General features: G+C 42.5%; 4 protein-coding genes across 4 annotated transcripts; 2 read left to right on the top strand and 2 right to left on the bottom strand.

Moving 5' to 3' along the window:
* Window positions 1–2,448: 2,448 nt before the first annotated feature.
* LOC128516196 (meiosis inhibitor protein 1) lies at window positions 2,449–19,851 on the bottom strand. Its single transcript, XM_053490510.1, has 32 exons — window positions 19,715–19,851; window positions 19,380–19,552; window positions 18,315–18,435; window positions 18,119–18,169; window positions 17,808–17,881; window positions 16,948–17,044; window positions 16,393–16,596; window positions 16,197–16,312; window positions 15,921–16,032; window positions 15,672–15,791; window positions 15,457–15,556; window positions 15,024–15,158; window positions 13,290–13,398; window positions 13,076–13,170; window positions 12,746–12,887; window positions 12,484–12,595; window positions 11,977–12,037; window positions 11,333–11,418; window positions 11,064–11,223; window positions 10,803–10,950; window positions 10,474–10,707; window positions 10,226–10,391; window positions 9,906–10,007; window positions 8,069–8,179; window positions 7,709–7,905; window positions 7,527–7,611; window positions 7,251–7,396; window positions 7,084–7,165; window positions 5,008–5,114; window positions 3,242–3,373; window positions 2,719–2,822; window positions 2,449–2,650 (listed from the first exon to the last, which is right to left on the bottom strand). Exons 2-32 carry the CDS (start codon window positions 19,539–19,541, stop codon window positions 2,599–2,601), a joined length of 3,723 nt encoding a protein of 1,240 aa, XP_053346485.1. The 5' UTR covers window positions 19,542–19,552; window positions 19,715–19,851; the 3' UTR covers window positions 2,449–2,598.
* A 1,120-nt stretch (window positions 19,852–20,971) lies between these two features.
* LOC128516192 (GTPase IMAP family member 7-like) lies at window positions 20,972–22,996 on the top strand. Its single transcript, XM_053490506.1, has 2 exons — window positions 20,972–21,042; window positions 22,087–22,996. The coding sequence occupies exons 1-2, from the start codon at window positions 21,009–21,011 to the stop codon at window positions 22,983–22,985; spliced, it is 933 nt and encodes a 310-aa protein (XP_053346481.1). The 5' UTR covers window positions 20,972–21,008; the 3' UTR covers window positions 22,986–22,996.
* Window positions 22,997–25,493: 2,497 nt separating this feature from the next.
* On the bottom strand, window positions 25,494–29,449 carry kdelr3 (KDEL endoplasmic reticulum protein retention receptor 3). The gene is made up of 5 exons (XM_053490508.1): window positions 29,042–29,449; window positions 28,751–28,851; window positions 28,466–28,624; window positions 26,616–26,868; window positions 25,494–26,461 (listed from the first exon to the last, which is right to left on the bottom strand). The coding sequence occupies exons 1-5, from the start codon at window positions 29,130–29,132 to the stop codon at window positions 26,418–26,420; spliced, it is 648 nt and encodes a 215-aa protein (XP_053346483.1). The 5' UTR covers window positions 29,133–29,449; the 3' UTR covers window positions 25,494–26,417.
* Window positions 29,450–45,592: 16,143 nt separating this feature from the next.
* On the top strand, window positions 45,593–49,055 carry kcnj4 (potassium inwardly rectifying channel subfamily J member 4). Its single transcript, XM_053490502.1, has 2 exons — window positions 45,593–45,785; window positions 46,768–49,055. Exons 1-2 carry the CDS (start codon window positions 45,763–45,765, stop codon window positions 48,335–48,337), a joined length of 1,593 nt encoding a protein of 530 aa, XP_053346477.1. The 5' UTR covers window positions 45,593–45,762; the 3' UTR covers window positions 48,338–49,055.
* Window positions 49,056–51,629: the final 2,574 nt, after the last annotated feature.

Raw genomic sequence — 51,629 nt, 5'->3', positions numbered from 1 at the left:
GAGCAGTCTTTGATCTCACACACATGTGGTTAGTGTATCACATGTACATCATGTTGTAAGACCCTCCGTCTCCTGTAATCATTCTGGAATCTTCTAATAAGATGTACTTAAGTAGCAGCAACTGGCAAACGATATTTAGTTTAATATTTGTTTAAATGAAGAAGGATTTACCCATCCGTCCATCCGTCCATCCGTCTGTCCGTTCGTCTCCTGTCTACACTGTTTATCCTGTGTTTAAATTCAGGGAGGAAACCAGAGAACATGGAGGAGATCCACCGAGGGTGTTTTCACATCACGTCCCGGGATCGTTTTTAAGAACGAGTCTGCTTCACTCTGATCAGTGAGAACACAATGGTCCCCCCTCAGGAACCGTGCCCAAGTCCGCTAGAAAAGAACGAAGGTGTTTTTACATTAGTCATGACTGATTCGCACCGTGCTCAGGAACGATTGCCCCCCCCCCTCCCCCATCCCCTGCTGGCCAGCGTATACATTTGCTCTTTGTTCTCTTTACTCAGGTATGCCTGCGCATTTTCGCTCTCTGATACAGCATTAAACACAGGAGAAGAAGAGAACAAGGGCGTTAAATTTTGATCCATGCGTGATATTATTAATATTACAGGAAAAATGTCATCGACTACGGAGGAGACAGACAGCACTGATGACATCACATCCAAACAGAGATCATTGATTACAGCTCTGCATTTAATACCATAATTCCCTCCACACTCACCACCAAGCTGGAGCACCTGGGACTCAGCTCATAAATGTGTCAGTATATCTCCAATTTTCTGACTGGCAGACCACAGGCAGTAGGGATGGGCGGACATGTCTCAGCCTCCATCACTCTCAGCACTGGAGCCCCCCAGGGTTGTGTTCTGAGCCCCCTGCTGTACTCTCTGTACACCTATAATGCGTGGCCACTACCAACTCCACTACCGTCATCAAGTTTGCTGACGACACTGTCGTGGTGGGCCTGATCACCAACATTGATGAGACGGCCTACCTGGAGGAGGTTGGAAATCTGGAGAACTGGTGCCAGAGAAACAATCTCGTCCTGAACGTCAGCAAGACAAAGGAGCTGATAGTGGACTTCAGTACAAAGCAGGTGAGGAACTACCAGACCCCCATCATCAACAGGAGCCCAGTGGAGAGAGCTTCAGATACCTCTGTGTTCACATCACGCAGGACCTGTCATGGTCCTGTCACATCAACACCGTGGTAAAAAAGGCCCGACAGCGTCTGTACCACCTCAGACGCTTGAGTGACTTTAGACTGCCCTCTAAGGTGCTCAGGAATTTCTACTCCTGCACCATAGAGAGCATCCTGACGGGAAACATCACGACCTGGTTCGGGAACAGCACCATGCAGGACAGACGAGCTCTACAGAGGGTGGTGCGATCCGCTGAGCTTCCTGACCTGCACTTGATCTACAGCAAGCGGTGCTGGACCAAGGCCAGGAAGATTGTGAAGGACCTCAGCCATCCCAACAATGGACTGTTCACTCTGTTGCGGTCTGGGAAGCGATTCCGCTCTCTGAAGGCCAACACAGAGAGACTGAGGAGGAGCTTCTTTCCACAGGCGATAAGGACAACCACACCACTATGTAGAAATAACACAATCTTTACACAATCAATCAATCAATCCTTTTATATCCATAGACACTTCGGACAAATTTACGCACATCTACCTTCACATCTCCACTTTATGTTTACGTTTACATTCTAGACCATTGCACAAAGACACTTTAATAATGGCACCTTAATAAGACACTTTTTTTTCTATGCATATTTGCACACCATCTTTCTTCCAAAAATCAAAATTTCTCAATTTCTTAAATGTTCTTGTACAGTATATTTCAATTTGTACAGTATATTTCTATTTTTATGTACAGCATATTTCTATTTTTAGTTCTATTTTATCCTAGTTCAATTAAATTTTTCTATTGTATTTCTTTTATTCATATTTATTTATTATAAGCTTTAATTCTATTTTAAGGTCATTGGCGGTCGTATAAGCATTTCACTACATTTCGTACTGTGTATGTGACAAATAAAATTTGAATTTATCTACTGATTTGATCAGATACACTGAGCACACTGTATCGCTCTCAAGATCCTCTTCAAGCGGACTCGAGCAGAGAAGTAGAGGTGACATCATCAGTTCCAGCGAGTGTTAGGAGCGTTTCGGTCTCATCACATACTGTTAAAAGTCGAAACCACATCGGGTCTTAAATAAAACTTAAATTAACACATCATATATAAACAACAACGCCTGTGGATGCAGACTTTAGTGTCGCCCTGTTTGTTGTGATGATGTGACGTGTGTGTGTGTTAGAACATGTGTGTGTTAGAATTATTACCTGACCTTAATTTCAATTTCTTATACCAAATTAATTTATTAACCTCGTAACTCATACAGAAATAAAACAGAGGAGTGTGTGTGTGTGTGTGTGTGTGTGTGAGGAGTTTATTAAACACACAGGAACATTACACAGTAAATATAATGTAATAATATAAAGGAGAACAAGGCAGGAAACTCTCTCAGTGCTGTACACACACACACTCTGGGTACATGTGTGTGTGTGTGTGTGATTGAAGGCTAATGATTCACGGTGAAGTCAGCAAGGCAGATGGATAAACGTCCCACTCGACTGAGGCATGGTTAAGGACTAACTCAAGTTTGTGTGTCTGTGTATGTGTGTGTGTGTGGGCAGGATACAGAAAACCCCCAGCGCTGCTCTCTGAAGGACGCAGATGGTCGAGGGGCTCCAACAGTCTCTCCACTCTCAGTTTCACATCTTCACTCAGAGAACTCTCACTGCACTGACACACACACACAAGATTATATTACTGATCTAATTTCCTATATATATTTATAAGATCTCCACATTAGAGCTGAGAGCACTGTGCTCCGGATGTGCTCTGTGTGTGTGTGTGTAGTGGGGCAGGTGCGCAGGGTATCTGTGGCAGAATAGAACGTGTCATGGTGTGAAGGATGATCTCAGAGACCCCAGAGGGGATGATTACCCCATGACATGACTGAGCAGTAGGAGGCGCTGTGGTGCCCTAATGAGGAGAGAGAGAGAGAGAGACACTACAGGAAAAGATCTATCATTTGCTCCATCACTCTGGAGATCCCTCACGAGTACACACGACTCTAAAATGACCTTCTCACTCATCCTGTCGTCATGGCAACACACAGCAGGGAAACCAAACCAATTAACTTGTGTGTGTGTGTTTACCTGGATCAGTAGACGTTTCAGAGTGTTTACGGTGTTCACGCTCATCTCCTGCACTCCTCTCCTCTCAGCACTCTCACACACACACACGATGTTTGACTCCCACTGCAACCCATCTCCAGACCACTGAACCAGCTTTACACACACACACACATATATATATATATATATATATATATATATATATATACACAGGTCCTTCTCAAAAAATTTGCATATTGTGATAAAGTTCATTATTTTCTGTAATGTACTGATAAACATTAGACTTTCATATATTTCAGATTCATTACACACAACAAGTAGTTCAAGCCTTTTAATTGTTTTAATATTGATGATTTTGGCATACAGCTCATGAAAACCCAAAATTCCTATCTCAAAAAATTTGCATATTTCATCCGACCAATAAAAGAAAAGTGTTTTTAATACAAAAAAAGTCAACCTTCAAATAATTATGTTCAGTTATGCACTCACTTCTTGGTCGGGAATCCTTTTGGAGAAATGACTGCTTCAATGCGGCGTGGCATGGAGGCAATCAGCCTGTGGCACTGCTGAGGTGTTATGGAGGCCCAGAATGCTTCGATAGCAGCCTTAAGCTCATCCAGAGTGTTGGGTCTTGTGTCTCTCAACTTTCTCTTTACAATATCCCACAGATTCTCTATGGGGTTCAGGTCAGGAGAGTTGGCAGGCCAATTGAGCACAGTAATACCATGGTCAGTAAACCATTTACCAGTGGTTTTGGCACTGTGAGCAGGTGCCAGGTCGTGCTAAAAAATGAAATCTTCATCTCCATAAAGATTTTCAGCAGATGGAAGCATGAAGTGCTCCAAAATCTCCTGATAGCTAGCTGCATTGACCCTGCCCTTGATAAAACACAGTGGACCAACACCAGCAGCTGACATGGCACCCCAGACCATCACTGACTGTGGGTACTTGACACTGGACTTCAGGCATTTTGGCATTTCCCTCTCCTCAGTCTTTCTCCAGACTCTGGCACCTTGCTTTCATGCAAAAAAAGTACTTTGGACCACCGAGCAACAGTCCAGTGCTGCTTCTCTGTAGCCCAGGTCAGGCGTTTCTGCCGCTGTTTCTGGTTCAAAAGTGGCTTGACCTGGGGAATGCGGCACCCAAGCCCATTTCCTGCACACGCCTGTACACGGTGGCTCTGGATGTTTCTACTCCAGACTCAGTCCACTGCTTCTGCAGGTCCCCCAAGGTCTGGAATCGGTCCTTCTCCACAATCTCTCTTTTTGAGTAATGAACCAGGCTGGGAGTTTTTTAAAGCCTCAGGAATCTTTTGCAGGTGTTTAGAGTTAATTAATTGATTTAGATGATTAGGTTAATAGCTCGTTTAGAGAACCTTTTCATGATATGCTAATTTTTTGAGATAGGAATTTTGGGTTTTCATGAGCTGTATGCCAAAATCATCAATATTAAAACAATAAAAGGCTTGAACTACTTCAGTTGTGTGTAATGAATTTAAAATATATGAAAGTCTAATGTTTATCAGTACATTACAGAAAATAATGAACTTTATCACAATATGCTACTTTTTTTAGAAGGACCTGTATATATAGGCAAAAGATTTTTAATCAGCCACTAAGTTCTGCCACTTAAAAAGATGAGAGAGAGAGAGAGGCCTCTCTCATCTTTTGAAGTGGGAGAACTTGAACAATTGGTGGCTGACCAAATACTTTTTGCCCCACTGTGTGTCTGTGTGTGTGTTTAAACACCCGGTTTAAATACCCTGTGTGTGTGTGTGTGTATGTTACCAGAGTGAGTAGGCGGAGTGTTGCAGGGTGCAGTGTGAGACAGTCGCCCGAGTTCAGCAGAGTGTAGAGCAAAAAACCACTCCAGGGCTGACAAACCACATGCTGAACTACACACACACACACAGGGACAGCATAAGCGAATTTGTAGATCTGTAGTATTCCACACACACACACACACAGATCTGTAGAACATTGAATTTGTGAGTCTCAGTACAGATAGTCCTCAACTCACGAATGAGTTCTGTTACAGGAGCATGTCCGTAAGTCCGATGTGTCCTTAAATCTGACAAAGTGAGTCTTAATCACCTTTGACACGAATATTCAATGTAAAGTATACCAATCCACTTGACTAAATCTTTGTCACCTTTCCCCACACTGCTATAATGTGGCCAAAAACCATAACCGCGCCTAAGGAGATGAATCTCACAGCGAAATGTAAGTGTGTTGTCTCTGCACCTTTAAATCACGTTTAAATCACCATTTTGTCTCCAAGTTGTTTTCCACTGTATAGGACTATAAACTCTGTTTTGTTGAGGATTTTCTGAAATTAGCATTATTCACCCTCAGGACAGCTTTACAGGACAGACCTTTTCTATTAGCGGGTGGCACCACTGTGTATGGTAAGCCACCCTATTCTGTTTTTTTTAATTAATTGCTGTGTTTATTTTATTTGTCTCTTATGATGTGTCATCTCTGCTGGTGTACGATCGTCTGACTCGTCTGACTGAAATATATGGGATACTATAAACAACTTGCCTGATTGTACTAACAGTGGACATTCAAAGACACCACCACCTTTTATATTGTCTGTAGCTGCTTATCTATGGCCTCCTGTTTATCCATTGTGTCCGCAGGAGACGCGGAAAGAGAGGAGGTATCCTCGTCAAAATGATGGCCTCCTGTGTAGACAACCCTGACTTTGCTTTAAATAGATTATCTCTATCCTAGGAGTACAGTTATCGGTGGCTCAGAACAGCTATCCCAGATGGCGGGTGTTCACTTCTGTGTCGTCGGCCGGTGAGGATCAGGGCACGGGGCTGTGTGCAAGGAAACCTCCACCCATTAAGTCGAGCCCTAAAGCAGACTGTAAGCCGGTACGTGCTGCCTTGTTGAACACTCGATCACTCACAAATAATACTTTCATTTTAAACGATCTGATTTCCACTCGCAAGTTGGATTTTATTTTGCTCACTGAGACTTAGCTAAAACAACGTGTGAATGAGAGTAAAACAGAATGTATTCTATTTGGCATCTCCGATTATCCTGCTTTTGTTACTGCTGGTCTTTATTCTCCAGTCCCTTATTTTAGCCAAGCAGTCAAAAAATTTGGGGGTGACAGCAGTTTAAACTTTCAGGCAGCAGTTTAAACTTTCATACACACATTGATTCTGTTGTCAAGGCAGGCTTTTTTCATCTTTGCCTCCTTGTAAAGCTCAAGCCTTTTTTGAATCAGAGTGACCTGGAGAAAGTCATCCATGCTTTTATTCGTGGCTAGACTACTGCAATGCTCGTATGCTGACTAATAATAGTAAGCATAACCACATCGTACCAATCCTGTGGTCCCTCGTGTGATGTTTGTTTTTAGTGCAATTAATGGTGTGTCACCTTCTTTCTTTTCACTTGTGTGAGACAGTGAGCTTTTATCAACAAACTAGAGTTTTATCTACTGGTGGTCTCTCGGTCAAGGTAAAAACAGTCGGGTGATCGCTCTTTTGCAGTGGCTGGTCCTAAACTCTGGAACACCATTCCACCTGAGCTACGTTATATTACTGACCTTCCTCTGTTTAAAGCAAAACTTAGGACTCACTTTCTTAGAAAGACTTTTGATATTTCATAACATCATATGCTTTTATAATTTAATAATTGTTTAATTTTGTTTCTACTTTTATTGTTTATATTATATATATCTTATGATCTTATTGGCTCTTTTTTAAAGCAAAACTTTAGATGCATTTATTTAGAATGGCTTTTAATATTTTTAGTTTTATGTGTTTTTTTTTTATAATTTATGTGTTTTATTTTGTCTTAATGCTGTGAAGCACACAGTAACTCTCACACACACACAAACTTTAATACCTAACACTGGTCTCCTCCGGTTCAGGAAGTGTATCAGTGAGTTCAGACAGTTCACAGACACACTGAGAAGCATCTCCTGTTTCTATTACACACACACACACGAATCTTACTGAGTTACAGTAGACCTTCAGTCATTTTATCGTGTGTGTGTGTGTGTGTGTGTGTGCCTGTATCAGTAGACAGTGCAGTGCAGTGGTGAAGCTGATGACTCCTCTGTAGTTGAGTGGGTGGAGCTCCACACACTCTGACACACACACTACAGGAGAGCACAGGTCCACGTCCAGCAGGGCCTGCAGCAGACGCACACTACACCCTACACACACACACACACACACACACACACACACAGGGATAAAATCAGTACAGGTTTATGGGTTATAACTTACATCATTATATCACATAATCACTGTGTGTGTTTGTGTGTGTGTGTGTGTGTGTGTTACCCAGCAGCAGGCTGTCAGTGTGTCTCTTCCAGAACATGATGGTTCTTAGTACACTCTCTAACTCTAAATACACACTCTTATGTACCTGAAACACACACACACACACACATACACACACACACATGTTGGTTGGGATTAGTAAGAAATATTTCTAAACATGAGTGTGTGTATGTGAAAGACACCTGTGCAGAGTGTGTGTGCTGTAGAGTCACGAGTGAGCTGAGCAATAGGAGGGAGCAGCAGATGACAGGTGATGATGGTGATGAAGGTGATGATGAAGGTGATGATGATGGTGAGGAAGGTGATGAGGACTGGGAGAGATTCAGCAGAGTCTGTAATAACTCCATCAGACCTGTGTTACACAGCAGTATGGATACAACTAACACACACACACACACACACACACACACACACAAAGGTAACAGGACGTCTAAATAATAAAGGTATTTTATATAATAAAATATTTAATATTAATACATAAAGTAATTATTTCAGTAACAGAAGTGTGTGTGTGTGTGTGTGTGTGTGTGTGTGTGTTTTACCTCGGTCAGCAGTGTGTGTAGGAGACAGAGCCAGACAGCAGTAAAGGTAGTTTAAGGCCGGTAACAGATATACTGTATTACTGGACTTCATCTTTCCAACAAAATTACTGACTGCACATGCACACACACACACACACACACACACACACACACACACACACACACACACACAAAGTGATCATTTAGATTCTGTCTCTGCTATAACATTTACTATATATATATGGGCGCTCGCTTTGGGGCAGTGGTGGCTCAGTGTGTTAAGGCTCTGAGTTACGGATCGGAAGATCTGCGGTTCGAGCCCCAGCTCCGCCAGGTTGCCGCTGTTGGGCCCTTGAGCAAGGCCCTTAACCCTGTCTGCTCCAGGGGCGCCGTAAAAATGGCTGACCCTGCGCTCTGACCCCTGCCTACTAACAAGAAGCTGGGATATGTGAAGAATAAAGAATTTCACTGTGCAGTAATGTATGTGTGACGAATAAAGGCTTAACTTAACTTAACTTAACTTAACTTAAATGTTATATATATTGCATCTACACACAGTATATTTGTGTTAAGTTCCACTATAAGATGTAATAATATTAATAAGAGCCCTGACGCAGGACGTCTGAGGAGGTCAGTGTAATAGGAGTGTGTGAGAGTTCTTATGACATGCGCACAGGAAGACTTCCTGTTTGTAGATAGCGTGAGATTATTAATTGGAATTAAAACGGCAACAAAAGAAAACAGAAAACTCAGTTTAAACAGAGCCCCATCCTCTCTGGACGAGTCGACCCTTTCTATGTGCTTAATTTTCATTTACGTGCTTTTTAAAATGTAACTTAGAACGAGAGGGCATGCTGGGTGAGTTGCGTTCTGCTCTCTCTCACACAAAATGCCGGCTTCTGTGTCAGAGGTCGACTGGATCTTTTGCCTTTGTGCTACCTAATGATTGAAGACATACAGGTAACCCCTTCCCTCTCCCACGGACGACTCTCATGTCCTAGAATCAATTTGGACCCTATGGAACTCTTCAATGAGTTCAGAGTCCAGGGAGTCCGAGACTCTGTCACTTGGGCCTGATTCTGGTGGTCTCCCGCTCGGCCTCCACTGGGGCTGGCCAGGGAGACCAATGAGATGGTGGAAGGGAGCGGGCTAACTGGTATGCTCATGGCCCATTGCATGGGCTCTCCCATGTCTTCAAGCTCTAGCTCAGGTTCTAAAGGACATAAAGCCTTAGGCTTTGTTTCCAAAGGCAGAGATTAGGCTTCACGTAGTCGAGTTTTGGCCACAAGAGGGGGTAATTGCGCCACTGATCTAGGGTTGAGAGTCGACTCCGGGACCCGACTCGCGACCAGATTTAATCCAGGAAGTTACTTGCGCCTCGAGCTGCCCAAACATTTGCTCGAGGCGCTTATTAATCCCACACATCTCCAAAATTCACGTGGTCAGGGCTTCCTCATGCTTTATTAAGCACGCTCGCTTGGTCTTTAACCATCTCATGTACCTTCTCCAGGCCCGTGGGCGCTTCAGGTGGTGCGGGTTGGCGAGTCTTTGCTTTTGTCTTTGACCCTGATACCTTTACCAGTGCTACCTAATTATTGCATGAAGTGCGCAGGTATCAGGGCCCTTAAATAAACACGCCACCATGTGCAGTGCATTCGCACTAAGCCTACAGTGATGTCGCCTGGCAATCGTGCGTTTATACTGTATGGCCACGGCTCTGCCTGTTCAGAACTCTGTGGGGTATCAGCCTATAGTTGTGTGTGGTGATTGCAGTGGAAAACTACAAAGGTATGGGAACTGGGGAACACTGCACTATAGACGTGTGTGTGTGTGTGTGTGAGAGAGAGTGAGAGCTTACTGTGATATAGTAGTTTGAAGTCAGTGTGATCCATATCAGTGTGAACTGTAGAATTAGTCTGCACCACACACAGCACCTCCATCAGCAGAGACACACCGTGGACTAGTGGGGGAGGGGGGTCAGTCGGGGGGGGGGAGTAATATCCATATACAGAGAGAGGTGACACTTTAACTCCAGAAATACAAAATACACAATACACAATATCAGAATCTATTAGCGAATCCCCTCGGGTTCACCAGATTCTGACCCCAGAGATTGTAGCTGACAGGAAGAACCCTGCATGACCGGGTCTGAACCTTTAGGTCGGTGTGTGTGTGTACCTGTGTGTGTGTGACAGGTGACTTTAGACAGTGTGTGTAACAGTGATGGTTTGATCAATGTTTGAGACACAGAGCTGTGGTTCTGCTGCAGACTCAGAAATCTCCTGATCACACCGACCGCCTGCTCAGATACAGACTCCTCCTGCTGCTCCTCACACACCACACCCTGCACGCGCACACACACTCTTTAGAATATTAAACAAGAGATTAAGGTGGAAGACGTGTGTGTGTGTGTGTGTGGACGTCACCAGCAGTGTTAACAGAACAGACGGGTTCCTCTCCATCATCTCCATGATGACGGTGTGCTCCGGGTCTGTCCCCGACCCTGTTCTCAGCCTGGCGGTCAGCGCGGTCGCCCCGAAGCATTCGGCCAGTTCGGGGTAACGGAACAGGAAGTGCAGGAGGGAGGGGGGAGGGGCAGAGAGAGGGGAGCAGGACGGAGGGGTGGAGCTTAGGAGCTTACTGATACTCCTCAGAGGGGGCTGAGAAAGGGGTGGAGAGGGGTAGAGTCAGAGGGGAAAAAACCCAGGCTTACACTGTCAGTGAGTGTGTATGAGTGAGAGTGTGTGTGTGGTACCCAGTCCAGGTCAGAGCTGTTCCCCTGTGTGTGTGATAAGAGACAGAGAGACGCCTGTAGTACCGATGAAGGGAGTGTGTGACCCTGAACCTCTACTGCACTCAGGAAGTCCACTACACTACAGAACACTGTGGGGTCGGGGAGCAGTCTGTATCACACACACACACACACACACACAGGACAGTGGTATCACCCATCAACATCTATTACATTACAGTAACACTGAGAGCATGTCTCACACACACACACACACACACACACCTGTCACCGTGGAGCAGTGAGAGGTACAGCAGGTGCAGTAGGCAGTACTGTGTGTTCTGATTGACTCCTGGAACCTCCCCCAACACCGAGGGCCAATCACACACAGGGTAGTACAGAGAGGGCAAACACTCACGTAGCACACACTCCACCTCCTCAACACCTGACACACACACACACACACACAAACAGAGTTACAGAGAGACTGAGGGAGAGAGAGGGGGAATACTTTTAAACAGAGGAGCATGGAGAAGTAACACACGCACACACACCCAGGTGGTGTGACTCAGGGTCAGACAGTAAACATGTAGAGAGTTTCAGGAGGAAGTCACAGCACGCTACGTTTAGAGACACGTGTCTGAAAAACATCAAAGAGAGAAAGTAAACACAGTCATGTGATGTAAACGCAGTGTTACTGAGATACTTATTCACTGTCCTGACCCTGACTACTACACACTGACATCATCACTCTGACATCATCGCTTTGACATCATCACACTGACATCATCACTCTGACATCATCACACTGACATCATCACACTGACATCATCACACTGAGATCATCACTCTGATCATTAAGAGAAAACAGCTCTTTAACAGGAGTGTACTTATACACACTGACATCATCACTCTGACATCATCACTCTGACATCATCACTCTGATCATTAAGAGAAAACAGCTCTTTACCAGGAGTGTACTCATACAGAGTGTTGACATTAGGACATGAGTGATTTGTACACCACACTCCTCTCAATTTATTATTGTTATTATTATTATTATCGATCTCTGAACACTGAACACTCTCATTACTGCCCTTAGGTAGAAGGTACAGGTCCAGAACCACCAGACTGTCTCACCACACCTTCCTCCGTCTGTGAGGACACTGAACACTGTGAGGACTCTAAGGACTCGTACCTGTTCCCTGAGCACAGAAGAGTCTTGTGTTCCAGAGTCAGTCTGATGAACCCAGAGGAGGCTGGGACAGAGACAGAGAGACAGAGATTATGAGTACCACTTTTTAATAAACACCCGTCACTAGGGGACTCCCACACCAAGACGACTAAGACCAGGGAGGGACGAAGACTATCACGTGTCTCCCCTGATTCACATGACGCCAGACAAACACATCTCTTTCAAAGTGTTTAATAAACACACTTGGAAGACAGCGCTATCCAGTGAGTGGATAGTCTGGGGGTGTGGCAACCCACTGAGGGCGGGGCTTAAACCTGAATCCTCCAGTCACTCAAACCAACAACCTACAGTCTTAACCACACTCATCAAACTGTCACTATTTATTATTTTACCAAAAAAACTCATTTAAATATGAAGAACTGTGCTGAACTATGATGTGTGTGTGTGTGTGTGTATGTGTGTGTGTGTGTGTGTGTGTGTGTGTGTGTGTGTGTGTTTGTGTGTTCTCACCCAGCTTGTTGGCGAATGCAGGCATGAGTGCGGGTGAGAGAGAGAACTGTACAGAGAGGGAGGAGAGGAAGAGCTGCAGAACACGAGCACTGGGGCTGCGCTCACACACTCTCTATACACACACACACACACACACACACACACACGTTTACACTTCAGTGTGTACACAATGAGAGAGAGTGTGTATGTTTAATTATATATCTGTCTACGTGTGTGTGTGTGTGTGTGTGTGTGTGTGTGTGTGTGTGTGTGTGAGACTCACCGTGACTGTAGGGATGTACACTGTGTCACAGCACTTCAGCACACAAACACACACACTCTCCAGTGTCTCCTCATTCTGTTGGTCTCCTGACGTCGGGGGTCTGTCCTTAACACTGTCCTCACACACACACTCCTCCAGCAGTCTGTACACACACACACACACACACACACACACACACACACACACACACACACACAGAGTATGCTGAGCAAGCACAAATATCTGTCTTTAATTTGCATTAATTAAGAACCCTGTGTGTGTGTGTGTGTGTGTGTGTGTGTGTGTGTGTGTGTGTGTGTGTGTGTGTGTGTGTGTTTGTGTGAGACTGACCTGCAGGTCTGATTTAAACAGATGAGAGCCTGCAGTAGAAACGCTCCTGCTCTGGCAGACTGAGAGCTGGACTCAGAATCTGTGGTAAAACACCTCTAACACACACACACACACACGCATCACAATAGTGTATTCAGTTCCCCTCAGTTCTCTTTTCTGTTTAAGTGATGTCTCACACACACAAACACACACACACACACACACACACACTGACTCTGCGCTGAGAGATGCTCCGTGACGGTAACTCAGTGAATCTAGACGATAAAGCCTCAACGATCTTCTTTAATTCTCCATAATGCACTGAGGTGGACTGGTGATGCATCCTACACACACACACACACACACACACACAGTTTAAATTTCAGCAGTACGTCACTTTAGTTGAGTTTCTAATAGAGTTAATATAAATGTGTAGTGTAACCTGAGTGTAAGTGTGTGTGCACAAGAGCACCACCCTGTGGACAAACGATGAACAACCACATGTACAGTCTGTCTATACTGTATAGACTCACGTCTGCACTAGGGCTGTGCGATTAATCGAAATCGTATCGAAATCGCGATGTGAATATGCACGATTTCTAAATTGCCTTACAGTATGATTTTTCCTGCAGTATGGTATTTAAACCAATCACAACGCAGCACGCCTAAACAGAGCTAAAGAACAGGAGATTGAGCTTAATGACAAATAGGCTGCAGAAACATAAATACGCACACGCGCACACATACACACGCACGCACGCACATACACACACATGAGGGCTGAAACGATTCCTCGAGTAACTCGATTACATAAGATAATGGAGGCAAAATCTTCTGCCTCGAAGCTTCTCCAGCTGAAAGCTTGCCTTATGTTTTCGCGCAATTATTAGTTTGGCGTGACAAAGCGTGCAAGCCGCTACTAAACACAGACGAGAAGAAGCGCTTACGTCACCCACAAGGAGGAAGGAGACGAAAACAGTTAGTGTGTATTGATTTGATGGAGCGTTCTGTTGTAGGATGTAAAATGTGAAGGAGCGATAAAAATATCAGTCAAGAGAAGAAGAAACCAGGAAGAGAAAACGACAGAAATTGTCAGTAGAGGTTTATGTTACGTCTGAGGTGTAGATTTAGAAACTTTTAGTCCTGAAAGTGAAGTTGCACAATATAGTGTTTTTGTATAATTATTTATTTTAATGAGTGTGTTATGCAATAAAATGCCATGGATTGCCCCCCCTACACACACACACATACTGTAATCTCTATCAAATATACAATATACACAATCAAAAATTCATATTATTATTATCAAATATATTATTACTATTATAATTAACCCTAGGCACGTGACAAATTAATACAAAATTTATTAATACAAAATTAATTAATACAAAATTAAGACACGTGATACAAATTCTCATATAATGTTTATTTTGTGGCACATTTATTTTGCAGGTGTTTGTCATGTAATACAAAAATGTTTACACTAAATAAATATTGTTTATGATGAAAAATTACACGAAAAGATTTTTTATTATAAAATAAGCAGTATAAAAATATACATGTTGTATATAAAAAAGATACATAATTTATATATTTTCCCTATACAACATTTCTTTTTTTATATTGCTTATTTTATAATCTAATTCGTTTGGTGCAATTTGTAATTCGTAAATTATAAACCTATAAATTTATGTTCTAATATAATATTTGAAAGAGGTTATGTGGGGGTGTGGGTGGGGGGGCGGGGCAATCAGTGGCAGGGAGGCATTTTAGCGCATAACAGTTTTCCTTTGGAAAAATGTTTCCTATTCACACTGTTAAACATGTCTGTGTGTCAAAACCGTGATTCTTTGTCCATATCACACAGCCCCAGTCTGTGGTCACACTCTTTATGTTATACTGTATATTTTATACTTTGTTTTTCATAACAGTGTGTGTACTGTGTGTGTGTGTGTGTGTGTGTGTGTACTTCATGAGCGCAGAAGCTGCTCGTGCTGCCCAGGTGGCGACTCTGAGACAGGGTGAAGACACGCCCCCTACTACAACCTCAGCCACACCCACAAATGCCGAACGAATCGGGAAGAGACGCACACCCGCTGGCTGCCTATCACACACACACACACACACACACACACACAATTAACAGACGGGTCACACACACGTCATGTCATACACAGTGACCCTGGACATCTTTACACTCATTAATCAGACTTTGATGAATTTTACTTTGAAGTTGTTTGAAGATACGAGTCATCGAGTTTAAACACTGAGTATAAAGAAGATCTGTGGCTGTTGTCTCACGTGTGGAAGACGGGTCTACCTGTCCTGTCCATGTCCTTCATCCTGTCCTTCGTCCTGTTGAGTCTGTATCAGTATAACGTGTGTGTGTGTGTGTGTTGTACCTCTCCAGTATGACAGTAAGCAGCTGTAGTCCCTGTCTCGGTACCTCCAGATTGGACATCTTCAGAGACACCTTCAGACTGCGCACCACAGACTCAATACCTAACACACACACACACACACACACACACACACACACACACACACACACACACACAGGTGTGTGTCAGACTGAATCAGACGAGACGGGGACAAGGACGAGGACAGGGACGCTCACCGTACACAGAGTGACACTGAGAGAAGAACAGAGCGTCTTCACACAGCTGTAACACACACGTGTACACACACCACAGGAGGACGTCACTGCTGCTGCTGCTCAGGCGCTCCAACAGGAACTCTGTCACACACACACACCCACACACACACACAGTCAGTCTACAGGGTTTAATGTGTGTGTGTGTGTGTGAGTGTGTGTGTGTGTGTGTGTGTGTGTGTGTGTGTGTGTGTGTGTGTGTGTGTGACACACCTGGGATGTCGTCGTGTATGAACGAGCTGCAGTACTGAGTGGAGTGTGTGAGTACAGCACACACACACTGTACACTGGCCACCTGCAGGGACTCGTCAGCACTCAACAACAACTACACACACACACACACACACACACACCATCTTAAAGAGTTCCGTCTCAAATATTTATATATATTTTTTGGTCTGAATCTACAACATTAAACCTTTAAACACCGCGTGTGTGTGTGTGTGTGTGTGTGTGTGTGTGTGTGTGTGTGTGTGTGTGTGTGTGCACCCTCTTTAATATGAGAGGTAGTGAACAGTGCTGAAGCTCCTCATGTTGTCTCTCTCCTCCCTGATTCATCAGGAAACACACCGTCTCTCCAGAGCGCAGCATCTCTAACAGCAGCCCTACACACACACACACACACACACATCACACACAGTACAGACATATAACTCTACACAAACAGACACACAGACAGACAGACCGAAGCAGTTGGCGATGAGTGGATGTGAGCAGGCGTGTGTGAAGGTGTGCAGCAGTAACACACACACCCTCTCCCTGAGTGTGTGTGACAGAGAGCCGAGCGCCTCCTCACACTGCCACACCCCGCGCAACACGTAACACACCGCCGCCTTCAGCTCCTCGTCCCCGCCCGGCATCCGCGCACACACACTCTCCAACATACACGCTGGAACAGAGAGACGAGTTATCAGATATTACACACACACACACACACACACAAGCATGATATATACAGGTAGTCCCCGAGTTCTGTTTCAGGAGCACGTCCGTAAGTCAGATTTGTTCTTAAGTCAGGGACAAAGTGAGTCTCATACACCTTTGACATGAATATATACAATATAAACCATAACACTCCACTGGACTAAATCTCTGTTCTTTCACAACACTGACACCATGTGGACAAAAACCATAACTGCACCTGAGTAAATAAATCTCACACAGTGTGTAATGTAACAGTCTTAACATCTCAGTGTTTATAAATGTGTGTGTGTGTGTGTGTGTTTGTGTGTGTACTCACAGTGTGAGGAGGTCAGGGTGTGTGAGACTGTAGGGACAGCGTCCAGGAGTCTACCCAGAAATGTCACACACGCCAGGAAACACCTCATATCACACAGCTGAGGAAGAGAGAGAGAGAGAGAGAGAGAGCGTTCACAGTGCTGTTGTGCTCCTGATTTTATTTTTATTTTTCGTATTTGTCACTTAAACGATTTAGATCATAACAGAACATTTAACATTACACAAAGATAACTCGAGTAAATACAAAAATGCAGGTTTTAATCACTGATGTTATTTATTAAAGCAGAAAAATAAAATCTGTCCAAACCTACCTGGCCCTATGTGAAAAAGTATTTGCCCCTTCCTAACCCTACTAACTGCAATTAAGAGTTTGTAATACCTGGCACTGAGTCTCTCACACCACTGTGGAGGGATTCTGTCCCGCTCTTCTTTGCAGAACTGCTTTAATCCCACCACACTGGAGGGTTTTCAAACTTGAACATCCTGTTTAAGGATCTCAATCAGATTTAAGTCTGGACTTGTTGGTGTGTTTTGGATCGTTGTCCTTCAGGATCTCAGCACAGAATTCATGTTCCATCATCACTCATGGTCCTGAAGCTGCAGAGCCCCAGACCATCACACCACCACCACCATGTGTGTATGACACTGTGCTCATTACACGCCTTACAAAAGTCTGGAGGACAATCAGGATGTTTTTTCTGGTGAATGTGAGACGAGTGTTTGTGTTCACCCTGGAACTCTCTCATGGACGCCCTACATCAGTTCGTCCTAACATTGTGTGTTACTGAGACTATGTGGAGTTCATACATCATCTGTCTGTCTCTCAGTCTGTCTCTGTCTCCCAGTCTGTCTGTCTCTCACCAGTGTCTGGAGTTCATCCATCACATGCTGCACTAACTGCTCTGTCTTCAGATCCACCAGCAGCTGAACCAGCACTGAAACACAAACACACACACACACACTGATGTAAAACTATATATTACACTCTGTGTTAACTGAGAGAAAAGTTCAGACATAGAGCCTACAAACTCCGCAATGCATTGTGGGTAATTCACACCTGCTGCACGTGTCATCATATGGATTAATGTAGTGATTCAGTATTTACTACACACACATACACACATACACACACACAGTCCTATAAATACTGTCTATGTGTGTTCCTGTCTCACCGTGAATGACTTTGTCCAGGACACACGGGTCGTCCACACACTGCAGCATCCCTACACACACACACACGATAAAAGAGGAGATCAGAGGTACCCGTCACTGATAACACTGAAGATCGTACGCATTACAGTGTATGAACGGGCCTTACAACTTTTCTTTACGTAGATATGTGTGTGAGTGTGTGTGTGTGTGTCTTACTGAGTAATGAGGAAGTTAAATGCACACACACTCTGTCGTCCTGCTGCAGGATCTCCCTCATCACTCCCTCAGTCTTCATTAGTTCTCCTACACCCGTCAGAGCCACAGACTTACGCACAACCTACACACACACACACACACGAGTCAGTTCCACAAGTCACTCCATACAGCGGTGCCGCTGCTTAACAACTGAAATTTTGCAAGAAGTTTGTCTGGGATACAAAGCATTTATGTCATACGAGTGAACATTCTGGCTGAGTCACGCCTACGTCTTGGAGACGTTTAAAAAACACGTTTGTGTCAGTGAAAAGCCAAGCAAGGCGAGTTTACATATATTTTGTGGGTTTTTTGCATTCTGTGTAAGATTTAGTGGAGACATAACACTATGGATCCCAAGAATGTTATCAAGGAATAAAAGGGAGACGTTTTGGTTTTGTTTTTCAAAGCAGTCGGTGCCGAGAGGAACGATAAATTAAGGTTAAGTGAGGTTTAATGTCTATTTATTTCATAATTTACCTAATTTACATGTCTTTTCTAAACATTTTGATTGTTTTTATATGCAGACATATGATTATAGTGTTGGAAATTGTTAATATTGGTAATAATTTTAGTGTCTGGAACGGATTATCTGCATTTACATTAGTTCCTCTGGGAAAATGTGTTTTACAATACGACATTTCACCTTTAGAACTCGCCTCCGGGATGGATTAAGCTCGTACACCGAGGTTCTGCGGTACGTTAATATTCTGTAAATTCCTGGGTCTACACTGCCCTCTAGTGGACTAGGTGAGGCACTGACACTGGACACATTCAGCATTCTGTACATCTGATTTTATTATTTATATATAATAGTTAAACGCTGTAATATATTATTAAATCATTTATATTTATACAGATTTACTCTCTATTACTCAAACACTGCTTTAAATAACACCAGCCCTGTTCTTCCTGAAGTGATATAATATAATATATTATAATATAATATAATATAATATAATATAATAATAAAGTGTTTAAACACTGCAGTAATAATAAACTAATTAAAATAAACAGATGTCTCATTACAGACACGTGTTGGCTGTCCATCAGCTCGATGACGCACGCGACGCACACCGTGACGCTCGGCCGCGCGCCCCCTCCGACGTCACGTCCGGTGGCCGTGCGCGCGCTCCACCGTGGATCGTGTGTGTGGTGAATCCTGTCACAGAGCACGTCTAATGTCGCCATCTCTCTCCGTCCTCCACACACACACACACACACACACACACACACACTTTATATTCACCTCAGGAGACACTAAATCATTAACATCAACAACATTATTAATATATTTTACATTATTTACATTAAACAGCCCAGTGTTTCTCTCAGCTCACAGATAGCTAACAAGTCTCTCTCACCTTCTGTTTCAAACAGTGTCTAAATTACTGTCTACTCATATATAATCACATAAAGTTTAAATTAATAATGACTTCACTTTATAACTCTAATAATTTTATATTTTATATTAATTTCTACTTCACACCACAGAGCAGCGCACAAGCTCCCCCTCTGGTCAGCGTCACTTCAACTGGGGGCGGGGCTTATTTATGCAGCGTGATGACGTAGGCCCGCAAACGTCAACCCGGAAGAGAACCTGCTATTCAAGATTCGATTCAAAGATTCAAATAACTTTATTAATCCCGGAGGATACAGGTGCTCACAGTTGTTAATTAATAAAGGTAATAAAGAATAGAGGTAATAAATAATAATAATAATAATAATAATAATAATAATAATAATAATCTTAAAAAAAAGTTCCTAAAACAGTAAGTACCATTATTATACTATAAATAAGTAAGTAAGTAACATTATTATTACTATAAATTATACTCAGGTAAATCCTTATTAAACATTAAGAACATTTACTTAAAAACAAAAATAAATGAATAAATAAAAATAGCAAGACATAATATAAATTCATTGCCGTAATTGTAATATCTATTTTAAATAAACCAAAAATAAATAAACAATTAGCCAGGTATAATTTAAACCTGCTACAGTAATTATAATATATATTTAAAATAAATAGATAAATAAATTAAATAGCCAGCAGTACTGAAAACCCATTAAGTAATATTAAAAATAAATAAATAAATTAGCCAGGTATAATATAAACACATACACTACTTATAATATATATTTACATAAATAAATAAATAAAAATAGCCAGGTATATTATAAACACATTACAGTAATATTAAATTAATTATTTATTTAATTAATTAATTAATTAATTAATAAACTAGCCAGGTATAATATAAACCTATTAAAGTAATTCTAACATATATTTAAAATAAATACATAAATAAATAAATAAATAAATAAATAGAATTGTCTATTAAATAGAATTGTCTACAATTCTATTACAGTAATTATACCATACATTTTAAATAAATAAATAAATAGTATATTACACATTACAATGTTTCCCTGTTATATATATATTATAAATCCCCTGCGGTTTAATGCTGTGGAATCTCACTATTCGCCCCTTTTTCACTAATAGAAATAAACCTTGCTGTCTGTATGTTAACATTTTCCCACGTGCCTATAAACAGTATTGGTCGGGGTACCGATGACGTCACGGGGGCCAGAACTTTCGGCGGATGCACGAGCTCAGCAGCTTGGTGCTCGCGAGCAGGTGGTGACACCATGGCGTTATCGGGGTGTACCGCGGCACGCGCAGGTCAGAGTGATTATACTGATTATTGTTTGTGTAGTGTGTGTGTGTGTGTGTGTGTGTATCAGAAGAGCGGATGCGGTCTCACACTGTATCAGTACAGAGCTACAAAAGGATTTAATACATTAATGAATAGACAGATAAATAACAATGTGCACGTGCCCGTGTTTTAATCCCACGTGCATCCTTCTGTTTATAGGGTTTAGTCGTAACAAAAATTATATATCTATTATCATCATCATTATTACTGTTGTTGTTGTTATGTTGGTTGTTTCACACCTGGTGTGACGTCATTACCATAGATTACCCAGTGGTAGCTAGTGTATTTGTCTAGTTGTGTAATGTAACCTATACACAGAAAAAAATATCCACATGCCATACTCCGGTCAGCCATAACATTATGACCACCTGTCTAATATCGAGTAGGTCCACCCGGTGCCACCATAACAGTGATACACTGTGTGTTCTGACTCCTTTTATCACAACCAGCATTAACATTCTTATCAATTTAAGCTATGCTAGCTCTTCTATTGGATCAGACTATGACCTGTCACCAGTTCACTGTTTTTTCTTCCCTGAACCACTTTTGGTTTTGACCACTGCAGCCTGGGAACACTAGAGCAACTTCAAAACTGCAGCTCTTGTGGAATGTTCCTGGTCTGCAGTGATCAGGACCAAAAGTGGTTCAGGGAAGGAAAACCAGTGAACTGGCGTCAAGGTTATGGTTGGCCAAGGCTCACTAAGGACACGAGAAGTGAAGGCTGAGCCAATAGAAGAGCTCGTGTAGATCAGCTCTGCCCCCAGAAAGATTAAGACAACTCCTAGTGGACAAACCTATATATAGTTTTAGCTACTGCAGTAAAGGGAAGGTAAGCTAAGCTAACTAGCTGATCCAAGTTGGCACGTTGCTTCTAGATATTTAAGTTGTTTTTAAGTTGTCTAGATATTTTAAGTCTTTTGGCTGCTTCCGTTGAATTCGCCACATGCTTAATGGTCTAAACTGTATTTCTGAGACATTAACACAATATGTGTATGTGTGTGTGTCTTTAGATGGCGTGCATGTTGCGGCTCTGCGGATCGTCCTGTTGGGCCGGACTGGTTCCGGTAAAAGCTCTACAGGAAACACCATTCTGGGAGCGTCCTTGTTTCCAAGCGATATCTCTCCCCTGTCCATCACTCAACAGTGTGTACAAGGCTCTGGCGAGGTAGAGGGGCGGAACCTACAGTTGATTGACACTCCAGGCTTTTTCCACTCCTGTATGTCCTCAGAAGAGGTGTGTGCGGAAGTGGCACGTGGCATGATGGACCTCTCAGCTCCTGGACCTCACGCACTTCTGTTAGTCCTCAAACTGGGTAAACTAACTCCGGAGGAGCTCATGACTCTAGAGTGGATCGGCACCGTTTTAGGTCCGTCTGCCCTCAAACACACCATCCTCATTCTTACACACACTGACCAACTTCACGACAAACCAGCAGAGAGCTTTCTACAGGAGAGCAAGGAACTCTGGGAATTCACGCAGTTATGCGAGGGCAGGATTCAGACAATCGATAACACGAAAACAGAGGATCGAGGACAAGCGAGTGAGCTGGTGAAGAAAATCGAGGCGATGGTGGAGAAGAACGAGGGGAGTTGGTATGTCTGTGAGAGAAGGATTCTGGGAGAAAAGGAGCAGAAGAAAGACAAAGGAGAGGATGATAAAGAGAGGAGGAAGAAAGCAGAGCGTGAGTTCTGGTGTGAGTTAGTGACTGCCATGGGGAAGGGGGCGCTGGAGAGCTCTGGTGTCCTGGAGAAGGGGAAAGGGAAAGGGAAAAAATGCAAAGTGGTGCAGAGGGCGGCGGCTTTAGCGTCTACGCCCCTTTCCGTGACATCTGCTGCTAAAATGGTGAGCGGGGCCGTGAGGGAAGGGAGCAAAGTGCTGTACAAACACCGTAAATCTCTGCTGCAGTGACTGACACACACACACACTGAACAATGAAACACTATTCGCCAGGTTTCATTCTCACTCACCCTACCAGCATCACTCCACATCACCTGCTGTACACTGAGCCAGAGTGTAAGGAGACGCCATGCTGGAGGTCAACCTACACCTTATCACCAAGAAGATAGTGACAATGATGCCAAATTTAAACCTTGTTCTTTATTAGTCACATGGTGAGATGATCTCCTCTCAGCATCTCAGACCCGTACAGTGCTCTCACTCTGCTGTTCACATCCTTTAATCATATGGAAACTGTTTTGGATTTGTATTACCCAGACATTTATACAGTAATAACTCATGAACATTTCCATTTGCTTTCTCCAGAGAAAGTTTATGTTCTTATTAAAGTGTAGAGACACACACATGCAGCAGGTTTGTATTGGCTTTAGGTTTTTATCATTGAGCAGATTACTATACAGTATATATTGTATGTGACTAGTCATATCAAATCAGGAGTTAAGTCACATGTTCAGTGATGTGGGTTCTTCATACTGTCAGATTCCTGGTTCATTAAGTTCTATTCTCATAGCAAGATTTGTTTTACTGTATCATGTCCAGTTCCTGAGATATGGCCATATGTGAGCTTGTTCGCAAAAGAGGCACCTTAAAAAAATTGCCGAGTTCCAGTTTCAAGAATATCCAAATAAGGATTTGGTGGCGTAATAAGAGCAACATGTTTTTATAGCTAAAAAGTATGTTTTCCTCTAACAACTGGAGTCACCAGCTTGGATAGTGTTCAGTAAAGCGCTTTAAAATAAAATGTAGAATTAAATTCTGTTGAAGGATCTGGTATTTATTAAAATCTGTTTGTGACAGTCCTCCCTCTATTGGTCACAGTGCAAAACTACAGAAGAGCCTGAATTCCTGTGATAATTTCATCCATCACATTTGTGCTCTTGAACTGGATCCAGAACGTCCAGAACAAATCCTGGGCTTGAGTAAAAGTAGAGATTCCCTCGGGCAAATATTCCTCAAGTAAAAGTAAAGTATTAATACAGAAGTCCTTACCTTCAAATACAGGGCTTGTGTTCGCTCACGGTAGCCTTTTACGTAGTAAAATAATCTCTCTTTCAGCTTCAAATAATTTCAAACATCTCTTGCGTTATTAGGTTTATCTTAAAGTCAAGCAGGTGGTGAAATATTACACACCAATGTGGTGAGGTAACACAAAGCTATGCAGGAATAAATGTAGTGAAGTAAAAGTACAGATATTTACTGTTATTTTGATTGGAGTAAAAGTAAAAAAAGGTTTTCTCTAAAACTACTCAATAAAGTACAGATATGTGAATCATGTACACAAGTATCGTAATGATGACATGAAAATAATTTCCGGTACCTCCCACCTGCTCATGTATATGTATTTTTTAGTAGTAATACATGGGAAGCTTGTTAGTTAAACATGTAGCCCAAATCTGTACTAGGCTTCCTCTGTGTCTAAAACACAGATTACAAACAATAGCAAGGCTGTTCAAAGCAAATACTAAACATCATGATTGGGTTATGACCACTGCTACAGGTCAGCGGGGGTTCAGGTCCAGTCCTGGAGGGCCAGTGTCCAGCACCGTTTGGGGATTGTTCTGCTCAAACACGGCTGATTTAACTATTCTGTTAATGGCCAGGTTTAGTGGCTGTGTTCAGGTGTTGGTGAATACACACTGTGCTGGACACTGGCTCCCTCCACGACTGGAGGTAAACACCCCTGATCTGGAAATAGACATATACAATCATGTTGTTGTTGTTGTTTTTATTATATACTGTAAGAATAAAATGGAATTGCTTACACTATCAGTACACACTAGTAGTGATGGCTACAAACCTGCCAATGGCCTCTATTCAGATTCCATATCTGTCTCTTTATATTTGGTAGCTTGATTAGTCACCCACCCCTACACAGGGGTCAGCTGTAGTAAAACCATTACTTCTATCTCTCGAACAATTAAGTCTGACTGCCAACATCGCAACCCTGTCCAGGATCTCAGTCATGAGATTGATATCCACGTTTACCAGATTGTCCAGACTGATTTTTTAACTTCCTTATACATCTGACCAGTTGAGGGTTAAGGGTCTTGCTCAAGGGCCCAACAGGGGCAACATGGTGATACTGGGGTTTGAACCTCAGACCTTCTAATCAGAAGCCCAACACCCTAACCACTCTGTCCTGCCACATCACACCAGCTGAAGAGGACGAGGAGGTGATGAGATCATGTGATGCCCCAGGCTACACGACGGAATAACGTATTACACACAGATCTGATTAAAGACATGTAATACAGCAGTGCTGTGCGTGACTACAGTGTGTAAAAACACCCAGGCTTTGCTAATGCTATTAGATTATCATCATCGACATTTCAGCACATCCAATATACTAATCACACCACCACAGTACAGCAATGCATTTTGGGTAAACATCAGTGCTGGAGCGTGCAGTGGTGCCGAGATTAGATACTGAGCTCACCATACACACAACAAAACATCACACACACTCAAAATCGAAGTTTTATTGACAAAACACACTCAATATGAAGCAGAAACAATTAAGAACAAAAAGCTTTTCCCTTTATGATTAAAAAAAAGAAAACAAATACTTTAGATCAAGTCTTTGGAAAGGACAAACGTGTTTATGATCCTGTTTTAACACAATGTGAGACTCATGACTTATACACACACACACACCTGCTGTTTATTCAATCAGTTACCTCGATTCTTTCCTCTTTATTAAATCATGAACTAACACACCTCTGGACCCATGTGACCTCAACAGAACCGTACATGTTGAGTTTTAACTCTAAGTGTTTGGCCACCGCTACAAAGCTGTAGTGACAACATGTTCCTTTTCCTGGTGCTACACCACAACCCGTCATACGGTGACACTACAGCACACAGTGCGACAGCGCGCCAGGGGAGTGTGTGTGTGTGTATATACAGAGAATAGACAGACAGATTGGGTCAGTATCTGATAACTGATGGAATATTAACAGCATGGTCGTGCATACAAATGATAACAATAATAATAAAGCAAAAAACTTATGTAGAATGTATCTGGTTTCGTACTCATTAACAAGAATCAACAAGGTTAAATAAACACACACACACAAATACACACAGACACTCAGTGACGTGGCAGGGGAAGACATTGTCGTGTGTGTGCTCTCTTCAAAAGGAGTAACAATAAGGCGTTTAGATATATATATATATATATATATATATTTTAAAAAGGGTTTGCGCTGTACATTAAGGCACATCTCTGTTTTATTTCCTGACACGCGGCCGAGCTCCAGGGCTGGGATTTGTAGTTACTATAAAAAATTGCAGTTCTTTTAAAATGTGAAATGGAGTTAAAGTTGATGGAGTGAGAAACGCTGATACAGAAAAACCTGCAAGGGGCGGAGCCAAAAGAGGCCCTCAGACTGGCATTGGCAGAGACATCTTCCCACTTCCTCTGAGCACTGAGAGAGAGCGAGAGAGAGAGAGAGCATTTTAAATATTTTTGTTAATAAATATAAATTGTTTTTATTATCCATTATTTCTGAAGCATGCTGGTGGTTGCACACACAGCTCAGCAGGATGCGCTCTCAGCGTTAATTAGAGCCGCGCGCTCACCTCGGGTGAAGTAGAGGTAGAAGAAGTCGCAGTAGAAAATGGTCTGCACCACTCCGGAGACGACGGCGATCTGGTCGAAGAAGCCCTCTGTGTGGTAGCGCCACACCCAGTTGGCCAGGTAGAGGGCGCGGTACAGTCCCAAAAAGAACAGATAGTGCGTGGTGATAGTTTCGGCCTCGCCCGTCTTAGTGATCATAAAGAGCTGGGGCAGGATGGCCACCGACTCCAGGTAGATGGAGAATGTCCACAGGATCTACAACAACAACAAGAACAGAATAATAATAAATAAAGTAGTATAAAGACAGTGGCTGAGTACAAAGTTACTCAGTAATAAAACAGACCAGTCTAACACTATGTTACTTTGTTATGTAACACTGGAATGTTTTTATATAGTTAAAAAGGTTATGACTGTTTATGTGTGCTGTTCCAAATGCCTGAATAAAATAAGAGCTAAAGTTAAGGCAAAAGTTTTTGGTGGGGTGCTGAAGGGGGAGTTTGCCCAGGGCACCGGAAACACTCGATCTGCAACTGGTCATCTAGAACAAACAGGGAGGGGCAATCTGTGTGTACTCATGAAAAACACTGAGTGTGTGTTTTCTAAGGGAGTCATCTGGTATACTACAAACACCTCTGATTACACCGTGAGGAACATGACTCATCACGATGAGGTGCTTAGAGGATGTCCTTCAGATCCTGTATAGTGAAACAAATCAGGCCCTATGTAGTGCACAGTGTGCCAAATCAGTGAAGTGCATTGAATCAAGCCATGAGTTGGGCCAAATTAGGTTGTATGTATTACAGCGAATAAGGGTATTTGTAGTGACACAACTCAGATAATATGTGTTGTGGCAAATCAGCCCCTAGGTAGTGCGGTGAATCGGGCCCTGTGTATTGGGTCCTTTGTAGTTCGGCGTATCCAGCCTAGCGTAGTATATTGTGCCCTGCATAGTCTGGCAAATCAGTGAATCAGGCATCAGGCATTAGATAACGTAGTGAATTAGGCCCTACATATTTCTAGTGAGGTAATCTGGCCCCAAGTAGTGTAGCGAATCGAGCCCTTTGTATTTGGGTCAGTCACACCCTATGTAGTGAAGCTAATCAGGCCTTATAAAGTGTAGCGAATCATACCCTATGTAGTGTGGTGAATCAGGCCTACTGTATGTAGTGGTGCGAATCAGGCCCCATGTAGTGAGGCAAATCAGGTCATTTGTAGTGCAGTGAATCAGGCCCTATGTAGTGCAGCAAATCAGGTCCTTTGTAGTGAAGCGAATCAGGTCCTTTGTAGTGCGGCGAATTAGGCGCTATGTAGTGCAGTGAATCAGGCCCTATGTAGTGCGGCGAATCAGGCGCTATGTAGTATAGCGAATCAGGCCCTATGTAGTATAGCGAATCAGGCCCCATGTAGTATAGCGAATCAGGCCCTATGTAGTGCAGCGAATCAGGCCCTATGTAGTGCAGCGAATCAGGCCCTATGTAGTGCAGCGAATCAGGCCCTATGTAGTGCAGCGAATCAGGCCCTATGTAGTATAGCGAATCAGGCCCTATGTAGTATAGCGAATCAGGCCCTATGTAGTATAGCGAATCAGGCCCTATGTAGTGCAGCGAATCAGGCCCTATGTAGTGCAGCGAATCAGGCCCTATGTAGTGCAGCGAATCAGGCCCTATGTAGTATAGCGAATCAGGCCCTATGTAGTATAGCGCATCAGACCCTATCTAGTGGGGCGAATCAGGCCCTATGTAGTGGGGCAAATCAGGCCCTATGTAGTGGGGCGAATAAGGCCCTATGTAGTGTAGCGAACTGTGTGTGGGTGCATGTGTGTGTGCGCGAATGTGTGTGTGTGCACGAGTACCTCCAGTGGAGTGGTGGCATAGTTCTCAAGGAAGGAAAGCCCAGCGACAGGAACCAACAGGAACTCCACACGGAACGAGTCGTTCTCTCTGTCGTATGTGTTCTTGAAGCGCATGAAGATTAGATACAGTGTTGCATAGGCCAGGATCAGGAACACCACCTGAGGGTATGTGTGTGTGTGTGTGTGTGTGTGTGTGTATGACAGAGAGAGAGAACGAGAGTAAGAAATGAAAATAAAATGGCTTCTTATTTATGTGTGTGTGTGTGTGTGTGTGTGTAACAGTACCTTCATGATGGTGTTGTACAAGGAAATGTAGACGGTGAACAGGTCCAGATACCTGGTGGTGAAAACCACTGCAAAGAGCACCTGGGACTTCCCTGAGATACCTACACACACACACACACACACACACACATGCACACTTATGTGTCTCAGTCAGATATACAGTGCATAAACATAGTGTGTAAAAGTTACTTTAGAATAGTGCACACACACACACACTCCAAATACTTGTTTATTAAAGAGTGTGTGTGTGTGTGTGTGTGTGACGTGTTGGTTCACCCTGACTCCAGTTACCTGCGCAGGACTTGGACCTCCAGATCTTCACGAAGAGGATGATGATGGCGAGCAGATGTGACACGTCACCGGCCAGACGGAACACGTTCATCCTGGCGCGTTAATCAGCCACACACACACACACACACTGAAGAGCGATAATAAATGCCCCCCGGACTACAGACTGTGGACGGTGATCCTCAGGGGTGTCTCCTCTGATCTCCAGATGTGTGTGTACACTCTCTCTCTCCCGGTCCTGCTGATGGGTCTCCGCACTACACACACACACACACCGCTGTGCGTCCGCACGGTGTACCCTACAGCTCCTGATGAGATGTGTATAAGTATACACACCCCTCCGATTTCCAAGCCACGGTATACAGTACAGCGCTGTGCGCGAGCGCTCTCCTCTCCTGTAGGTGACGTGGCCAGCGGAACACCCCCCCCCCCCGCCCCTCCCTCTCCCCGGCTCCTACATCCGGGACATGCGCAAACTGAACCCGCCCTCCTTAAAGGGACAGTACACCATTTACACAGGGATACTGCTGCAGTGTGTGTGTGTGTGGCAGAAACTAACTTTATGTCCTCTCTCACTTCATCCATACATCTCCTCTTAGGCCTCCTACCTCAGCATCCTTCTACCTTCTATATACCCACCATCTCTCACCATCTCTCCTCTGAACATGTCCACACCACCTCAATCTGTTTGGACACTCGTTCTTCATCCTCTCCTTCCTTGTCACTCCCAAAAAGAACCTCAACATCCAAGAAGATATAATGGAGACAATGATGCCAACTTTAAACCTTGTTATTGATTAGTCACATGATGAGATGGTCTTCTCTCAGCATATCAGACCTGTACAGTTTAACCATATGGAAAGTGTGTTGGACATTACATAGACATAGACGGTATATATTCAAACCCAGTTCTTTAGACAGGACAATTTGGCCCCTCTACTAACACTAACCCTTGCTCACCTCCAGGGTCCAGGTTCAATTCCCATCTTGGGTCTGTGTGCATGGAGTTTGAATGTTCTCCTCGTTCTTGGCCTCTTTTCTCCAGTTGCTCCGCCAAATAGTCAAAACCGAATAATTATACAGAGACCCCTGACACATTTAAGAATTTTTGCAATTATTGATTGTACATTATACAAATGTGGTAATACGGTAAATCTGGCAACACTGATGTATTTTCTCTCAGAATAGCATGAAGATGTGTTTGAGAAGCCCAGAGGTCAAGCAGCTTGTGAGTTTTTAGCCTTATGATGCTTTAGCCTTTTCTTTAAACAGTAGTGAAGAGGAATTTCACCAGAGATTCATTAAAATACTGAAAGTAATGATTAAGTATAGATATAAGGAAATTAATTATATCAAATGTAAACACACACAAGTCTCTGTATAGGTAAATAATTTTAATTTCTGAAAATTAAAAATTCACTTCTCCTTTTCCAATTGAAGTTTATTACAGGACCCAATGTCCTAAACACACTGTTATCCTAATCACATTCTTTGCTGGTATAAGCCCCATACTCATATGGGGATTGAGTGTGAGTAAGGATGGGTGGACATGTCTCATCCTCCCTCACCCTCAGCACTGGAGCCCCCAGGGTTGTGTTCTGACCATCGTCATCAAGTTTGCTGACGACACCGTTGTAGTGGGCCTGATTTCTAACAACAGCGAGACGGCCTATCTGGAAGAGATTGGAAATCTGGGGAACTGGTGCCAGAGGAACAATCTCCTTCTAAATGTTAACAAGACAAAGAACTTGATAGTGGACTTCAGCACTAAGCAGGAGAGGAACTACCAGACCCCCATCATCAACAAGAGCCCAGTGGAGAGAGTGGACAGTTTCAGATACCTCGGTGTTCACATCACGCAAGACCTACTGTATCATGGTCCTGTTACATCAACAACGTGGTGAAAAAGGCCCAGCAGCGTTTCTATCACCTCAGACGCTTGAGAGACTTCAGACTGCCCTCCAAGGTGCTCAGGAACATTTACTCCTGCACCATAGAGAGCATCCTGACGGGAAACATTACGACCTGGTTTGGAAAAAGCACCATGCAGGACAGACGAGCTCTACAGAGGGTGGTGCGATCAGCTGAGCGCATCATCCGCACCAAGCTGCCTGACCTGCACTCAATCTACAGCAGGCGGTGCTGAACCAAGGCCAGGGAAGTCGTGAAGGACCTCAGCCACCCCAACAACGGACTGTACTCTCTGTTGAGGTCAGGAAAGCGATTCCGCTCCCTGAAGTCCGACACAGAGAGACTGAGGAGGATCTTCTTCCTGCAGGCGATAAGGTCTCTCAACCTAAACATTATACAGGACTAAAAAACATCCTTTTGCACACTGCACTTTATGGACATTTCTCACAACCGATAATTATAATCCATTTATGGACATTATACATTTGTACACTCATGCACATTTTAACTCATCCTGGACATTTCTGGACATTTATAGACATTTATACTTAATTTCATTTTGCACACTTCTGGTCATTTCATTTCTGCATACTTTCTGGACATTAATATCCGTTTAACTTTTTACATTTTGCATATTTTGCATATTTGTACAGTCATGACTGTGTATATTTTGTACAGCTAGTTTTTTTTTTACTGTATCGCATATTTTATATTTTATATTCTGTTCTTCTTATCTTTTCTTCTATATTTTTTTATTTCCATTCCCTTATTTATTTTTATTTCTATTTTTACTTGTATTTCTATTGATAATTTAGAGTTTAAAGGTAACTGGCGGTCGTATAAACATTTCACTGCATATCGTACTCTGTATGACTGTGTATGTGACAAATAAAATATGAAAATTTGGCAGTTACCTGTAACACATTTCTTATTAAACTATACATTCTAATTAGTTATTTGAAATAGTTTTAATTATTTGGGAAAATAGAAAGGTTTTTTTTAAAAAAACTCTTCTTCATCCAAAAGAAAAGAAAAGAAAAGTTATCTCCTCTTTCATCCAGCAGAGGGAGACAGAGCTGCTTCTTATGCCATACATCTCACTTCTTCCCTGCTGTCCCATGCCTTAGTAATCTTCATGGTCATGCACGTGTTCCTATGGAGCCAAACTGGAATGAATATATTATCTTTATAGAATTTTTAGTGCCTTGACTGTGGCACTGACCTCCATGACGTAGAGATGATCGGAAGAGGAAAGTGTATACTGTGCATTGTGACCTGTGCAGGCAACAGCACCAGCAGCAGAGCAGAAGGTTCACACAATGATCACTGTGATGTCGCTTGGTCTGAAGTGAAGATAAGGTTGTGGACCTTGAGCAGTGCTTCCTGCATATCATGTGTGGTTGTTAAGAGTGTTTCAGTCCTGATGCTGTCAGGCCCGGAGGCAGCTTCTAAAGTTCCTCCAGTGTTCCTGTAGAAAGGCTGTGACAGGCTCTTCCTCAGTACAACATCTGACGTTACATTATTCAGCTGATATTTAATGTCTGCTGGAGCAGATCAGGATGTCCTGAAGATTGAGTGCAGGGTAAAGGAACACTCCAACTAGTATGATAATATGGATCCATTCAGAGTATATGATTAATATACAGAACATTAAATGACAAAAAGTATGTGCACCCCAACCAACACACTCCTATGAGTTTATCTAAGAGGCACAAACCCTTATCCAATCAAGCAGGACCCCACAAAGCCAGCTTCATAAAGATATGGTGTCTTAGGATGGAAGTGGAACAACAACAAAGTGGGGCAACTCCATACAGTATTAATGCCCTTTGTAGTGAAATGGGATGTTCAGCAGTCTATCCACATGCAGTTGGCCATGGAGTCTATGTGTAGGATGCGGTAAAAGTGGTAAGATGGTTTAGCGCATTGGTGTTCATCTTATCAGAAAATAGAGTTTAATTTAAACTAACAGGCCTTACAGGACAACTGATTGAAGAGGTGGAACCAGATGTAGTCCCAGATTAGTTCAAATGAAAACCTCGTCTCACACACACTGTGTGACTTTTATTAATCCTCTTCAATATGTTAATTCACACTGTAGTGTAAGTTTTAATCAGGCTTCGTGAGACTTCTCTGCTCACTGTACCTACAGCAATCAGGTAATGTGAACGCTTCCGCTGTACGTTTAAACAGAATCACATCCCGGTTTGTTTAATAACTATTCCAGTAAAATTGTATATAAACATATCTGAAGGCTTGATGGAAATACTTTGAACGAGACAAAAAAAATGAGATGAAAATGGACGTTTACATGCTACATTAAGGTTTGTGAACAGGCATGTTGAGGTGAGTTTATGGGGAATTGTGGGAAATCAGATGGTTGAGCTGCTCAAACTACTGGACAGTTGAACAAAATCAAGCCAAGCACCAGGACAAGCAGTGGCGGACTGGGACAATAATTCAGGCCGGGAATTTGACTCCACTCCCAGGCCACCTCTGCTGCTGCAGTCACCACCACCCTATTCATGTAATCTACTGGACTGATAAACTTGTAGGCTAACCCTATTATTGTAACAGGTAGACTACCAGATGCATTATAAATGAATAAAAAAATAGCCCTTAACAACTCACTAGGAATACACCATTTATACTACCAAACCAATGACACATAGAAAATTGGCTTTTTAAAAGAGATAATAAGAGACACATTCACATGTTGAAATATTTACATTTTATGTATTTTCAGTGCTCAACTCTAGTATATCAAATGCATCAGAAACACAAACACAAATAAACTTAACAAAACCTATGACAGCGTAAGTAACAGATAACAATGTTTACTTTATTATGGCACTATGTGGAACAGACCAGTAAGAGTAAACAGTAAGTAATTAGCACTACTAGTACACCAGTAGGCGTTTGAATTGGGTGATACTTAAAAAAAAAAATCTAAATCCTTAGACTGTGGACAGGCAAAATAATCAAAAGAGATATAAAGGCTTTCACTGTCTCCTTAATCTTTCCCTGAATCCTTCTCTCTCTCACTCTGCACATGTAGTTGCTCTGCAATATGAAATAAGCGTGTTCAATAATCTGTACTTATAATTGTGCAGCCATCAGTTGTATGTCCCCAAAATCACAGTCCTACTACTGATCTTATAAATCATAAAAAGCACATGTTGTTTAAAAAGTATAGCCTGGTGCCTGCATGTTTAGTTTTGCTTATCTTTAACTTTACCTGAAGGTCCCTGCTCTGACTCACACGCTGAACTGTCCACCACCTCTAGCTCAACAGCAGGAGCATTTACAGCACTAGTGCTACTGCTGCTTCCTTCGTCACCTTTTCAGACGAAACGAGACTTGACACAGCACAGCAGCACTTACATATTGTTGCTCGTTTGTTGGTTTAGTTTTATCGATTGTGATGATCTACGTAAGTGATTTGGATGAAAGTGTTCGTCTGCCAAATTATTATAAATATAATGTAGATGTAATCTTGACCGACCTGTTCCCTTACTGGCGAACATGGCTGGGATTTTGCAGCAGCTTGCTGCGTCTGCGGCCAGGGCTTTTTTCCTTTTTTTTTTTTACGCTGACTCTCTGCTCCTCCTTTGCGTTTACGCTCCATTGTTTGAACGATTTAGTCAGATATACCCTGTCTCTGGATATAGCCCGATATTAGGCAGTGCGTCGCTGACGTTGGGTCATGTGATGTGGGAGTGTAATTTTCCCTCCTGATCTTCTAATCTTCCCTTCCCTTTCCATTGCCTGATTCGTAGATTGAGAGATCCGTCAATTAATTCGTAGTTATACACCAGTCTATCACATGCCAGGCTGATCGTCTGCACAGCGGCAGCCGGCAGGCCAGAACGACCGTCAGGCCACCGGGAAATGTCCTGGTGCTCCCGATGGCCAGTCCGCCCCTGAGGACAAGGACACTGCACATCAAACCAGAGCTGATCAAGCTGAAAAGTGGACAGACTGAAAAACTAGTAGGACACGACTTATTTGGGGCTAAAATCAGGCTGAATCCGCAGAGAGTCTGTCTGGCCAGGATCAGCCTCCTGGCTTTACATTTCACTAGGCCTGAAAGTGACTTTTCTCTTCGTGGTTTAGATCATCGTCCTTAATAAGGAGTTTCTTCTGGAGGAGTGGAAGCACAGAGCCATGTGTCTGTCTCAGATATGTCTGTTTTTGGCTGAAGTGTTAGCCAGCAGCAGAATCTTCCTGATTTAACTATTGAAATGAGGTTGGAACACCATGCCTCCTCTCTCTCTCTCTCTCTCTCTCTCTCTCTCTCCTCCCACATGCTCCTGCAGTGGCTTTTACTTGTGTCATATGTGTGGATTTTCACTCCCACCTGCCCACTGAGTGCTGAAACGGGAGACGCTGTACCATATAATTTACTCTCTCTCTCTCTCTCTCTCTCTCTCGTTCAAACACACAAATTATGCATTTCTATAGCAACCCTTTAGCTGCTTTCTGAACCCCCAGGATCAGGTAGGGCAGATGGAGACAGACTCCAATTACCAAACAGTCATCACTTTAAAAAAGAAATAAGAGTTATAATACAGTCATAAAAGCCCTAAAAACAGACATCACTCAAGAGTGTGATGACTGTGTGTGTGTCTGTGTGTGATCCACTGTATAGAGGACAGAGTTATATAAACATCCCCTTTATAGTTGGAGTCCCTCAGGCAAGAGAGGATGTGACAAAAGACTCTCTCTTTCTCTCTCTCTCTCTCTCTCTCTTTCTCTGTGTGTGTGTGTGTGAGAGAGAGAGAGAGAGAGAGAGAGAGAGACCCCATTTGAATGCACATATCTGGACTACATAAATCTTGTGTTAGACACTCTTGTGTTGTTGAGTGTGTTAAGCTACGTATTCATCAGTGTGTGTCTGTGATTTACACAGTCCAGTGTGTCTGTGTGTCTGTGATTTACACTGTCCTGTGTGTCTGTGATTTACACAGTCCAGTGTGTCTGTGTGTCTGTGATTTACACTGTCCTGTGTGTCTGTGATTTACACAGTCCAGTGTGTCTGTGATTTACACTGTCTTGTGTGTCTGTGGTTTACACTGTCCCATGTGTCTGTGATTTACACAGTTCGTTGTGTCTGTGATTTACTCTGTCTCATGTGTCTGTGATTTACACTGTCCTGTGTGTCTGTGATTTACACTGTCCCGTGTGTCTGTGGTTTACACTCCCCTGTGTGTCTGTGATTTACGCTGTCCTGCTTTTCTGTGATTTACACTGTCCTGTGTGTCTGTGATTTACACTGTCCTGTGTGTCTGTGATTTACACTGTCCTGTGTGTCTGTGATTTACACAGTTCGGTGTGTCTGTGATTTACTCTGTCTCGTGTGTCTGTGATTTACACTCTCCCATGTGTCTGTGATTTACACTCTCCCATGTGTCTGTGATTTACCATGTCCAACATGTATGTGATTTACACTGTCCCATGTGTCTGTGATTTACACTGTCTAGCGTGTCTGTGATTTACACTGTCCTGTGTGTCTGTGATTTACACGGTCCTGTGTGTCTGGGATTTACACTGTCCAGCATGACTGTGATTTACACTGTCCTGTGTGTCTGGGATTTACACGGTCCTGTGTGTCTGTGATTTACACGGTCCTGTGTGTCTGTGATTTACACTGTCCTGTGTGTCTGTGATTTACACTGTCCTGTGTGTCTGTGATTTACACTGTCCTGTGTGTCTGGGATTTACACGGTCCTGTGTGTCTGGAATTTACACTGTCCCGTGTGTCTGTGGTTTACACTGTCCAGTGTGTCTGTGATTTACACTGTCCCATGTGTCTGTGATTTACACTGTCCAGTGTGTCTGTGATTTACACTGTCCTGTGTGTCTGTGATTTACACTGTCCCGTGTGTCTGTGACTTAATCTGTCCAGTGTAACTGTAATTTAGACTGTCCAGTGTGTGTCTGTGATTTACACTATCCACTATTTACAACCACTAATAATAATGTCTTACAAGTGTGTCCTCTTGTATAATACATTCACTTCACTGGTTACTTTGTTGTGTTTTACTTCCCTCAGGCTAAAACTCTTTCTCTTTCAGTCTGCCTATGACATCAGAATGGCATTATATCCTCCAATAGGAAGCCACTGGTCATCTGGTGCTGCATCCCTTATTTTTTTTTAACAGATCATAATGACTGACAGTCTACATTACAGACTGTGACACTGAAACCAGTAACTCTCCATGTCTGCTTCAGACACTTTAAGAGGACTAATTTCTCTCTCACTGTCACTCTCTCTCTCTCTCTCTCTCTGTCTGTGTCTCTCTGTCGCTCAGTCACCCCCGCGACTGATACACAGTATTCTAGGACATGAGTGTGTATCAGAGAGAGAGAGAGAGAGAGAAAGAGAGAGTTTGTGCATTTGGAGATTACCGCGGTACAGAATTCACTTCATAGACAAATGGATTACTGAGAATGCAACAAATGAATATATATCTAACATTAGCAGACAGCTTGTTCTGTTTATCTTTAATGAAATGAAATAAGGTATGAAATAATGAAATAATGTGTCATGTTAAAGTGTAAACTACAAATCTAATTCCCACTGAAGGAGGAGAAGTATCTTCTAACACCCACCAGGTAAGCTGGAGTTCTGTATACCGAGTTTTTCCTGCATGCTGATTCATGTGTGCTTTTGCAGAAGATGTATGTTTTTAATAGTTACTCATTAACATGAGAAGTACTTTGAATTGTTCATTAGTCAAATATTTATTTTCTTAAAGACACACAAAATGTGTTCATTCAAAAAGTGATGTCAGGTAAAGAGATAGAAGAAGGCGGTGCATGTGTAACATTCTCTCTAGGTAAGTGTACAGTTATGCGCTCTTCCTTAGCATTCAGCTTTGTGTATTTATATTTTTTGTCTATATGAAAGGTTCATGCATTTCAGAGGTCAGCATGTTTAAGACACCCTATTGTAGGGAGAAAAGCTGTTTCTTTCTTTTTCTGTATGTATAATGTTTAATATGAGTAGGAGAAGCTTTTCTGGTTAAGGAAATGTTAAGGTCCTGGAGATATGCAGGTTCTGGAAGGTGGACAGGTTACAGCTGATTATCGTTCTGGCTGATCGGATGATGTGCTATAACCTGGCCTTAGGCTTTTACGGTCGATGAGGTGAACCAGACAGTTATCAAGGTATAATACAAGTGGACCACTGATCACTAATCCAGTATTGACCACGGTGAATTTGTAAATCATCATCTAGTACTTTACATCTTTGGTGTCTAACGTGTTTGTGTATTTTTTATGATATGGATGGATTTGTAGTTTCATACTATCAGGGGTGTTCAAGTCAAACTGGGGTTTGTGAGGAGGTTTCTGGTGAATGAAAGCATAAAAGTGACTGGACTTTAACAGACAACTTGAACCACAATACAATGATAAGACTTTTATCTGCAGTAAAACATTTGAACAGTGCAAATTTTTTTTAAAAGGGCTTACATCTGTAAATGATGATCCTGAGGAGCGGAAGGGCTGATCCTTAAAAATTGATGAATAACTTGTGGAAGTAAGAGTCGCATCTGCCTGTTGGAATTGCACACACACTCATTCACCAACACCACTTTCACATTACAGGATCACTGGAAGTTATTGTCACATTTCCACATTTTTGGGCCATTAAAGGAGTTCCTGGGAGGCCGGAATTCCAGATGTAAAGCAGGCAGTCTGATTATGGCTTCGGCGTACTGAGAAAACATTCCACCTCGATGGTATCTAAGCACTAGTGACACACATAAGTGCATCAGTGTAGCAGGGCATTATATAGAGAGATAAAGGGAGTTTTTACTCTCAGAACTGTGTTCTGTTATCAAAATATGCATCTCAGTAAAAGTCACCAAAGTTTGTGGCAGTGATGGGTTAAGTTACGCCTAAAGCTCTGAATTTCCAATCAGAAGGTCGTGAGTTGATGCCCCAGCACTGCCAAGCTGCCACTGCTGCCAATTACCTTTCTTCACTCCAGAGGGCGCTATATTATAGCTGACCATGTGCTCTGGCCCCCAACGTGCTAACAAGCAGGGATATGTGAATAAAATAATTTTCCTCTGCTATAAAGTACATGTGACAAATAAAGGTTTCTTCACAAATATATGATCTGAAATCATTTGAATCTGTAAGATCTGAGCTTCTCCTAAAGTCTACAGTATATACTGTAAGCTGTCCAGTGCTCTGTCCAGTCAGTGCTGAGTGCAGAGAACCACGACATGGAGACAGCACACAGCCCTGAGGTACACCAGTGTTAAGGGTTAATCAGTCTGTTGTGTTGCATTTGTGAAGAGGTCATTGATCCTCCTACCAAAAGGTCAAGCAAATCACAGCAACAGAAAAGTGTAGATTCAAGGTGACTTCATCATCCATAAGTAAACAAGTGCATCTACATTTGGGTCTGTGATGACTTTATCTCAACACAATTCTCTGAAAGGACTTTACAATCACAATAGGAGCAGAGCATTGCCTCATAACTTAGAACACAGCTAATGAATTTCTCTAGTTGTTGTGAAGTTTTTAAGCAGGCAGGAGTGATGCATATGTCCAAGAACTGGATGAGGATCTCTCTGAGTGTGTTCCCAGTTCAGGTTTTAGTAATCATCTGAGTGCCTTTGAATTTTCCAGAACAAGAACAATTTTAGCGTGCTTTATAAAACCTAAATTTAGCTGAATTAAACTGAATTTGCGATATTAGTTTTGTTAGCTACACAAATGTGTAGAGCATATTTCCTCATTTGTTTCCATTTTCCATGATATTTTTACTATTCAAAAACAAACTGCATGGTGTAAACAGTCTGCTTTTCTGCTCCCTCTTTCTGTGCTGCATGTGATATAAAACATGCTGCAGGTTTGACAGTTACTGAATAGTAAGCTCAACCCACGTAGCTCAAAGCAAGGACCAAAAATATTTCTGAAAGACACAGCTTAGGAACTTGGGTAATCCTGAGGAAGTGTAAGTAAACTATATCCTAAGTTTCTAAAACAGCTTGTGGGTTCTTGCAAAGGTTGCTGAACTGGAAACATGCCTCGAGTCTAGATCAGGAGCTTGATGTTCCGAGGTTGCTGTCAGTGTGCCGAAGATCTTGTCATCCATCTGTAAGTGGGATGGATAGGTGGTGTAAGAAACTAAATATAATATAGATTTAAGTCTAACAGACAGGACTTATAGATAAAATAAGTTTGATAATGGTTGATTTCCACTCTGGGATATGGGATATGTGTGTTCCTTTCCAAAATAAAAGATGGGTTTCTGTGTACCAGCCATAATTCCATTCCTGGTTTGTTCTTGGCTGCTTAAAAGAGACTTCTATCCCTGTTTCTGTAGACTACATCTTCGAGCCCAGCTGTAAAACCATACTTTGTGATTATCCTGTCTAATCGATGTGTTACTGGGAATACACCACTCCGCCCATAAGCTCTGGATGATGTCACACAGTCTGTGGTTCCATCCAGGCTTGGATATGTTCTCAAAAATGTTCTAGTCTGCAGAATCAGAGTCTGAGACAGACAGACAGACAGACAGAGAGAGAGAGAGAGAGAGAATGTTGTCAGTCCTAATTATCGGTACGATGTGTCCACTCCCCCTCTGTGCTTTGACAAGTCGAGCAGTCGATCAGTAACTCCAGTACAAGGTCACATTAGTGTGACAGAGCACACACACTAGAAACTATAATGGCTGTGTCTCAATCTACTCTTCACACACTCTTACTGGCTACTGCGAGCAGTTTTAGTGCTTCACTCACACTAATGAGATGTCATAGCTTTATATGGTTCGACCATTTGGTGTGTGTGTGTGTGTGTGTGTGTGCGTGTATGTGTGTATCCATACATGTGCACATCTCAGAAAATGCAATCTTATCATTGTGTTCAGTTCAGAATTCCAGCAACGCCATAATGGAGTGGATGTACAAATGAAAATGGAAAAAAAATAAATATATATATATATATATACAGTGGTGTGAAAAACTATTTGCCCCCTTCCTGATTTCTTATTCTTTTGCATGTTTGTCACACTTAAATGTTTCTGCTCATCAAAAACCATTAACTATTAGTCAAAGATAACATAATTGAACACAAAATGCAGTTTTTAAATGAAGATTATGTTATTAAGGGAGAAAAAAAACTCCAAATCTACATGGCCCTGTGTGAAAAAGTAATTGCCCCCCTTGTTAAAAAATAACTTAACTGTGGTTTATCACAGTTAAAAGTTCAATTTCTGTAGTCACCCCAAGGCCTGATTACTGCCACACCTGTTTCAATCAAGAAATCACTTAAATAGGAGCTACCTGACACAGAAAAGTAGACCAAAAGCACCTCAAAAGCTAGACATTATGCCAAGATCCAAAGAAATTCAGAAAAAAATGAGAACAAAAGTAATTGAGATCTGTCCGGCTGGTAAAGGTTATAAAGCCATTTCCAAAGCCTTGGGACTCCAGCGAACCACAGTGAGAGCCATTATCCACAAATGGCAAAAACATGGAACAGTGGTGAACCTTCCCAGGAGTGGCCGGCCGACCAAAATTACCCCAAGAGCGCAGAGACAACTCATCCGAGAGGCCACAAAAGACCCCAGGACAACATCTAAAGAACTGCAGGCCTCACTTGCCTCAATTAAGGTCAGTGTTCATGACTCCACCATAAGAAAGAGACTGGGCAAAAACGGCCTGCATGGCAGATTTCCAAGGCGCAAATCACTTAAGCAAAAAGAACATTAAGGCTCGTCTCAATTTTGCTAAAAAACATCTCAATGATTGCCAAGACTTTTGGGAAAATACCTTGTGGACCGACGAGACAAAAGTTGAACTTTTTGGAAGGTGCGTGTCCCGTTACATCTGGCGTAAAAGTAACACAGCATTTCAGAAAAAGAACACCATACCAACAGTAAAATATGGTGGTGGTAGTGTGATGGTCTGGGGTTGTTTTGCTGCTTCAGGACCTGGAAGGCTTGCTGTGATAGATGGAACCATGAATTCTACTGTCTACCAAAAAATCCTGAAGGAGAATGTCCGGCCATCTGTTCGTCAACTCAAGCTGAAGCGATCTTGGGTGCTGCAGCAGGACAATGACCCAAAACACACCAGCAAATCCACCTCTGAATGGCTGAAGAAAAACAAAATGAAGACTTTGGAGTGGCCCAGTCAAAGTCCTGACCTGAATCCCATTGAGATGTTGTGGCATGACCTTAAAAAGGCGGTTCATGCTAGAAAACTCTCAAATAAAGCTGAATTACAACAATTCTGCAAAGATGAGTGGGCCAAAATTCCTCCAGAGCGCTGTAAAAGACTCGTTGCAAGTTATCGCAAACACTTGATTGCAGTTATTGCTGCTAAGGGTGGCCCAACCAGTTATTAGGTTCAGGGGGCAATTACTTTTTCACACAGGGCCATGTAAGTTTGGATTTCTTTTCTCCCTAAATAATAAAAACCATCATTTAAAAACTGCATTTTGTGTTTACTTGTGTTATCTTTGACTAATAGTTAAATGTGTTTGATGATCAGAAACATTTAAGTGTGACAAACATGCAAAAGAATAAGAAATCAGGAAGGGGGCAAATAGTTTTTCACACCACTGTATATATATATGTATATATATATATATATATATATGTTTTATCTTATTTTTCATTTTTGATTCCACTGCTTTCGCCACAACACACATGACAATATTATTAGAAGCTTAAGAGACCCTTTAATCTCTCATTGTGGTTTAATATGGAGGACATGAACACACTCATATCAAAAGATTACATCTCCACTGAAGAATTAGATTTTTAACCAAAAACTTTCACTTCACTGAAATCGTGCAGCGTTGATTCCAGTTCTGTACAGTTACTTAACAAATCTGTTACGCAATCACTCCTGGTGTCTGGCTCCAGGGTTACACTGCATGATGCCTTTTATCTATAATAATACGTAATGCACAATAACTGGGTTATTTTAGGAAACCTAGACCCAGACACTTAGGCAAGGAACTAACAGTGGCTTTCAGGACAGGGTTCTCCGAGTGACACAGGGAGGAATGGAGGAACTCCAGGCACCTCCGTGGTTGGGGGTTCAAATCTCAACTCTGCTTTGTGAGTGTGGAGTTCGCAAGTTCTCCTTGTACTAGATGGGTTTCCTCTGGGTATGCCAGTTTCCTCCCACAGTCCAAAGACTGTGGTGTAGGCTGATTGATGTTTACAAATTGCCCATAGTGTATGTCATTTGTGATGGGTTGACATCCCTTTCAGGCTGTGCCCTGTGTTCCCTGGGAGAGGCTGCTCGGCCCTTGTGACCCTATACAAGATAAGCACTACAGATAATGGATAGATGTGGGAACACCAGACACATGGTGGTCTCAGTTTTAGATAGTAGGATGGTTTAAGAGATATGTGTGTGGTGATCTGGGATGTTAACCTGGATCAGGTTGACCAGTTGACCCGAGACTCCCTTTAGAGCATCTGAATGCTTATCTTTCTTTACCCCCTGTCCAGTTGTACCTTTGGAAACTAATACACTGATCACTGGTATGAGTCGGTTTCCCCTAATCAGCCATATTAATCTCACTGGTGATATCTGTACTTTTATTACATTTCTCCTTTGTTTGTGTTTCCAGAGTTATACAGAAACATCAGGCTATTGATTGTAGGACATTCTTAATGAAAGGCTCACGTGTGAAAATGTTCCTTCCAGGACAGGTTCCTTCCTGGAGGAACATGTAGTGTGTGAGCATCATCTGTCTGAGCATAACATATGAGCCCTTCCTTAGACACTGTGAAGGACAAAGGAACACAAGCACAGAGTTTACTATAGTCACTTTTAATCAGATTTTAAATGAAAGAGAAGATGTTGAAAAAGAGGGGTTGGTGCTGGTGACACTGGTGAACAGGGAAACCTTATGGGGTATGTACCACTGAAGCTTTAGCTATCTTCTGGTGTTACACACATCATCAGTGGAATCTGGAGAAGAAAAAGAGAATGTAAGAGGTCATTGTTCACCACATCATGACACCTGACTTGCACCTGTATGAATTGCCCATGCAAAGGATTTATATCACCAGTACTCTCCGCCCAACTTCCCTCTATCCTGAATTGTATGAACAAACTGCTAGAGATGCTGAAAGTACTAACCTCTGACTTACCAACGTTACCACTCTCTGTCCCGCCCACATCTCCACCTTCTGACCCACCAACGTTACTACTTTCTGTCCGCCCACATCTCCACCCTCTGACCCACCAACGTTACTACTTTCTGTCCGCCCACATCTCCACCTTCTGACCCACCAACGTTACTACTTTCTGTCCGCCCACATCTCCACCTTCTGACCCACCAACGTTACTACTTTCTGTCCGCCCACATCTCCACCCTCTGACCCACCAACGTTACTACTCTCTGTCCCGCCCACATCTCCACCCTCTGACCCACCAACATTACTACTCTCTGTCCCGCCCACATCTCCAACATCTCCAACTCCATCTACCAACATCTCACATCTCCAACATCTCCACCCTCTGACCCACCAACATTACCACCCTCTGAACCACCAACATCGCCAGCCTCTGACCCACCAACGTTACTACTCTCTGTCCCGCCCACATCTCCACCCTCTGACCCACCAACGTTACTACTCTCTGTCCCGCCCACATCTTCACCTTCTGACCCACCAACGTTACTACTCATTGTCCCACCCACATCTCCACCTTCTGCCCCACCAACATTCCCACTCTCTGTCCCGCCCACCTTCTGACCCACCAACGTTACTACTCTCTATCCCGCCCACATCTCCACCTTCTGCCCCACCAACGTTCCCACTCTCTGTCCCGCCCACATCTCCACCTTCTGACCCACCAACGTTTCCACTCACTGTCCCGCACACATCTCCACCTTCTGACCCACCAACGTTACCACTCCCTGTCCCGCCCACATCTCCAGCCTCTGACCCACCAACGTTACTACTCTCTGTCTAGCCCACATCTCCACCCTCTGACCCACCAACATTACTACTCTCTGTCCCGCCCACATCTCCACCTTCTGACCCACCAACGTTACTACTCTCTGTCCCGCCCACATCTCCACCTTCTGACCCACCAACGTTACTACTCTCTGTCCCGCCCACATCTCCACCCTCTGACCCACCAACGTTACTACTTTCTGCCCCACCCATGTTACCACCCTCTGCCCCATCAATATCTCCACCCACTGTCCTGCCCACATCTCCATCCTCTGCACACCCACTGAGTCTGTACATACAACTTTTTGTTTAAAAAAATTTATAATTAACTATTATACTGATTTCCTCTATCTGTAGACTGTGAGAGTTTGAGTGTGTGTGTGTGTGTGTGTCTGTGTGAACCCCATTTCTCCATAAAAGAGAGCGAGATGTGTATGATGACGTCTCCCCCCCCACAGCCTTTTCTAATTGTGCCTTTTTCCCTCCTGCAAATTTTCATCATTGCTATATTAAACCCTTACATTGACCCAAATAATAACAATCTAGACCACACACACGCACACACACACACACACACACACACATGCACACACACACACACACGCACACACACACAAACACAGACACACACACAGCTTTAAAAAGTTCAGAAAAGAACACTCAGGGAGCTGCTTTCTGCTGCCTGTGCAACTCTTTAAACTTTATTTCTAACATTAGGGACTCATTGTGTCTCTTCTTTTGTCCCTACAGGTTTGCTGTGTGTGTGTGTGTGTGTGTGTGTGTGTGTGGCCTTGTGCTGCTGGTTTCTCAGGATGCCAAACCCAGATCACTGAATCCTTCCTGATGCTTCTTCAGCACCATGAGTAACAACAGAACTACCAGGTACACACTGTGTGTGTGTGTGTGTGTGTGTGTGTGTGTGTGTGTGTATGTTTGTGTAGTCAATCTGTGTCTGCTTTAATGTTAATTAAGGCAGTGACAATACATTAAGTTCATGTTGCTTTATGTTGTTGAGTCCTGCCCTCTGATTGGTCCAAAAGTTGTTGATTAATTATATTTAATTAAATTATTTTAATGTGCTCGCACTGATCACTGGTTTGCTGTTGTGTAAGTGGAATAAAAAAGTTGGGGACATATTTGGAGCACATTATCAGTTTCCTTTGTTTTGTTACTAAACAGATTTATATACTCTATTTAAACACATAGAGAAAGGCACAGGATAATAAATAGGGACTATGTGTGTGTGTGTGTGTGTGTGTGTGTGTGTGTGAAAATCTCAGATTATAATCTCTAAATCTGCACTGACTGCAATCCTCCTCATACGGCTAAACACAACTCACCTTCGCAGGTAATCCTCTGATCCTAAATGGAGGAGAGGGCCAGTTACACACACACACACACACACACACACACACACAAAATAATTCCTCAAAAAGCTTGTTGTTGTAAGTTTGGAGTCACTCATTATTGCCTGTCTCTCTTAAGGTAGTTTAATCCGAATAATAAAACGTAAACTGTGTGAAGTGTTAGCGTTAGCATAGATATTAGCTACATCAGTGGCTAATATGAGTCATGGTTTAGCCATTAGCATCTGTGGAGTTAGAGCACTATGCTTAGTCACTACGTGCCCTTTCAGAGTGACACTGGAAAGAACAATCAGGATGCAATGGGATTATGGACAGTGTCTTAACACTCGTCCTCTTCCTGTCCCATTTCTTGTTCCACCAATACAATGACACCCAGTTGTCCCTCTGTTGTCCATTTTCTTCTTTTCCTTCTATAACAGGACTCTATAGTCTACTTTAAATATTTATGTAACAGCATCCGTTTTGACATTTTGTTTTCTTGCTTTGGTGTTCCGCAGGTACAGCATTGTTTCTCCTGATGAAGAAAGGCTGAAGATCTCGACTCTCAGGCTACACAACGGCCACAGCTCGCCCGGGAGTGCCATAAGCAGCGCCATGAGCAATGCCATTGGTGCCTACAACATGGCGAACACCTTCAATGGGAAAATCTCCACGAGAGGGCGTGGTCAAGTCCGGAGCCGCTTCGTAAAAAAAAACGGCCAGTGTAACGTTGTTTTCTCCAACTTAGAGGACAAACCGCAGCGCTACCTGGCTGATATATTTACAACCTGTGTGGACATCCGCTGGCGCTACCTCCTGCTCATCTTCTGTGCAACATTTATAGTGTCATGGCTGATTTTCGGATTGATTTTCTACAGTGTGGCCCTCACACATGGAGATTTCAACCCCAATCGTCATTTGAGGGGGCAATCCGGGGCAGGAGCACCAGGTGAGGAGCATCAGAAGGAGTGGAAACCATGTTTGCTCCACGTGGAAGGTTTCCTTGGTGCCTTCCTGTTTTCAATCGAGACTCAAACAACGATTGGATACGGCTGGCGTTGCGTCACCGAGGAGTGTCCGGTTGCTGTGGCAACAGTGGTAGTCCAGTCCATCTTGGGATGCATTATTGACTCGTTCATGATCGGTACCATCATGGCCAAGATGGCGCGACCCAAGAAGCGAAACCAGACACTACTGTTTTCCCAAAATGCCGTTATAGCGCTGCGAGACGGGAAACTGTGCCTCATGTGGCGTGTCGGAAATCTTCGGAAAAGCCACATCGTTGAAGCTCATGTCCGAGCACAGCTAATTAAACCCAGAATGACTGAGGAAGGCGAATTTATCCCACTGGAGCAAACAGACCTGAATGTGGGTTATGATGAAGGAACTGACCGCCTTTTCCTCGTCTCACCTTTGGTCATCGTCCACGAAATTGACGAGGACTCGCCACTTTGGGCCATGAGCCGCTCTGATCTGGAAAACAATGTCTTTGAGATTGTTGTGATTCTTGAGGGAATGGTAGAAGCCACTGCTATGACGACGCAAGCAAGAAGCTCATACCTCTCCCACGAGATCCTTTGGGGTCATCGGTTTGAGCCGGTTGTGTATGAAGATCAAGATCGCTACCAAGTGGATTACGCTCGCTTCCACAAGACCTACGAAGTTCCCTTGACTCCATCATGCAGTGCAAAGGAGCTCAGTCAGTTAGCAAGTCATCACTCATCCAAAGCATCGTCACAATCCGGGACGCCAGCAAGTCGCAGGACCCATTTTCTGCGAACTCCATGCTCGCCCAGCGCATTCTGTTATGAGAATGAAGTGGCTTTGTACTCTGGGGAAGAGGATGATGAAGGGATAAATAGGAATAATGTGGAGGAAGGTCTGACAACACTAGACACGGATCTGCCAGGACTAACCACGACTGGCATTCAACCAGAATTCCAGAAAATGTACCAGGATCCTCCTGCAGTAACTTCTGGAAGCAATGTCCTCTGTGTGCTGGACATGGACAATCAGATAGAGTTTGATATTCTTCAGACGTCCATTCCTCTTGATCCTCTGACATACAAGAGTGAATCAGAGATATAATACTTTGGGATTGCAGGTGACTGGAGCTGTTCCACAACCTCCTCTCGCTTTAGAATGGTGAACTAAAATAAAGTTGATCAAGGGAAACAGGATTAAGGGTTACCACTCTGGAATTTTGCACAATTTCCTGAGATTTGGATTTGTTGGTAAACTGTATATAGGGACAATCTGCCTGCTTTTGAGTTTCTTTATGAGGACATGACAATCTTTTTATGAGAAATTGTGACAATCTTGTGATCCTGAAGGTCTGCAAAGTCATTTCAGTTGTTTATCTGAATAGGGATAATGAAAACAAACAAATACACATAAACAACACCAAAAGTGGAAGAACATCTAACTTCAACTAATAACATTGGATAGATTAGAGTTATCCACACCTGGGGCATCATAACCATTCATACGTGCCACGTACATTTATTAATATAAAATATACTTACATTAATTTGTTTATAAGACCATTACATCACTTTCTCTCACCAGATAGTTTAACCTGTGGCTCATGAAAACGCCGCCTTTCGCCTTTGTTCAGTTCACTAACACTATCGAAAACTCAGCTAGCATAGAAAACTGGTTCCATCTGTGATAGCATAGAGAACAGGCTAATGCTAAACTAGCATTGTACTAAACAGGCTAACACTGAGCTAACCTTGTAATAAACATGCTAAACAACTGACTTCATGGTATAAATAAATATGTACAAATAAACCTTAAATTATAAACATTACACTAACCCAGTTAACCACAAAGTAGCACAATAGTACATTAACCAAAATACAAACTAGAACTGTACTATTAAAGTTAACATAAAGCTACCGGACTAACGCACACAGTACTGTTACAGATGCTATAACGTTTGTATATCTTAAGTTATAATTTCCAGTAAATTTTGTTTAATATTCTGTCCATATTATTGACAACGACAAAAGACAGGAACTTGTGTGTGTCGACATTATGGTAGCGGGGGAGGGGAGGTGGTGGAATATTTTAGATATATTTAGACGTATTTTAGATATCCGTTTTTTTTAAAGAAATCATATTATTATGGGATGTAGCCACAAAAGCAATATTTAGAGCAATAGTCCGAGAATTAACTCGATACAGTATCTGCACTTTGATTCATCTGACTTCAGGTGGAACATTTGTATTTTTATTCAGGAATGAGATTAAACGCATGCAAGAGGAATACTCTGGACCTGATTTAACAGAAGCCTAGGAACTGAGCTGAAGGATTTGTATGTTAGTGAGCTGTTTTTGCCCTTATGCAAATGAAACAGTGTGTGTGTGTGTGTGTGTGTATGTGTGTGTGTGTGTGTGTGTGTGACTGCACTAATTAAAGAAAATGCATGTATCTTTTTCTTGTAAATGCAGCTGAGGTCCTCACTAGTCAGTATAAAATCATGTGATCCCCAGAACCCCACTCATACAGGAATGTGTGTGAGATTGTGTTTGTGCATGAGGGGCAGTCCGAGACAATTATAAGTCTCTCTCTCTCTCTCTCTCTCTCTCTCAGAGAGCTTTAATATCTTTGTTCTTGTTGTTGTGTTGTGTTTTATTGTCTTCCTGCTTCCTCTCTTCTCCGGTAGCATGAAAACGAATCTCTAATGTAACTTGAGGCCTCAAAGCTCCAACAGATGCACTTTATTTCCTTCTGTACAATATGAAAAATAAATATTTATATTACAAAGTATTGTGAGTTAATCCATACCACTACACCCTGACACTACAGGAAGCTGATCATCCTGAGTGGCCCTGCAGATGAGCTTAATACATTACAGTACACAAACAGAAATCCACTGGCTCGTCTCAGCCTCTTAGTTGTGTAACACAGCCCCCTGCTGGTGAAGGTTTACAAATGCAGCCAGGGCCAGTTACCATGACATGCTGAGAATAGTGATGTCCTGCTGCAGCAGGATGACGTCATCAAAGAGAGACAGTCCACTCACACACACACACACACACACAGAAAAAATAAATGTGTGCATAATAATGAGGATTAGTGTTTCCTCTTTCAGCCTCTAGGTGGCTCTGCAGACTAACATGTTTCCATCACATCATCTTTCTGGATTTTTCCTCCTCAACCTATTTTCACTTTATACATTTATACAGAGTAACATATGTAAGGTGTACATTTGCAATAATTCAGGTTAACTTATGTTGAGTTTTTAGAATTTTAAAATTTCTTAATTAAATTATTATTATTATTATTATTATTATTATTATTATTAATTATAATAATGATAATAATAATAAAATGTTATTTGGTATTGTGTTTAAAATGTTTCTTCTTATTATTCTTCTTATTATTATTATTATTATCACACCATGTAAACATGTAAGCTCTAAACTTCATATAAAAAACATTCTGTCTCAGATCTGTATAACAAATTCAGAAACAAATAATAATAATAATAATAATAATAATAACAACAGTGGTCATTATGATGAAACAGTATTTTAAAAATAGGGCTGTAAAATGTTCTACATTTTGATGGTATTATATAATGAACTTTATTATTATTATTATTATTATTATTATTATTATCATAAAGAGGTTATAGTAAGGGCTGTAGTGGAATCTCAGCATGACCCCCTCCTTTTTTAAAACAGTTCCTGTGATATAATGAAATAATTGAATTTTGGATGTTAATCAGGTTAGAAATTCCCACCATAATGAGCCGCTTCCCCTCCATTCCTCTTCTCCTCTTTTCCCATCCACTCCTTTACTTACTGATCCACTCTATTACTCCTTTCTTGTTTCTTTTTCCTCTACTTTCTCCTCTATCCTCCCCTCCATTCCTCTGCTGTTTTTCCTGCGTTATCCTGCACCGGTCCCCCCCCCACCCCCCCACCCCCTTGTCCTTTTCGTTTCCCACAATTCCTCTGATATTTCCCTCGTCTCCATGAATAAATGTCAGATTCCAGAAAATCTGTTGTTGTCCTTTATACTGTTCATGTTAACTCCTTGTTGCCTTTCTCCCTCAGTAGTGTGCAATTTTCCAGGTGAAGCACTTTAATAAAGATGCGGATCAGGTAAAAAAGTGTGACATGTTTTCTAATAATAAAAAAAAGAAAAGAAATAATAACATCGCAAATCCAAGTAAATGTCTCAAGTCAGACCTCAAAACTGTCCCGTCGCCTGTGGAACATCTAACATACAGTAAATCCATGGACCAACAAAAAGGAGAGTGAGAAGAACAAGCACATCCACTAGACACTGTAAGTTACCCTGAATATTATGGAGCATCAACAACCCCAATGTTTTACAGGAGACCATTCAATGTTTTTGTAAACT

Source organism: Clarias gariepinus, chromosome 28, assembly GCF_024256425.1.
Source record: "Clarias gariepinus isolate MV-2021 ecotype Netherlands chromosome 28, CGAR_prim_01v2, whole genome shotgun sequence".
In the NCBI taxonomy this organism is placed as follows: domain Eukaryota; kingdom Metazoa; phylum Chordata; class Actinopteri; order Siluriformes; family Clariidae; genus Clarias; species Clarias gariepinus.
Note: the sequence above shows the minus strand (reverse complement) of the source record. Positions and strands in the feature narration are given on the sequence as shown.

Coding starts and splice junctions, on each gene's coding strand:
- LOC128516196 (XM_053490510.1), bottom strand. CDS start 19,541: ATGGCGACATTAGACGTGCTCTGTGACAGGATTCACCACACACACGAT. Junction 10,951..11,063: donor TCACTGCTCCACGGTGACAG/GTGTGTGTGTGT, acceptor TGTGTGATACAG/ACTGCTCCCCGACCCCACAG. Junction 3,374..5,007: donor CACTCCGCCTACTCACTCTG/GTAACATACACA, acceptor GTGTGTGTAAAG/CTGGTTCAGTGGTCTGGAGA.
- LOC128516192 (XM_053490506.1), top strand. CDS start 21,009: ATGGCGTTATCGGGGTGTACCGCGGCACGCGCAG. Junction 21,043..22,086: donor GTGTACCGCGGCACGCGCAG/GTCAGAGTGATT, acceptor GTGTGTCTTTAG/ATGGCGTGCATGTTGCGGCT.
- kdelr3 (XM_053490508.1), bottom strand. CDS start 29,132: ATGAACGTGTTCCGTCTGGCCGGTGACGTGTCACATCTGCTCGCCATC. Junction 28,625..28,750: donor TGTACAACACCATCATGAAG/GTACTGTTACAC, acceptor ACATACCCTCAG/GTGGTGTTCCTGATCCTGGC. Junction 26,869..28,465: donor ATGCCACCACTCCACTGGAG/GTACTCGTGCAC, acceptor TTGTTGTTGTAG/ATCCTGTGGACATTCTCCAT.
- kcnj4 (XM_053490502.1), top strand. CDS start 45,763: ATGAGTAACAACAGAACTACCAG. Junction 45,786..46,767: donor AGTAACAACAGAACTACCAG/GTACACACTGTG, acceptor GGTGTTCCGCAG/GTACAGCATTGTTTCTCCTG.